The sequence below is a fragment of the Rhipicephalus microplus genome, chromosome 6, assembly GCF_043290135.1.
Source record: "Rhipicephalus microplus isolate Deutch F79 chromosome 6, USDA_Rmic, whole genome shotgun sequence".
NCBI lineage: Eukaryota > Metazoa > Arthropoda > Arachnida > Ixodida > Ixodidae > Rhipicephalus > Rhipicephalus microplus.
In genome coordinates this window covers 24,828,682-24,900,770 of record NC_134705.1, presented here as the reverse complement: position 1 = coordinate 24,900,770, position 72,089 = coordinate 24,828,682, and positions in this window count along the sequence as shown.

Below are 72,089 nucleotides of genomic sequence, written 5' to 3'. Positions count from 1 at the left end.
CTTTTAATCCTCAAACAACTAGCCGACCGGCCGGCTGCCTATGCCTGCCATGTATTGTCCCTGCTAGCCGGAGGTTGAGACGTCGTGTCGCCACGACGCCGTAAGCCGTTCGAGAGATGACAGCAAATACAGCGACTTCATCGTAAGAGTGCCCCGCCGCGATGGTCCAGTGGCTAAGGTACTCGGCTGCTGACCCGTAGGTCGCGGGTTCAAATCCCGGCTGCGGCGGCTGCATTTCCGATGGAGGCGGAAATGTCGTAGGCCCGTGTGCTCAGATTTGGGTGCACGTTAAAGAACCCCGAGTGGTCGAAAATTCCGGAGTCCTCCACTACGGCGTCTATCATAATAATATAATGGTTTTGGGACGTTAAACCCCACAAATCAATTCCTCGTAAGAGACCGCGGCGGCCGCCGCAAATCGCCCCGCTAATTGAGTGAACAGATCGGCGGACCCTTTGATGTATGCTCTCAGGAGCTTGGGACCCCTCGACCAGCGGCAGTCACATGACAAGGAAGAGCCCTGCTGGCACCACCTTGCAGTGCAGTGATGACAACTCAATATTGGACGGTCACGTGGGCCGTGCACGCTCGTACCCCTCGCCTGTTGTGTGCGTGTGTGATTGGCGTTCCGTTTAAGGAGGAGGAGCCCGACAGGGCTTAAAACGACGCCACAGAGTACTACACGTCGCTCTGAACTATGTAATGGTTCAACCACCACGCTCGTGGTTTGTGAAACTTCTAGCCTTATTCTGTAAATAATTGTAAATAGTGCCATAAATCTGTTTGTTTTTCGTATACCCATCTTGTAAGCGTTCGTTTCCTCAACCCGAAGCTACACCACGCTACCACAAAAGACCGGGCAGGGGCCGGTCCTCAACAACTGGTGACCAGTGCTGGGATTCGAAGCAACAACTGGAGTACAGTGCTGGGATCCGCAACAAATGGAGATCAGCGCCTGGATTCGGAGCGACTACTGGTGAACAGCGCCGAGATCTGCAACAACTGGTGGCAGCGGTGGGATACGACTCCGCGACGTAGAATGCCATGAACTGGTGATCAGTGGTTGGATACGAAGCTACAATAGACAACAACAGTCGGCTCAAGGGAAGCAGCTGTCTCGAGAGATGGATCACGTATTGGTGAGTGCTTGACTTTTCCTTTGAGTGAACCAGGTTTTAAAAGAGGGTAAATTTTAGAACTGATAGTTAACTTTGCTGAAAGACTCAGTTTCGCCGTTTCGGGAAGTTTTTTTAGGAAGTAGCGAGCACTCAGTACAATCATGGACTTACGGGAGCTGCAGAAACCGAACTTGTTGCTGTTGTGTGAGGAGTAGAGGATCAATACAAAGGGTTTGGCACTAAAACCCTTAATCATTCAAGTGATTATTGATTTGTGGGCTGATGATGAGAAGCTCTGTGAAGCATGGGACCTCATGAGTCAAAGAAAGAGACATCAGAAGGAGGAGGAAGAGAGGCGTGAGCGCGAAAGAGAAGAGCGTCGCTTAGAATGCGAGCGTGAAGCAAAAAGACGGGAATCTGAGAGAGAGGAACGTCGCTTGGAATGCGATTGATATGTGGAATTTAACGTCCCAAAACCACCATATGATTATGAGAGACGCCGTAGTGGAGGGCTCCGGAATCGCTTGGAATGCGAGCGTGAACCAAAAAGACGGGAATCCGAGAGAGATGAACGTCGCTTAGGACACGAGTGTGAAAGAAAAAGACAGCAGTCTGAGAGAGAGAAACGCCGCTCGGAAAGCGAGCATGATATAGAAAGACTGGCGCACGAGATTGCAAACCGCCAACGAGAACTTGAGTTGAGAAATAGGTCGGGCAGTAGTCCCCAGCAAGTGGTCCTCTATCGCATCTTGGCCGAGTTCTGGATGTCCAGGTACATGCAGCCGTATACACATTTGGAGGATACTGGCTTGTACTTTATGATATTTGAGCGGAAGTGCGAGGAACTGTCATTTGAGCGAGACACATGGTGTCAAAGGCGACTCACGGTTCGGCCCTGCGAGGCAGATGATGCTGTGGCGCGACTCAGTGAGCAGGACACGAACAACTACGAGGTAGTTAAGACGGAGATGTTCCACATATTCGGAACTTCCGTCAGGAGAAAAGAAGAGCAGCTCAGACAAGAGTCTGAAAGATAGGGAGAAGTGGAATGACAGGAGGCAGAAGTTAGGGTGCGTCATGGAGCGCGTGAACCAGAGATCGCGCCAGTAAAGGGCCCGCATATTTCAGAATCCATCAAAGTAGAGTATGCTGAAAACGAGGCCGTGGCCGGTCTCGCAGTAGGGACGATGTCGAGAGGTGCACCTTGCGTGGATGAGGAAGGTGCCAGCCGCCCTAATGGGCCCAGTAAGGAGCTGGAAACCTTCTCCGTGCCTCAAGAGGATGTTTCCACATCGTCAAGTGTACGCATGGTTAGCGCAGTGGCTGATGAGAGCAAGAACGCCACGTTTCAGCAGTGCAGTAATACCATCAAAGGGGTTCGCAAACATCGCAGAAGAGAGAAGAAGAAGTGGAATCGCTCGGCACTGCGTAAGCCTACAGCAGGTCCCATCTTGTCACGAGAAAGGCGTAGGGATAGGCCGTTATTCCATTTCAGGAAACGTCCATGATGGCGTCCATAGAGTCGCCAGCGGCGAGACAGGTGTGGAGGTGCAAAACATGGTGCGTCATCTCACCGATAGGAGCAATTCAGTTCGACAACTTCGGGAAAGCCACCTTGTCCGAAGGGTCATAGTCGAAACATCACAATTACTGAACACCACGTGGGAGGGAACACAAAGAGACAAAGACCCCAACTTCCTCCCAGTTTCTTGCACACCTGTCACATCCCTGAGGAGAGCCGGCCGAAGGGCCGAATGAGGTATGACAGCATGACACCACATGGTGTTTGTGCATTGTGCAGCCTCTGGCGTGCTCGAAAACCACCGGGACCCGAACCCCATCGTGTGCGAATAAAAGCACCATGAGAAGCACCTTCAGTTCACGATCAGTTTGAGCAAGTGTTGCACGTGCGTGCTAACTATGGTTATTTAGTGTAAGATTGTAGATTCATTTTTGAGTCGTTTTAATTGTGTATAGGTCACGAGATTTGATGTAATGTTTTCAAAAGGAAAACCGCCGAACTGCGTGATTGACAGCTAGCATTCAAGTGCTTGAATCATTAGTACAAAAATGCGTTATTTTTCTAGTGATTTATAGGTTTAATGTAATGTCGTATGCCTTAACTACCTTGTGGATGTGGCGTGAATGAGCATTACAGGAAGACGCTCACCCAGACCCAGTGATTACGTGAATTGATTAAGTTTGGCTCGACAGAGTGGAGCTGTAGTTGCGCGCTATGAGAATTGAGAACCATTGTTGCATGGTTTTAGCTTTAACCCATGTATTTGGTGTGAGGTGCTTTTGATGAGTATTGCACATAGAATTATTTTTTTGTTGTACACGGTGTGTTTCAACGTAACGTAAAGATAAATATTTCACCAACTGTGAAGGCTTAAGCGTTTGGTTAGTAGTGCCGTGCATTTTGCAGCGCTGTAGGACTGAAAATAATTGAAAACGCTCAGAAGAACTCAGGCTTTTTAAATCAAAGGCGTTGGCAAAGGCAGATAACTAACCGAAAAAATTTGCTAGAAGGCAGTGTTTGTTACTTTTTTGTTGTTGTCGTCTTTGAAGAATGATTGATCTAGTGATGATGAGCAGATCATCAAGCTTTCCCTAACTGTTTAGGTAGACCGTTAGGTCACAGCCTAGGTTAAGATTTTGCGAAGCTGGTGAGTTTTACGTCTCAGTGGTAGACGGTTAATGGTGGCCGTAAACAAAGACAGACACCAAGACAATTTTAGCGCTCGCCGAATCCCCGTTCCGGAACAATGCTCTCCGCGGGACAGAACCGATTAACGTAGTCAGTGATTAAAAGGAGGAGGCAGCCGTCTTACGTGAAGAGGTAATACTGATCGTCATCCGGTTTTGAGAGCTTCTGTTTAATAATGAGAATTAACGGTTCGCTGTTATGCGAGATATCGAAGTCTAAGTTCCGTTCTATGGCAGGACGACAGTGGTAACAAGCAAAGCTGCGCTTTACTTGAGCCAGAAATTGGGCTCTCGTGGGATAACGTACTGCGCTTCATGAAAGGAGTGCGCGTGCCTTGTGTAGGCCATTCCTCGGTTGCAGAGTTATCTCGGAGGTGCTAAGTTTAAATTAGAGACAGACCATTGTTCCCTTACGTGGCTGCAAACCGTGACATTAAAGAACAGTCGCCTTGTGAGGCGGGGCTTGGTTCTTCGAAAATATCATTTTGGCATTAGGTAACGGGCAAATTGAATAGAAACGCTGACGCCCTCCGTAGCTCTTTATAATCTATCTAGGGGTGCTCTTGATGTATCAAAATTGTTATGTTAGTTTTTTTTCGTGCATCTTATTATGTGAATTGTGTAAGGTAGCAAGTCTGGTTTCTCAGCGCAAATGAGTCCTGAGATTTCTGAGTGTGAGCTTGTTGTTCAAGCTAGTAATAAAAATTGGTTGGCCATCCCTCTTTTAGCTTGGTTTGTTCGAAGGTGGCTGAGTGCTTGCTTGTGCATGTGGTTGAGTTTGAGACGCTGTCAAAGTTTCCGGCAATTACGCGGCCCATGCCAGAAGCGAAGGCGAATTCCTGGCATTACACTACGGACCATTTCGTCGTCCCTTCAAGCAGGAGTGGTGACTGCTGCCCTCCATGATTCATATGGCGAGAGGGAAGCTGTTATGACTGGCGCGAGAGCTGATGGGGGAGTGGCGCTTTTTTAATCCTCAAACAAGTTGCCGACCGGCCGGCTGTCTATGCCCTGCAAGTATTGTCCCTGCTAGCCGGAGGGTGAGACGTCGTGTCACCATGACGCTGTAAGCCGTTTGAGAGAGGACGGCAAATACAGCAACGTCCTCGGAAGAGACCGTTGCGGCCGCCGTAAATCGCCTGCTAATTAAGCGAACAGATCGGCGGGCCCTTTGATGTATGCTGTCAGGAGCTTGGGACCCGTCGACCAGCGGCACACACACGACGAGGAAGAGCCCGCTGGCGCCACCTTACAGTGCAGTGATCACGACTCAATATTCGACGTTCACGTGGGCCGTGCATGCTCGTACCCCTCGCCTGTCGCGTGTGTGTGATTGGTGTTCCACTCAAGGAGGAGGAGCCCGACAGGGTTTGAAACGACGCCGCAGAGTGCTGAACGTCACTCTGAACTATATAACGGTTCAACCACCACGCTCGTGGTTTGTGAAACTTTTAGCCTTATGCTGTAAATAATTGCAAATAGTGCCATAAACCTGTTTGTTTTTCGTATCCTCATCTTGTGAGCGTTCGTTCCCTCAACCCGAAGGTACACCACGCTACCACAAAAGACCGGGCAGTCCCCAGTCCGCAACAACTGGTGACCAGCGCTGGTATTCAAAGCAACAACTGGAGTACAGCGCTGGGATCCGCAAAAAGTGGTGATTAGCGCTGGGATTTGAAGCGACTACTGGTGAACAGCGCCGAGAGCCACAACAATGCCTTTTCTGCCCTTGCACGCACCTTCAGTTGTTAGTAGGCGTTTGTGGTATTTCTTCTTGTGTCCTTGTTATCACGACGCCACGTCTTGTTAGAATGAACTAACCAGCTAAGTTCTCACTTATTTTTAGCAAAGTCAGGTGCCTCTAGAGCCAAAAAAACTGGAGCCCTCCCCCGCCTGTTAGTTCGGGTGCTTAGTGATGCCATTCACGAAACTCCTGCTTATACAGAACACCCTCTGCGGTGCTCCAGCTATTTAGTAGTTAGCAGTTGTTTATAGCTCATGCCCCCATACATACTGTCTTCACATCGTACAATGAGTGAAGGTTCTTTAGATCATTGTCTATTAGTCTTGAGATGTTCACATTAGAATCTCACTCTTGCAAATCATGGCTCTCTAGTAAAACATTGACACCAAAGATAGCACTAGCTGTTGGCCTGCTGCACAGAGTTTAAGTGAAAGAGAAAAAGTCTTGAGCTCGGTATTTGCTGCTTATTGTCCAAGGTGAGGTTCCTACAACGTCCGTAGTGAAGTGATAATAATTTGGAATTATCTCTGGTGGTATTTACATATATTTATCACCACAGTGTGTGCCAGCTCTAGCTTAGATATTGGCATATCACAAGTTAAATAAAACAGGTCACTGACCAATGTCAAACAAAACAATGACGTTTCGGGACCTTTTTGTTGTTCCGATGAAGGAAGCCTGAAGGAGGAGCTCCGGACCATTGAAGATGACTTGATCAGGAATGGATACCCCAAGATTTTTTTTATTAGGAAAACAACTAAATCCGTCATTCATAAACTGCAGTCAACTAGTCAAGCCACGCATAACACATCGTCTACGCAAAAGCGTGCATCGATTCCTTATATTCGAAAAGTAAGCGAAGCCCTAGCCCGTCTATTCAGAAAACGTGGTGTACAGATCGCGCATGTTCCAGCAAGCAAGCTTAAGGCTGAGTTGCTAAATGTGAAAGATCCTCTCCTTCGGCAACACTTTCCTGGTGTGGTATACAAGATACCATGCGCCGATTGCGAATCAGTGTACATTGGCGCGAGTGGAAATTACTGCAGACGTCTGATGCAACACAAGAATGACGTCGCCAAGGGCCACACAGTGACAAATGCACTCGCAGAGCATGTCGAGAAGACAGGCCACAAGATAAGCTGGGACAACGCACGCATCATGGCCACGGAGAAGAATTTTACAACCAGACTGAACCTCGAATCACTAATCATTCAGACGACAAGTAACACAATCAATAGATCTTCTGGCACACTAAACCACGTGTACTCCCGGACTTTGCGTCATGCGCTCAACGTTACATAAGAACCTGTTGCTCAGCCGTCATTCCATTGTGAACAAGGGATCCGTACGGGTCCCGAAACGTCATTGTTTTGTTTGACATTGGTCAGTGACCTGTTTTATTCAACAATGCCTTTACCCGACCAGACGGCATTCCGTCGAACTCTTGACTATGTGGCATATCACAAGAATACAGTGAGGAGCTGAATACGTGCAAAAAATTTGGCTAATCTTTTTGTCATAGAGATCATTGCAACATAAAGGTGAAACATGCCTTTACAGTAGTAACTTATAATTTATTGTGCATCGTTTGGCCGCAAGGGGGAAAGGTTGATATGTTGTAGCAAGAAATTTCTATATTACGCGAAGAACGGCTGGCAGCTCGAAGCGTACAACGCTCTGCTCAGCCAGGAAGCATTCACGGATTCAACATGCACAGGATAAGCGCGAACTGACAACTGTCGCAGTCCGAAATTTAAAACGGGTTTCTCAAACACAGAAGAGGGCACACAAAAGAAACTCACAAGTGCGCACAGCACGAGCGTGACCTTAAAAGGCATTACACCATATCCCACTGAGGAGAACCTGGTGTTCCCTTGTGTTTCTATTTGTTCTTCTGATTCACATTCTTCCATGCATTTCTTAAGTCTGTGTGAAGTTGCGTACATGTTTTGTACCGCTTATGTTACCTCCCTCCCAACTTAGTGGATTGTCGTGTGTGTGCCGCAAAGTGAACACCCAGTGCTGGTAGGAGAGTGCAATGGTGCGAGTGGCGCAGCGTTATATACGAGCGCACAGCTGTGGCGGAGATTGATAGTATTGATTGATATGTGGGATTGAACATACCAAAACCACCATTTGATTATGAGAAACGCCGTAGTGGAGGGTTAAGGAAATTTATGCCACCTGGAATTATTTACCGTGCACTGAAATCGGAGTACACCGGTCTACAGCGATTCCGCCTCCATCGGAAATGCAGCCGCCGTAGCCGTGATTCTATCCCGCGTCCTGCGTGTCAGTAGCCGAGTACCTTAGCCACTAGACCACCATGGCGGTGCAGCTGTGGTAGAGAGATGAACGGGGGAAAAAGAACAAAGTGGTGGCGATATTCTGCCACTTCCTCCACACCACCTCCTCGCACCCACGCAAGTAGGGGGCCATCGGCAAACGACTGCTCCGCCCTGCTGATAGGCCAATTCTCCCTCTTCCCGTGAGCGTAAAGAGACGGTCTTCCTACCTCTTCGAGCTCACGCGAGGTGAGGGGGAGAGTTCGTGCAAGCGCAGTAAGAGCAGTGACGCCGCACACTGAATTGAGCTAGGCCATAGGCTGCCACGCATCTAAAAATAGTGTCATGGTTTTAAATGTTCATGTGCGAGCTACGAGTTTTTTTTTTGTAAAAGCGGCCATTTGCAGTGACCGAGTGACCTTCGCGCACGCTCTCACTTGCGGTGAGAGCACAATACGTACAAACCACTCCGTTCGCGAGACAGGCGCTCACACATAGGAACGCGTGGTGCGGATGTCTTTAAAGCATGCCCGTCGAGACCGTCACGCCAACTTGCTACTAACGTCGAAAACACGCTGAAACCAATGTGCTCCGAATGCCGTCTTAGCAAATAACATAAATAGTTCGCCGTTAGAGTGCTGAAGGACCTGTCTGTTGAGGCCGAAGCGTGGCGCTCCCCACGTACAGGAGAAAGGGGTCGTAGGTTTTTTTATTTATTAATTCACTTATTATTTACTCAAAGGTTCTGTACGGAAGTCCACACAAGGAGTGGTTGACATAAAAAAGGCCGTATCAAAAGTAATGGCTCAACTCTTAACGAGAATTTTTCTGCAAGTTTTTTTTTCGCATCTGTTAGTGTGTATTTTGTAATGTCGTATCTTTACGGATATTCGTCAGTGAAGCCGTAGTGAACCATTAGATAAAACACATTGTGTTTCATGCATTTTGATCTGCAAGTGATTGCTGATCTGATACAATGTTTTTTTTTTCAAATGACGTGCCTCTTTGCTCAGTGTATGAATACGCCAGTCCAATGAATTAAGCGATTGTTTATGTACCCTTCCTCGTCAAAACATACCATTTTTGCCTTGGTAATAACAACCAGCTAGGCCAAAATATGTGATTTTTGTTAAGAATGCGATACGGTCAACGATAGGCAGAAAAGGTAATGCTGAGAACTTGAGCTAATATCGGAGCAACAGCTTGTGGTTGCGTCAAAGCTTCTTGCTTATGCTTGACATGCAGCGACAAATGTTTGAATTAGAATAGTTTCATCATCCTTCAAGGTAAATCTAGTGTGCACAGAAAGAAGAAAAAACGATCGGGACACAGATAGCGTGACCATGCAACTACAGGCGCAGACTTTCAAGTATTTTTATCGCTCTTCAATATATATTGAAGGGTAACTCATGAAAGTGGCACGCCCAAGTGGTAGTGATCACATGACAAGGATCAAACACGTTACACCGTTACTTGCGCTAACCATAAAATGATGACAAATGCGTGTCACTTGCACAAACCTTGGCCGTTACTAATATATAGCAAAGTCCCCATCATTTCGTGAGTTGTATTTTGGCTGCTTCTACCCAATATGTCAATGGTTACGAAAGCAGTTGTATTAATGTAAGCCTGACAATGCGCAGGTAAATGCGCATTCTCATTAGTTTACCATTACAGTTACATTGGTTGCACAATGGTTCGTGCAGAACCCGGTTTGCTTTATGTAACATTTTTTCACAAGACTGTCTTATTCAATAAGTGACGTCAGTCAGGCATTTTCAATATATTGAAGCGTGCGTTCCCACGACAACCCGACTTTTCAACAGAGCAGAATCTAGAACAAAGCCCAGCCAGCTTACGCGGATCGAAAAAGACCTACTCGATACCGTCTTCAGTTTGTGGCCTATGCGATTTATATGTGGCATCACTTCTGGACGCCTCCTACTAGGCGGGTGACGATGCACACTAGAACGGCCTGCTTTAGCAGCACGCAGAGGTGCTTCCGCGATCGTCGTTACTACCGTGCAGCAAATCCGCGCCTAACCTGATCGTTAAAACTCTCTTGCATTTCATATAGGAATGATTTCGTGAGAGCGCCTATCGTTTGGTGCGACTCAGTTTGGCGATGCGTCTCTCGACAAAGTTAGACTACGCATGATCATAAAACAACAGTGGCTTCTTCGTCTGTGTATCATAACACCAATACGAATACGAATAATTAGCTAAAACGAGACGTAATTCTAAAAACAAAAGCTATTGTGGGTTATCAGTAGGATATTTATACGCGAACTCCCAGCCCTTCCTTCAATGTTTAAAAGTGTCAAAATAAGGGTAAACAGACTTGTTTAGGCTTATAAAATGAGGCTTCGAGAGGATTAAAAAAACGTGGCTTAACCTTCTATATAGTAATCGGCACAACAAGAAAGTTAAACGTGGGTACCGAGGTAGTCGAGCGTTTATTGTGAATTGTTGCCGCAACAATAAAAAATTTAGAGTTAGGTTAGGAACAGCAAGCAGCTCAAAGCTTGAAGCGCACACTTCTAGCAGAAAGCACGCACGAAATTAACTTACGTAGTACGAGCACGGACTAACAAATAGACAGCTAGACACTCAAAGCGCACTGTTCAAAAAGAAAGAAAGACGGACGAAACGAAAGCACAAGATACGCTGGACAAACGCAAAGAACTGTCACCATTCTTCCTGCTTCGTCTGTCAGCAGTGCACTGCTTTTGTAAACACGGCCGTTGCAGCGTGCGAAGTGACCTTCGTCCACTACCGACTGACGAATCTGACAAGCACGCGTGCACCAGTCACCAAGCTCCGTGGAGACGGTGCTCCTGGAACACGACGACCTTTAGAGCGCGCTCAACCCGAACCTGTCGTGCCATTTCGCCTCTTAAGCAAAAAATGCGCTGTTTCGAAGCTCTGACGGTTTCCAAATGATTAATGGAGTATATAAACGGCTTGCTGTTACAATAAAAGACAATGTACTTTGTGTGTTGTACTGGTTAGCGCAGCGCGCTGGGAATGTTGATGAATCAACATTTATTGTTGTTGAATGTTGATTCATCAACATTCAACAGCTGAATGTTGATTCATCAACAATATGAATGTTGATTCATCAACAATATGAATGTTGATTCATCAACAATAAATGTGGATGAATCAACATTTATTGGGCCCAACATTGTTAGCAGTGCACGCAGGTGCCAGATGGGGTGGTTCTCTAATTGCGGGACCCGTATATATCCAGTAGTTACTGTCAGTGCATGCTGAGTCGATTGGGCGGGGCTGGATTGCAAGGTTTCCCATCTCTCAAGGGGTTGGGGATTCAGGGCGTCGGGGGAAAGGGACGGTTGGATTTTTTTAGGTACTGTGCAGTCTACCAAGATGTGCGGCAGGGTGCCATTTCCAATTTTGCAAAACGGACACACAGTGTTGTGTTCCGCAGTTTACATGTGAGTCAGCAGTGCGGGATCCGTGAGCGATCCCGCCTGCGCTCGACGTATTATCGTTCGTTGTTTCCTGGTCAGGTCGAGGTGCGGTTCCTGTAGTCGGCACCTTTCCTCTTGGTGCATCTGTGTGATGTCCCGAAAGCTGGTAACCTGGTGTGGTAGCTTTTCCGACTCACACTCGGCCCGTATTGACAATACTCGGGGATGACAGTCGGCAAAAATGACGCCTGCTACCTGCGAGTGAGCGGGAACCCACACGAGCTCTACCGTTCTTCCCGGAGGCTTGCACTTGGATAGAATGGCTCGGGCCGCGGATGAGATTACCACTCTTCGGAAGCTTTCATAGGCTGTCTTTGAGCCGGTGACCACCGTGTCTACGCTAGGCTGTACGAGTTCGAAGGCCATGGTCACTTCCTCGGTAATTGCGAGGTCTGTGGACCCCGGGGACGCGCTGAGCATTAGCTTTTCAACGAACGTAACCACCACCGCCACATGGTCACTGTGTTTTCGGAGCGAGGCGTCCGCTTACACGACTATGGGTTCTCTTTCAGATTCCGGGTCACGGCTTTGGCCCACGCAGTGCGCCTTTCGTCGTCCTTGCCCAGCGTCATGTTGCGGAAAAGGGGTTTGGTTTTGATTGTCGTTGTACAGTCCTCTGGAAGAGCCGCCTTGATGGGTACAAGCTTGATCTTCCATACTATTTTGCATTGGACGGCTCGTCCATGTTATGTGTGACTGAGTTGGATTCTCTCATTAGAAAGGTGAGCTTCGATAAGCTCCTCCAGCGTGTTGTGGGCGCCTATGTAAAGCAATCTTATCGTAGACAAGTATATTGGAACGCCCAGTGCATGCATCGTTGTCTTGCGCATCAACATGTTGAGGGTGTCGCTATTGGCCCTCGTCAGCTGGAGATACGGGGCGGAGTATATAACCCGTGACCCAACGAACGCGCGTACTAAGCGCATGGCAACGTCCTCTTTCAGGCCTAGGTTTCAGTGAGATACCCTCCAAATCATGCCTGGAATCTGTTCAGTTGTTGTCTACATCTTTATGATGGTGGCTTGTGCCTTCCCGTCGCTCTGAAGCCGTAGACTGAGAATCCTAACTTGCTGTGTTGGTTTGATGGATATTCCGTCTACGACGATAGTCACGCTGAGCTGCGGCTCCCGCTTGTGTTTTCCTGGTGAATCATGAGCAGCTCTAATTTTTGGGGAACGCAGCTCAGTCCACAAGACTTCGCAAACTCGTGCATGATCGTCGCTACCAGCTGTGAGGCTTCCTCTGCCCGGGCAATGGACCCGGCTGGGGCCAATCACAACGTGATGTCATCGGCGTAGAGCGCGTGGACCGCACATTCGATTTGCTTGTAGCAGATCGGGCAGGAGAAGGAGGACTACATTGAAAAGCATGGGTGACAGGACCGATCCCTGAGGAGTGCCCAAATCGCCGAGCTCGACAGGGTCCAATGTTTGCTCTCCTATTTGATTGTCGCCATTCGGTTTGACAGGAAGCCAAATCTCTTGCGGCCACACCTGCTTTTGTTGAGATTTTGCAACACGTTCACGTGCGACACGTTGTCAAACGCTCCTTTCAGGTCAAGGGCGAGTATGCCCCGATGCTTGCTTGACGACCAGCTTTTGAAGTTAAATAGTCACGTCTCGGGCGCTGAGATTTTTCCTGCAGCTGTACACTCAAAGGCAAAAGGGTGTTAAAAGGGTGTGTGGTTCGTCCTTTTAGGGACTAATGGGGCTGCCATAACATAACCTATAATCCTTTTAGGGACTAACGGTACCAGGTCTAACAGATAATCCCCACAGATGAGCTCAGGGGTCAAACATTTAGTCCTCACACTTACACCTTGTGAGTAACCGTTAGTCTCACAATTCACCTCAAAAGACCAACGTTTAGTTCTCACGTTACCACCTCAATGAGCAACTCTTAGTCTCCACAATTACACCTTACCGGGCAACCGTTAGTCCTTACAGTTGCACCTTGCCATAGGAACGGTTGATCCACTCAAATACTTCAATCGGATAAACTTTTTGTCCCCAGATCAAACATTGTTTTTTTTGCCAGGCGTAATACTTTTTTTGCCTGTTTTTCGCCGCAGTGAGCAACCAATTGCGCAGAAAAGAACACGCGAAAAGTAGCTAGCCAACTATATATAGCTGCTCTCGCAGTCACGGCAACAACGAAAGACAAAAGTGAGACATTCAAATCTTTTATTTTTCTACATACACATGAAGTTTCCCTATTTTTAGGTGAATTCTTGTGAAGTGCACAAGTCCAGTTTCGTTGTCAAATCTTTTTCACTTCTTGGGAAACTCCGACGACGAAAGCGATAGAAGACAGGCATTGCAGACGCCAGCGCACGCTGACTTCGGCTTATTGTGTTTCCACGGGTGCACGTAGATTTGTAGAGTAAAAATAGTTAGACACACGTGACAGAAAATGAAGATGTTCGCATATGACAAGTACGTGCGCGTTAATAAAAAAGCAAGCGTTCAAATGTGTCACACCAATAACTTTACATTCACATCTCGCTCAGTCCTTCTGAAGCTGCTCTGACGAAAGAGATGGATGACCGGCATCGCAGACGCCCTCGTACACAGTCTTCCGCACGGTAAGTGCCCACGGCTGCACAATGAGTATGTAAAAAAGTGAGTCACACGTGACAGAGGATGAATGCAAATGCATATAAGAAATACGTGCAAAGTGAAATGAAAACATACGTGAGATATGACATGCTAATAATTTCACCGTGATGCCACATTGTCAAAGACTCATTTCGATCCCCGTAGAGCAACAGCTTAGGAGCAGCGGCCGCAGCCACAACTCCGCGAACCACCATGCCGCTGAAGGCCGTTTCACATGACACAAAAAGTAGCAATTTTCAGGCTGCGAATTCGCTCGCAGCGAAAAAAAAGGCAGTTCGCTCCCGTCGCAGCGGTCCGCGGCGAGCTTCCATTATGTTAGAAATTTTCGCTCTGATCGCAGCGGCAGAAGCAATTTTTGGTTGAGACCCGTCGAAATAGGGCTGGTTCGGCCAAGCCGTCGAAATAGAGTCAACGTGTTTGTTTTGGTAATGACCGATGCTGTGCATTTTGAAATGAATTCAGACTGAAATGACGAAGCAAGCAAGCCCTTCGTTACCGTTCACGGAAACTTCATGATATTATAATGCACATATTATTACATTACATTCTTGCCTGTCACAATGAGCGGTGGCAAGAACTCACCACTCCAGTCGCAGAGCGAAAATCGCGGACCGTTCGCGGTCAATGTGAAACGAAACCGCAATTAGCGACGGTTGCAAACAGATCGATTGGAGCGAAGGGAACAATTTTTGTCTCTGCAATGGTAATAACAAGTCGGCGAGTCCTAAGCGACTGACGTCGTTCAGCTCGAGCAAGCGAACGCAAGACCAAACACGGCTCTGCACGTGGAGTGTCTGGCGCCAGCGAACTTCGAACAGGAGAGCGATCGTACGCTTGGCCACCGCCACGAACAGCGGCGAGCTGGTCTAGAGCCACCGCCGAAGAAATCGGCGGTGACGCGGCCGTTTTTTCAAACTAAAGTGAGTACAGCGCGCAAACGACAGTTCGCCAACGTGGCCAAAAGACGGCACCGAGCTGGTTGCGACTGACTGACAAGAAAGCCATCGGCGATGGCGACCAATTTTCAGTGAGTCGCGACGCTAGCGAAAGCCCCGCCAGCCCGTTCTGGTGCACTTGGAGTGCACGACGTACTACAACCAAGCTCTTTACGAGAACACGCAACGTGTTTTCGACGACTCCTAACACAGCGACCAGAACTCAGCCCGATATCGTCAGCCCGGAGCTCATCGCGGCGGTGAAGACAGGCGAGCACTCGATGAGCGAGCATGCGGGAGGCCGACGGCAATGACGGCCAATTTCCAGCCTGTCGCAAAGCACAGGCGAACGGCCAACGCCGAAGCTGACCGCGATGCATTTCGTGCGTGCCATATACAACACGACCGAGCCCGTTGTCGGCAAGCGCGATCCGTATCGCACACGCGTCAAGTAGAGTAGAATAAAGAATGATAAGCTACTTGCCTTTGAATCCAGCGCTGTTTTCTGCCCTGAGTTGGACTAAAGTATATATTTGATCGGCCTGTTGTCTTCTCAGCCGCCATATTGGCCTTCCGAAATGTTGCTGTCGTGTGTTGGTCATGACTATCTTGAAGCCAGAGACATACAGCGTGGCGTGGTGCTGTGTTGAGACTTGATGCAGACTTCACGGGTGCAGCGAAACGCAAAAGCAGCAGCCCACGCTCATCCAAGCGTACATACAAGCACCATGTCTTAATATTTACATCGTCGAATCCAGGCGGCAGTGGTCGAGCACTCCGAGCGCGACGCAGCGCGAACCATCGCCGGCGAAATGCCGGGAAAGACTGAGCCAGCAGAGGAGGAGAAAGAGGGCTGATCATCTTGGCAACGCTTTTCGCGCTGCTTGGAATGCCCGGGTGGTTCATCTCTTAGGAACGTATTCGGAGACCAAGTGGTTTCGCGAGGCACGCTTCCCTCTGTGGTTGCTACTCAACGGTCCATCCGTTGATCGCGCGCGGCTGTTGGGCTCCGTTACTCCTTTTCGGGTAATTTTGCCTTAGAGTGTTTATTGTCTCCGGCATCTCATCTGTTTCTTCGAGGTGCTTCTGCAGCCAGCGAAGGACCATGCGCTTAATCATCTTCTCACGTCCACGCAAGACGTGAGGGAGATGGGCCACATGTTGTCTATTGTGAGGGCGTTCCCGGGCTTTAGAATAAAGCGGAAATTGGTTTCCTTCCATTCCTTCGGCAACCACAAGCTCTCCCATGCTTCCTTGATGTGCTGTAGGAGGCCACGGGCCGCTGCAACGCTCATGTTACCGAGTAGTTTGTAAGTTATTGCGTCCTTGCTGGGTGCACTTCTCTTATTGCTTTCGTCGATCGCTGTCTACATTTCAGTCATGGTAATCGGCCAATCCCGGTTTTCGTTATCGGGTCCCTCGTACCTCTCGGGCACGGGCTACTGGCTGTTTTCTGTCTTAAGGTACTTCCCCTTCAGATCTTCCAGGAGCCTGCGGCCATCTCCCTTGTAAGTGTTCAATACTTTGGCAAGGTTGCGATTATTTGCAGTTTTGCTTTTCAGCGGGTCGATCAAATGCCTCAAGAGGCAAATGCCTCGGTCAAATGCCACCACGTCTTCCGCGCCGAGAGCTTGCCCTGCAGGCTGTCGCTGTTCTTCAGCCAATTTTCCCTGCAGAGCTTGGCCGCGTGCTCGGCGATCTGTTTTTTTTTTCAAGACTGCAATGCGGTTGGCCAGTTTTTTGTTGTGTTTCTGACGCATACACCGCCGCGTTAACGAGCGCCAAGCCACCCACATGTTGCTTAGTATAGCATCTACGTAGGGTGTCTATGACGTCCTTGCGATTTCTTGGGTGAATTTCGCAGGACTTTTCTGGCCCCTAACCCACTTAGTGTACGTGTGTTTTCTTTCAGATGGTTCCGATTCTTCCTGGGATGCCTCTTATAATTCTGGAGAAAACTTCATAATCTTGTCCCGATTCATGATACGCGTCTTCCACAGTACAGCCCAATATCGATAGCCTCTGATCGTAAGGCTGATCACGCTGTGGTCAGACCCCAAGTCCATGTCTTCATTTCACCATGTTACTTCTAGTGTGCCCGATGACAACGTGAGGTCTCGCGTAGTATTCCTCGTGGCATTGTTGCCTCTTCTAGTGGTTACGTCCGGCTAGTTTGGGAGGGCCATCTCGTGATCCTCCATAGGTTTGTCCAACGCTTTCTCTCTCTTGGACTGGCACTTATATCACAGCTTTGTGTGAGGAGTGTTAGAGTCATGGAGGTTCAGCAGTGGCCTAGTTCTCTCCAACCATTTCGCCTGGCTCACGATGCGGTCAAAGTCGTACTGACATTGTGACGGCCGGCAGTACACGTTCATTACGAATAGATTGTCTGACCTACCAATTACTGTTGCATGAATTCCGACCAGCGTGTGCTCGCACTTATCCTGCGCGGTGACATGCTGAGTAAACGCCACGTTACTCCGTACGAGCACCGCCGTTCTTTTCTCCGTGGGGTCAGTTAAAGTGAACGACCTCCGGCTGTCTTGGTTTGCCATTCGTTTCTTCTAGAGCAATTATATCGGGCTTGTTTCCTTGCCCGTCAATGTGTAACAGTAGCTCCGACTCTTTTATTGTTTATTTATTTACGGATACTCTCAGCGCTTACATAGGGCTATTGCAATATCAGAAAAAAGAACATTAATAAAACAGCGATCCTTCCAATAACAGAACATAGTTAACAAATATAACTTGCTAAGGTTAAAGCTTGGGCGAGTTGGTTCAAATACATGATTAAAAACACAGCGCAAACAACGGCAGGAAGAAAGGAAGAGACAGGACAGAGCGCTGACTTACAACTGATCTTTATTAGGAAATGCGAACAAATATATATCATGGCAGGCAAATAACACGTGTCCACCACAATATCAAACAATTCGCACAAGGAGGATGTAGGATGAACACGTGTGCGGTGAGACAGTAGCGATATGGTGATGGTGACGCTTGTGCGAATTGTTTGATATTGTGGTGGACACGTGTTATTTGCCTGCCATGATATATATTTGTTCGCATTTCCTAATAAAGATCAGTTGTAAGTCAGCGCTCTGTCCTGTCTCTTCCTTTCTTCCTGCCGTTGTTTGCGCTGTGTTTTTAATCATGTAACAAATATAATCAGAAGTAACAAAAAAAGGACAAGAATGCAGTCATCAAAAAAACTCAACCAATAATGCAACGAAGAACTTAATCATTGAATGCACTAGAACATGCAGACACAAATAGAGCATTAATAATTACAAGCGAGAATATGTGCTAGGTATTATAAAAACATATCTATGAATGAACTTGAAACGGCTTCATCGCTAAACGAATTCCATTCATTGATAGCTCTTGGGAATAAGCTATACTTAAAACAATCAGTGGAAACAGCAGGTGCAGGAATAAAGATTGAATGGCGCTGTCTAGAAGTCTCAGTACTAAAAATATTAAAATAATCAGCATACCTTATATGAACACGGTTGTTAATAATGAGGTAAAGAAGTCTTTCGTGACTTGTGATAGCTTTAATTGCGGGTAGCTTCCTAGTGCACACAGTTGAGATGGGGAATCTGTTCATCGATATACAATAAATAAAAACCGGACCACTGAACGCAAATTTTTTAAAAATTTGATATGTTTGTATTTTGAATAGATCCCAGACAATTTTCGCGTATTCAGTGATTGTTCTAATAAGTGCTTTGTAGGCTAAAAGTTCACTTTAGTGCGTCGAAAACGGCAAATGGCGCATCAGACTCCATAGGGCCCTAGTGGCTTTTGCGCACACGTAATCTATGTGATAATTCCAGTGAAGATTACTTGTGAATTCAAACCAAGGTACTTATGTTGTTCAACTCTTTTGTAGTTCATGATTATCAATATAGTAGGTATTATTTAAGTAATTTTTTCCTAGCGACTGTCATAACTACTGGTTTTAAGAGGTTTATACCAATACCATTTGCCATTCATCACACCATTTTTTTTAATTTTCTGTAAATTTTCGAGTAAATTTATCTGGTCACTTATTGTGTCGACTTTATTGTATAAGATGCAATCATCTGCAAATAGCCCATTAGAAATGCCTATTTCATTGGGAAAGTCACTTATAAATAAAAAAAAAGATGTTGACCCAGGTTACTGCCTTGGGGTACTCCCAGCTTGACAGCTGAAGCAGGAGACTTAGTGCCATAGATTTCCACAAATTGCTGACGAGATTGAAAATAGAATGAAAACCACTTTGTGATGGGAATAGTTTGGAACGTAACACCAATTTATCTAAGTAATTTAGTGCGAAACACTTTGTCGAAAGCTTTCGCGAAGTCCATGAAAATCATATCCGTCTGAGCATGTGAGTTAATATTTTTTGAATGGTGAAGGACGAAATCGATGAGCTGGGTTGTTATATACAAATGCTGTCGAAACCCATGTTGGCGTTTGGATAAAATATTATGCTCACTCGTAGAGTTTAATAGATGTTTTGAAATGACATGTTTAAGCACGTTTGAGCAAATACTGATAATTGAAACAGGCTGATAATTTGCTATATTGTCAGAACTACCGCTTTCAGAAATTGGGATCACTTTTGCTATTTTCTACTCGTTGTGTAAAAAACCCTGGAGAAGGGAAGACCCAAAATAATGCAAGATGTTTGCAATTCCATTCTGCGTATATGTACAGAAATTCATCAGGGATAGCATGAGGCCCATGGCTTTTCTTAAAGTTGAAAATGAGCAAGACATTTAAGGACAGCCTTTTCGGTAAGTGCTAAGTCAGTTATAGGTGGCCGAAGAAATGGTAAAAAAATGTTCAGCAAAATGTCATTTTCATCAGTAAACACTGAAGCAAAGTGTTCATTAAAACTCACAGCGGTGGGGAACTGCACCACATGAGTCATAGAGCGAGCTTTCGTGGATGGGTTAACATATTGGCGCAGTATTCAAACGCAGTATTCAAACTACGCGCGCTAATTCATGCGCCCCTCCCACCCCCCCCCCCTCCCAATAGACAAGCGGCCCGATGATGAGACAAGAAAAGGCCGTGACGGGGCGCGCGTTCTCAGCACGGGTATTTAAAGAAAATAGGTGGTGCACTGCTCGAGGGCTTCTTGAAGATTGATTCCTTTCGCTGATCACCTGTTAGAAACGCTGCTACATTTTCCTTTACTTTTTGAGCACAAGTTAGCTCCAATAAACAGTTATTCTTACACCGTTTGTATTGTGCATAACAATTCTTGTGGAGGAGCCGGGTAATGATCCCAAACCCAGTTGGATTTCGAGAAAGCAGCCGGGAACCACGACCAGTCAAACCAAATGAGCTCACACCAGTTCATCAGCGCTCCAGCCGTCGTCTACGTGGTGAGCCGCCGGGATTTCCCCTGCCACCAGAGCCTATATAGAGTGTCTCAAGCTGTCTCCGGTGAGAGTACCGAAATGTCGTCTCGAACCACCCCCGCACACGTCGTTTCGTCTCTAGTCGCTGCCACGCACGTCGTTGTCGATCAGCCACGGACACCCGACCCTTTTCATGGCGATCCTTATGAACAAACCGAGGATTGGCTGGAAGGTTTTGAGCACGTCGCCAACTGCAATAGCTAGACCAAAGAACGGAAGCTCCGCCACGTTTATTTCGCGTTGCAGGACAGCGCACGAACGTGGTTCGAAAACCGCTCGGTCGTGGGATGACTTCCGACGGGAGCTACTGGCCCCGTACTCGAGCACAGACCGCAAGAGCTGAAACTGCTTTGCCAGCAAAAAACCATCGTAATAATGAAAGCGTCGCAATGTATGTCGAAGAAATGTGCCGGTGATTTCACTGGTTTGATCAAAATATGAGCGAGGACAAGAAACGTCGGCATCTGATGCGTGGGGTGAAGCAGGGAATTTTCGCTGGTTTGCTCCGATGCCCCCCGCGGAACGTCGCCGAACTTCGCACCGAGGCGACAGCGGTTGAAAAGACTGTGCAACAGCGAGCGAGGTACTACAATCGAGATGTTAACGTCGCATCTGTAGACGCAGTGTCAGCAGTCTTCGGAAAAGGCATCGACGTATTGCGAGAGCTCATTCGATCGGTGGTTCGAGAAGAGTTACAGAAGCTAAACGACAACCTCTCAACGGTCTAGTCAATAGCGGAGGTTGCTCAGGAGGAAATGAGACAGGCAGTCCGTGAGCAGGACCCACAAGCACAGCTGGTCTAAGCATCGGTTCCGATGCAGGCCGCAGTCTCGTACGCCGAGGTGCTGACATGCGCCCCTGTACCTCTTTTCGTCGCCCCTGGACGTTATTTCGCCGAGGCAAGCATGCATTTGCCGAAACCTCAATTCACGCCGTCCCCAGCGTGGACGAGGACCTGGGGAAGTAAGGCCGCTGCCAACGCAAGAAAACAACCTCCAGTTCCGATTTCAAAATTTGATGATGGACACGAGACTACGTGCGGAAACGGTAACGACGTCGCTACTGATTTGTCGGTACTTATAAACGGCTACGAAATGAATGCTTTGATAAACATAGGCGCAGCCTATTTTGTCATGAGCAGGGACATTGCCAGAACGCTGAAAAAAACTGCTGACCCCTTGGATGGGACCGCAAAAGCGAACCGCCGGGAGACACCTTATTGAACCAGCAGGCATGTGTACCTCTACAGTCGAAATACGCGGCTTCACCTACGTCGCCAGCTTCATTGTCCTGTCGGAGTGATCAAGAGATGCAATTATCGAAATGGACTTTTTGCAGGCCAATGGCGCAGTGATAAACATGCAGGAAACTTGCATCTTTTTCTCGATGAAACACGCCATCGCGATATTTGAGAGTGAAAAACGATTCGATGCGCACCAGATTGCAGGTGATGTAACAGTACTTCTAAGATCCATCAACATTGTCACCGTAAAAAGCAATGTATACGATGACTATGAAGGAATGTCAGAAAGCAGTACTGGACTCTCACGCAAAAAAAAGCGATCTTAGCAGTAAGAAGTATTTTACGACTGCGTGATGAGTGTACGAGTGTCTTTCTGACAAATTTCCGAAATTAGGTGCAACATATTGCAAAGGGTCACTTGCACGATTGCGTTCCGATTTTGGATTTGAATTCCTCCGAGACTGCGCCACTAAACCTTGACGGTATAGATTGTATACTCGCATCTATTCACATCAAAGCAGCCCTATCGCCGAACCAGAAACAAGAAATCCAGAGCCGTATACGGTAGTACACATCGTGTTTTTCCATGTTATACAAAGTGCAAAGAACATCCATCACCAAAAACCGCATCATAATCGACCAATCTGTTAGACCTATTTGCCAGCACCCGTGCCATGTGTCACCAAAAGAAAGAGAAGTCATCAGAGGCCAAGTTGAAGAAATGCTTAGAGACGACGTAATTCAACTATCGGCCAGCCGATGGGCCTCTTCTGTAGTGCTAGTAAAGAAAAAGGACCAGACCCCGCGCTTCTGCGTTCAGTACCGAAAATATAACGTCGTCACAATGCGGGATATCTATCCCCTTTCAAGGATCGATGACACAATTGGCAGACTACGAGACGAGAAATTCTTTTCTCTCTAGACCTCAAGAACGGCTACTGGCAGATAGAGGTGGACGAACGAGATAGTGAGAAAACTGCTTTCGTCACCCCAGATGGGTTATACGAGTTCAAGGAACTCCCATTTGGCCTGTGTTCCGCCTTCGCCACAATTCAGTGGATGATGGACACTGTGCCGTCCGGTTTAAAAAGGCAGTCCTGCCTTGTTTATCTCGATGACGTCGTGATCTTTTCGGCCACCTTCGATCAGCATGTGGAGCGACTACGGACTGTGCTCGAAGCGATTAGCTCAGCAGGGCTGACGATAAAACCACAAAAGTGCCAGTTGGGTTTTCATGAACTGCTTTTCCTCGGTCATGTGGTTAGCTCTGAAGGCATTCGACCTGACCCCGAAAAGACAGCAGCTGTAGAAAAGTTTTCTAGATCGACAGATAAAAGGGCTGTGAGACGATTCTTAGGACATTGTGCCTAATAAAGAAGATTCATCAAAGATTTTTCGAAAAGTGCGGAACTACTAACCCGACTGACGAATAAAGACATGCCTTTCACCTGTGCAAGCGAGTACGAAGACGCGTTCAATGAGCTACGACAGCGTCTCCTAAACGACCTCGTCCTTGCACATTTCAACGAAAAAGCCGAAACACAGATTCACACGGACGCAAGTAATTTGGGACTAGGCGCCGTCCTCGTGCAGCTGCAAAGCGGAGAACGAGTGGTCACTTATGCTATTCGCACTCTTCCGAGAGCTGAAATAAATTATTCGGCGACGGAAAAAGAATGACTGGCGGTAATATAGGCCTTACAGAAATTCCGACCGTACTTATATGGTAGACCATTTCGAGCAGTGAGCGACGATCACGCGCTGTGCTGGCTCGCAGGCCTAAAGAATCCTTCTGAGCAACTTGCTGAATAGAGCCTCAGGTTGCAAGAATACGATATACCTGTCGTATACAAGTCGGGGCGCAAGCACAGCGATGCTGATTACCTGCCACGTGCACTAGTGGAATCTGCACCTGTGGAAGATGGAGACGACTTTCCGTTTTTTGGAGCCGTCAGCACCGCAGACATGACTGAATATCAACAATCTGACATGGAGTTGCTTCAACTGATGAAGCATCTGTAAAAGCCACCCAGCCGTGCGTGTTCCTCGAGTTTTAGTCCAGGGATTGTCCTCGTACCTGATGAGAAACAACGTTTTATACAAGAGAAACTTCGAGCACACCAGGGAGAAATTTCTACTCGTCGTTCTTTCGGCCTTGCGACCGAAATTCTGGAAGCCTGCCACGATGACTCAGCAGCAGGACACCTTGGAGTGAGTAGAACATTGGCTCGCACCTGCACCAAGTACTACTGGCCAAAGTTACTAGATGCTGTACAGCATTATGTGAGGTCATGTAGAGATTGCCAGAGACGCAAAACACCTCCATTAAAACCTGCAGGATTTCTCCAACCAACAAAACCCCCTAACTCTCCGTTTGAACAAGTAGGAATGAATCTACTTGGTCAATTTCCTACGTCACCAATGGGCAACTCATGGATAGTAGTGGCGACAGACTACTTAACCCGCTATGCGGAGACAGCCTCTCTCACCAGGGGCACGGCTATAGAAGTCGCTGAATTTTTCGTCCCTAACATTGTACTACGGCATGGTGCCCCAAAGGTGGTTATCACGAATCGAGCAACTGCATTCACAGCCGATCTTACGCAGTCCATTATAAAACTTACCCACACATGTCATAGGAAAACAACGGCTTACTACCCCCAAACGAATGGGCTAACCGAGCAACTAAAAAAAGCTCTAATCGATATGTTGTCTATTTACGTTGACTTGGAGCACCGTACTTGGGACAAGATACTGCCGTACGCCAGTTTCGCTGATAATACTGCTGTGCACGAGACTACAAAAGTGACGCCATTCCAGCTAGTCTATGGTCGAGTAGTTACCACACCATTAGATGCAATGCTGCCTGTAAGCGACAATACAAAGCACAAGCCTGACATCAGCGAGTTCATTCAGCGAGCCAAAGAAGTACGGCAGTTGGCGCGACATCACATAAAACAACAATAACGCGTGGGCGCAAGCCGTTACAACCTTCGGCGGAGAGGAGTCGACTACGCACCAGGCGACCGAGTTTGGATTTAGACTTCCATGCGGACGGCTGGCCTCTCCGAAAAGCTTCTGCGCCGGTATTTCGGCCCTAACCGAGTCCTTCGTCAGCTCCTTGAACTACGAGGTGTCACCGGAAGGACAAGTGAGCTCATCAAGATGCCGAAAGAGCACAGAAATTGTGCATGTAGTCAGAATGAAACCATACTATGACAGGCAATTATCATCGAACTATACACACTTAATCACAAGGAATACCTATTTCTCCAATGGAAACCATGAATTCAGACCATCTCAGCCACACTGCTTTTACGTATCGGGACGATGCGTTCTTGGAGGAGGGATAATGACGCAAGACAAACGCAGAATTCAAACTACACATGCTAGTTCGTGCACCCCCCCCCCCTCTCCTTAGAAACCAGCGGCCCGATGATAAGACAAGACAAGGTCTTGACGGCGCGCGCCTCCTCAGCACGCAATTTGGACAAAAAAAAGGTGGTGCACCGCTCGAGGGCTTCTCGGAGATTGATTCCTTTTGCTGATCACCTGTAGAAAAGCTGCTACATTTTTCTTTACTTTTCGGGCACAAGTTGGCCCCAGTAAACAGGTATTATTACACCATTTGGATTGTGCGTAACAATATCTTCAAAATTTATCAGGTGCCTCCCTTAGGGATTTTGGGATTGTGATGCCCAAAAACCTCTTTTTAGATTTTTTAAAAAGTTATTTAGGATCTTTTTCAAGATTACGAATGGCTGATTGGTTTAGTACACTATGATTAATTTTATTGTTCTTGCGTCTTCGTTTCCATTGCCTTTTTAAGTGAAATATTTCCCTTGTTATCCAAGGACTTATTTCACTAGTCTTGCTAAGTCGCTTTGGTATAAAGCGTTCAATACAAGACATTACCAAACTGGAAAAGTATTTCCAGAGATAATCTCGGCTCTGATTATGCTTATAGTACTCACACAAGCACTCATAGGAATCTTCAAACAATTCCAGTATCCCAACATTATCTGCTCTAAGAAAGTTGGAAACATATTTGAAGGGATGATTGACAGCAGTGGACGAAACTGTCGAAGACAGCACTACCAGTTTGTGATCAGAGATACCATAACGAATTTCGCAATCTCAAAGTGTGGGTAACAATCGATTAGACACCAGAACAAGGTCGAGGATAGATGAGCTACGCGTACTGACTCTTGTATAGTCGTTCACTACTTCACTTAACCAAAGCACAAAGCCAGCTTAAAGAGTGCTTCACTATGCGAAATTTCTGTCGCTTCGGGAGAGTGGTCATTCCAGTTTATACCTGGGAGGTTGAAGTCACCCAAAAGTATAATATTATCACTATGTTGCGTAGTGCTGTGCATAAAGCACCAGAGACTAGCAAGAACTTGGACTGGTGAATTCGGTGGCCTTTATAAACCACCTACGCGGATAAACGATTTTTCAAAAACCGCCTTAATCCACACTGCCTCTATGTCATAAAGAACAGGAAGCACAGTAAACCCAACATTGTCACGAATCAGCAAAGCGGCCCCCATCTCTACTATTTCACTCTTTCCTAACTACATTATGAGATTTCCGAGTTACCTCACTGTCTAATATCTCTTTACGAAGCCATGTCTCCGTAATCGTCTTAATTCCCGGTTGATGTTCAAAAATTAGCGCTTAAGCATCCTCGCCTTTATTTAAATTGTTTCAAGCATTCACATTCCATACTTTGAGGCAATCTTTTTCCAAAATTCAAGCGAATTACTCTGTTGATGAGCACGACACTCGGAGCACTCGTTCGTGTCTTCAATCCATGCGTTAGGAGCATTGTTGATTTTATGTTTACCGCGTATTAGTTGAACTTTTGCTCCCTTTGACTGCTCCTCCTGCGAAGACGCCCAAAGCCTTTTTTGTATTTAAATAATCCTCGCTGACGCTGATGCTCGATCTCTTAAGCATGGAAGAATGACCCCAAATTTTAGTTTTATCTCGGAAGTCAGCTAACCTGATTATTATGGGACGGTCTCAACCTTACGTTCTTTTACACAAGTAATATACTCTTTCAAATGATTTTATTTTGAGTTTTAAAATGCCACTAAACACATCATCATTCACCTTTTTCATCGATATTTGATCACTTTCACGACCCCTTTCTGTATAGCCGCTTCTTTTTAGGTTAATTCGCCTGCATCTACTTTCTAGATTGTCTACCTTCCGGCTGAGCAAATATATATTCGTGTCTATTTCATTTGGATTGCCCTTAACGTTGGTTAGTCTGTTCTTGACAGCTTCAAATTCCTTCAGATTTTCTTTTATGGTTGACAGTCTGATATTCATTTGAACCAGTCTTGCTTCAGAAGAAGCCTGTTTCTCCTGAATCTCAGAAAGTTTGCTCAAGATTACCTTCTGGGTCTGAGGAAGTTCCTTAATCATTTCCGCATTAGTAGTCCTGGGATTTTTTTAGTGACTCCCGATAATATTAACAGCATTACTACTAAAAAAAAGAATTGCTGATACATTTCATAATGGTATGTCGACACGGCAGAACGACAACACAGAGGTAATCGGTACGAATACCATACTTTTTTTCTAGTCTACAAATATAAAGTGGTGTAAGCCATCGTTGTCACGCTGTGCCACCGTGTCCACTGAAGACCGTCGCTGTCGCTGCTGTTTTTAAATCCAATAACCAGGCATGCCGGTTTTTCCTGGTGACGTCAGGGTGGCCGAAGATGATGCGCGGTAGGCACTGTCCACGTGTACAATAAGCCACGGCTGGCGAGAAACGGCGCTTGCGTTGCGAGAACAACTTGGTCCATCGATGAACATAGGCATGATCACCGACGCTTTCGGAGAGTTTTGCCCACCATCCACTTGTCCTTCCGATCCAACGCTGATAAAAAGGCACCGGAGCAGAAGCTGCAAATATAAAGGGGTGTAAAGCCGTCGTTGTTACAACCGTGCAATCGTGTCCACTATCGCGAATGCCACGGCAGTTCTATCGGTAAATTAGGATGGTGTCTGCCCATGTACTATGCGTTTTACTCAGCTTCTGCATCATCCCTTCCGGACGTCTCGAGGTGACCGCGCCTTTTCTGATAGCATTTTTTATTCTTTCGGCCTGCTTCTTTTTCTTTTTCAGAGACGCTAAGCGGTTCCGCACCGACGTTGAGGCTATTTTTGTCACTAGGCGGTCGCGCTTCACCGGGAGCGTGTGACGCCGACTCTCTACAGCTTCACGTCGGGCCTCCATATTGCCAAGCCTTCCATTAATTTGGGTGATTGCAGCCAAAATGGCCGCCAGCTCTCCTCGGGGTATCTGCGTCATTGCTGTGGTCACGGTCTCTGCAGTCGCATGGTTCTCTTCGGCGTCCATCGCGTCTTGGTTATTCCATGCCTGTTACGAAGCTTCAGGCTCCGTTGACCAACGCTAAGGGGGGCTGAGGGGTGTCTTTCAGTGGCACCTTGTTCAAGCCTCCAGCGCTGTTTGCTGCCGTGGTATTGTTTTGGGGTTTTGTGATGGCCGAGCTGGCGTTACTCACTAGCATTTCGATCTTGCTCATAAGCGCTCGTATTTCGGCCTGCTGCTTCATGATTTGAGCATTTTGGAGAGAGAGAGAAGTATACTTTATTAATTTCCGGCAGATTGCTGGGATGGGCTCCCACCTAGGAGTCCACATAGAGACCGTGTCTCCTGGCAGCTTATTTGGCCTGCTCAATTGCCCAAAGTTGCTTGTCGAGGCACGAACTGATGATGATATATGGTGTTTTTCGGTGCAAGGGCCATTTGATAGCCAAAGAGCACCAGTTCATGGAACAAGAAATGTGGATACTGATTGTGATTAGCGGCTGTACAAGGGTCATAAAATTCTTCGCAGTAAGGCGGGTAAAAACATACAAGTAATAAAATCATGACCATGCCGTGAAAGGTGTGTGTGGTGTGAATAAGTGACAAAACTTGGTGGTAATATAAAACGATGGTGGACATGTATAGCATTAGCACAAGTACTTCACTCGTTCATACCCTTGCGTCCAAGGGCCGTGAGGCAAGTACTTTCTTGTGCAGCCACCGCAGCAAAAACCTCCCTAGAGAGGTCGTGCTACGGGATGCCCGGGTATATGATATGAAAATTATTAATATCTTTTAAAAAGACTAACAATGATTTATGACTAAAAACCGGTTCCCTACCAACGAACATTGCAGGGTGTAAAGGTATATGTTGTCGGTAGGGTAATAGAAAATGCTGTTTTCCTAGAGTTTCTAAGTGTTTGGACTGAATTAACATGTGAAAAACTGTTAATGCTTCACCACATCTATCACACAATGGTGGATCGCCACCGGACAAAAGATATGTGTGTGTCATGTATGTGTGTCCTATCCTGAGCCTCGCTGGTATTACCTCTGTATCACACGATTTTGATACTGGCATCCAATGACCGAGGTGTGGCTTAATAATGTGTTGTTTATTTTGTGTGTGTGTATTCCACTTGCTCTGCCAGTAGTCCCTGAGGTTTCGTTTCAGAGACGGCTTAAGATCAAGGGCCGAAATTAATATGGGTGTAGGGGCAGTGCTTTTGTGTACGGATGCAGCGAGCTGATCCGCCCTCACGTTGCCCCGGATCTCACGGTGCCCTGGAACCCAGCACACTACAACATGTTGTTTGAGTGTGTAGAGTGTGCACAAAATGGAGTAAAGTGAGACAAGGACCGGGTTTTTTGTTTTTTAAAACTGTGCAGAGCCGTTACCACACTGAGGGAGTCTGTGTAAATTACTGCTTTTTGTATTTGTAATTGTTTGATGTGTTTAGCTGCCACAAGTATCGCGTAAGCTTCCGCTGTGAAGATACTTGTGCCTGGATGTAGAGGGCCAGCATCCCAAAAGGATGGGCCAACAGCAGCGTAGGACACAGAGGAGTTAGACTTGGAGGCATCTGTAAAGAACTGAGGACGTGTGTATTTGTGTTGAAGTTCCAGGAAGTATGTTCGAATATGGGCAATAGGTGCATGTTTTGTAACTTCTAGGAAAGACACATCACAGTCTATAGTCTGCCACTGCCACGGTGGCCGGTATGCTACAGGAGCCATTAAACTGTGCTCAAGTGACACTCCAGTTTCCTCAGCTAGACCCTTCAGGCGAACCGAGAAGGGCTGCCTCATCGAAGGCCTGTTTTGAAACAGAATGTAGCTCGACAGATCATTAATAGTCGAATATGAGGGGTGCTTCTTGTCTGCTTTCACCGTAAGAAAATATACAAAGGACATGCAAGTTCTCTGTAGTTGAAGCGACGATTCATTTGACTCAACGTAAAGGCTTTCACAGGGCTGGTGCGAAAAGCATCCGTAGAAAGGCGGATGCCCAATTGGTGCACGGGGTCCAGCATCTTCAAAGCAATTTGAGTTGCAGACTGATAAACAACAGCACCATAATTTAAGCGGGTGCGAATGAGGCTTCGATACAGATTCATAAGGCATTGCCTATCACTACCTCAAGTAGTACGTGACAACACTTTCATAACATTCATGGCTTTTAAACATTTTGTTTTCAAATACTTGATGTGTGGTACGAAGGTCAACTTGTTGTCCAAGATTAAGCCTAAGAATTTATGCTCGGCTTTGACAGACAGACGTTGCCCATTAAGTCGAATGTCAGGTTCGGAGTGCATGACTCTCTTTCGAGACAACAAAACACACGTGCTTTTTTGAGGGTTAAGTAGAAATTTATTTTCATCTGCCCATTTGGAGACCTTGTTTAAACCCAGCTGAACCTGCCGCTCACACATCGCCAAGTTGCATGACTTGAAGCCGAGCTGAACGTCGTCGACTTTTGTACAATAGAACATATTGCGGGGGATGGACAAGTGCAAGGAATTCATTTTGATAATAAAAAGTGTGCAACTAAGTACACCACTTTGTGGCACGCCTGTTTCCTGGACAAATGTTTGGGAAAGAACCGTGCCCACTCGGACACGGAATGTCCGGTTTGACAGGTAACTTTCGATTATGTGAAACATTCTTCCGCGCACGCCAAGGTGGGACAGGTCTCTTAGAATTCCAAAACGCCATGTTGTATCATAAGCTTTTTGATATTAAGGATATATTTGATATATCTGTGCCTCACTACGAACAAGGTGGTCTGTGGTGGATCTACTTTCTCGAAACCCGCACTGAAATGGGTCGAGCAAATTGTTTGTTTCAAGGATATGTACAAGTCGGCAGTTTTTCATTTTTTTCGAAGACTTTGCACAAGCAGCTTGTAAGTGCAAGAGGCCTATACCTTGAAGCTAAAGAAGGGTTCTTGCCCTCTTTCAAAATGGAAATAGTAATAGCCTCTTTCCAGGAGGTAGGGATAGTGCCAGAAAACCAGATAGCATTGTACAAACAAAGTAAGGTTTTTCGTGTTTCTGCTGGTAGGTTTTTTAACATTTCATACACCACACGGTCAGAACCTGGGGCAGAAGTACTGCAGGAGTTTAGAGATGTTCGGAGCTCAGCTAGACTGAAAGCTTGGTTATATGCCTCGTATCTAGTGGATTTGTGTTCGAGTTTCTGCTTTTCTATTCTTGTTCTGTATTTTTGGAAAGTGTCAGTATAGTGGGACGAGCTGGATACCCGTTCAAAGTGTGCACCGAGGAAGTTTGCCTGATCTTCCAAGGTATCACCCTGAGTGTTTACGAGTGAGAGTGAGTGTACTTCTCTTCCTGCTACCCTACAAGCCATGCTCCAGACTTTGGCCTCTTGTGTATATGAATTTATCCCTGATAAAAACTTGTGCCAACTTTCTTTTCTGGCCTGCCGACGCGTTCTCTTGCCTCGAGATTTTATTTTCTCAAAGCTCTCAAGGTTTTCCGCTGTCGGCGAGTTCCGCAGCCACCTCCATGCCTTATTCTGCTCCTTTCGCGCATTAAGACACTCAGTGTTCCACCATGGGACGTGTCGCTTGCCGGGCTGTCCAGATGTTTGTGGGATGCATTTGGCTGCTGCGTTAATAAGGAGAGCTGTGAAGTTCTGCACAGCTTCATCTATGCTTAGCCCACATATGTCAGTGCAACATAACTGAGCATTGTTATGAAACTGTTCCCAGCCGGCTTTTTGTATAAGCCATTCGGTAACTCGTAGAGGACATTCGTATGATGTTTGTGTACTCAAAACGACAGGAAAATGGTCACTTCCGTAGGGATTATTTAGAACTTTCGATTGGCATAATGGTACAAGTGAAGGAGATGCGATGCTGAGATCTATAGGAGAGAAGGTTTTGTTGGCAGGGTTATGATTCGTTGCCTCTTTCCTATTCAACAGACAGTTACCGGTAGAAAAAAGGAACTGTTTAATGAGACGACCTCGTGCGTCGCAGCGAGAATCACCCCATAGACTGCTATGAGCATTCAGGTCACCAAGGACCAGATAAGGTTCGGGTAGTTGATCTATTAAGGACTCCAATTCTCGTTTTCCAAGACGGTGGTGTGGGGGTATGTACAGAGAGCAGATGGTGACCAGCTTGTTGAAAAGAACTGCTCGAGCAGCCACTGCCTCTAGTGTTGTTTTTAGTGGTAAATGTGTGCATGCTACTTTTTGATTAACAAAAATGGCTACACCGCTGGATGACGCTGCAGCATCATCTCTGTCCTTTCAGAAGAGAACATACCGACGCAAAAAATTCATGTTTTAGATTTTAAATGAGTTTCCTGTACACACAGCTCTTTCGGCGAATGTTTGCAAAAGAGCTCTTGAACATCATTGAGGTTTCTAAGCAGTCCTCTGACGTTCCAATGTATTATTTGTGTTGCCACATTGGAGGTTACGTAGTGCTGTGTGTAAAGAAAAATGGGTGTGTCTGCTTCTTAAGCTAAACGTTAAGACTCAAAGAACAGGGCCGTCGCCGGGCCCCGTTATTGGCGTTTTATTTCTTTTGCGCGCTCCAGGGAGCTACGCCGATCTTTCGGCACCAGGGGTACCGCGGTGTCCATTGCCTTCTCAGAGGCACTGCGTGCCCGCATTCGCGAGCTGATGTTTTGGGCTTGGGGCCTCGCCTGGTGAGACGAGGCCTTCATATCGGCCGACCCTGGGGTCTCCTTCACCTCGGGGGGCGAAACCTTCGGTTCTCTCGGGCTAGAGGTCGAGGGGACCTCCTATGCTGCTGGGATACCCTGGCTGCTGCAAGAGCTTGCAAGGGTGTGGCCGTGGGGACGAATGGTAGGGCAGCCTTGGCTGTTCCCACCGTGGGTGGGGGCATTGGCAACCGCCTGGACACACTGTGCCTGGCATGGGCAGTTGCCGCACGCCGTTGTTGTGCTGCCCCCTGTTGCACTACATCGGCGAACGATGGTTTGTTTGTGAAAAGACCAGATACTTGTTGACGGGCTTCTCGGAAAGTAATGTTTTGTGTGATTTTAATTGTAACATTTTCTTTTTCCTTTTTCCATGTTGGACAGGTTCTGGAGTATGCGGGATGGGCACCATCGCAGTTTGCGCAGTGGGCCCCATTCTACACCTTACACTCGTCTGTGGCGTGTCCATGTGGCACACTTTCTGCAGGTGAGTTAGCCGCGGCAACTCTGAGAGCCGTGACCAAACGCTGGCATTTGAAGCAACGTTGTGAGTTAGGAATTTAGGGTCTCACATTCAACTTCAAGTATCCTGTTTCGAGATGTTCAGGCAGGGTACTGGTGCTAAACGTCCCAATTATGTGTTTTGTTGGGACTTCCTTCTTATCACGCCCAATTTTGATTCTTTGTACTTGTGTCACCTGCAGGTCCTTCCAGCCCTCGAGGAGCTCACCTTCAGTCAGGCCAAGCAAGTCTTGATCAGATACAACGCCTCGGGAAGTGTTGAGTGAGCGGTGTGGTGTAATTGAGATAGGAATGTTTCCAAACGATTCTAGTTTCGAGAGGTTTTCATACTGGCTCTGACCTTTTACCTCTATGAGGAGATCCCCACTGGCCATTCTTGTAGCCTGGTAACCTGGGCCAAGTGTAGTGGTGAGGCATTTGGAAACAACGAAAGGCGAAATTGTTCTGGCGTTCTTTTCAGCAGTTTTACAGTGGAATACATGGTGGCGGGGAAAGGTTTCTTTCGGTTTGCTGAAATAGTTATCGTCCTCTCTCTTTGAGAAAGGACGATCGTGCAATTAAGGGAGAGATGAAAAACCCATAAACTAAATATGAGTTCGGCAGCCATGCCAGCCGGCCCACCATGAAGCCCAACACGGAGACGTGACAAGTCCTAAATTTATATGAGGCATGTCAACGTCAGCTGTACACAGCCGCTATAACCAAATATACTGTGCCCAAGACAGAGCACATGCACAAGGTTAACCCTTGCCGCCAGGAACAATCGGAAGTAAATGGAAGAGAGAAGAAGACAGGATAGATTTAAAGACGAGAAAAGACTAAGATGCAGAGAGAGAGAGAAATAGGAAAAGGGGACTGCCGATTTCCCCTGGGTGGGTCAGCCCATGGGTGCCGTCTACGTGAAGGCGGCGCCAAAGGGGTGTGTTGCCGCCGCTGGGGGGCCTTAAAGGTCGAATAACCCAGCATTAGCTCAACCCCCAGGATCCCCTTTTCCCCGGACACGGCAAAGCCACGCACGGCGAGACGTGGGAGGGAGTCGAAACCCCCCCGTTAGCTCGGGTCCGTGGTGTCGCTATACACCAAACGTCTAATTGCGCAGGCGCCCCTGCGGGGTCCAGGCACGAACTGAGCAGCGCCGTCCATCCATGCGCCCGAAGGTCTTCATTGGGGGCCACGATTCCAGAATGTCTTACCAATGCTGGACATTCCCATAGGATATGGTCAAGAGTGGTTCTTGTGGTACAGTGCTGGCATAGATTAGAACTATAGACGTCGGGATATATGTGGTGCATTATGACAGGGTTCGTGTCATGCCGATTTAGGTGGGGGTAAGGTGGAGGGTACTCGCGCCTTAGTAGTCGATAGTGTTAAAATATATCAATAAAGTTCGTGAGCCGATCATCCTACTCCCACACCGGCGCAGAAAGGTTCATTTGGGTAGCCGCTTCGTCTGACGTGACTCGGAACGTAAGAACTGAAGCCACGTTGTGCGCCACTTTATTCGGGCTATCTTCCGCGTTCCCTAGTGGCGCTCAATTATTTTCTTAAGCTCTGTCACTTCGCCAGTTTTCCTTTGCGTATTCGCCTGTGAGTTAAGAGGTAGGGAGGGAATGAGCAGTGGGGATTCGCTTTCACTGATTTGCGTGACGGGAGACCTGTTGGTCCAGCCCACCTTTTTTTCTGCGATCCCTCGATGGTCGCCTGCCTCGTTCCAGGGCTTCGAACCAGCCCTGGAGTACGAACTGGCCCGGCAGTGCGAGCCAGTATGGGGTTTCGATCCAGCCCAGCACACCAAGGCGATCCAATTCGTCGTCTCCCAGCGGAGGTTGTCAACGCGTTTACGACTCCGGATCGTGGCTTCGATCTGCAGCGGCTCTGGCGGCCGTTTCCACTGCCACTGTTGTTGCTGCTGCAGTCTGGCGTTTGAGACCGGTCTTGTTGTTTGGAGGCGCTAGGGCAGGTGGTGGTGGTGCTAGTGGTTAGAATGAAGGGGGTAAAGGCACCTGATTTCTGCCTGCCTTCAAGCGACACGGCGCAGTGCCTTATAGGGGTGGGGGGAAAAAGGGATAAAAAGCATAGAAGGAAAATAGACGGAGAAAAAGGCAGCCAAGCGAGAAAAAAAGAAGAAGATAGGAAAGTGGGGATCCGGTCAAAGCAGTCCAAGGGCGGGGCGCCGCAATGCGAGAGCTGCACGGCGTCAGGAGACCGTGGAGGGCGAACCAGTCGGCGGGAGCTACGCTGATGTCGGAGATCGCGAGGGCACAACCGTCCAGCTGGAAATCCTGCGAGCGAATCTCCCGCTACGGCAGGGTCCACCTGCATGACCTTTCTTGTCTCGGTTCCCCCTCCCCGCGTCATACCGTTCTTACACTCAGCGCCATTCCCAGCGTCACTGGCGGACAAAGCAAGGCATAATGAAGCGGCGAGGAGGGCCTTGCAGTCCTGTCTGCGGTCAGGTAATTGTCTCCGCTCAGGCCACACTTCACGACGCATTTGTGGTGTTCAGTGGGCTTGGAGATTCTACATCCTGGCAGAGCTTGTTCAAAGAATTCGGGCACACGTTCATTCTGTGGCTCAATCTTCCACACGCATAGCATACGTCTATGTGTTTTCTGTGCAACGTGCACTCTGTGACCAGGTTGCCGTATCTCACATAGTTGGGTACTTTGAACCCTACGAAAGCGATGACGGCCGATCGGTCTTACCGATTCGAATTGCGTGTAAGGCCGTTGGGTTATGCTTGGGCACAACTTTGTCCTGAATCTCTTGGACCGTGTCCTCGAGCGGATTGCCCCTTATGACACTGTACACCGTGCTGTGGGGGCCGCTTCGCAACTGCCAATGTCGTGCGCCGTGCTGCGTATAACAATTGTTCCTACAGCAGCGTAGCAGTCAGCGTGCTCTCTCTTGGAGGTGCTCACCACGACAATATCCTGCTCGAGGTTTAGGCACACGACGTCTTCATTTGCTTCATTTTCGAGGATCTGTGACGCCGCCGCAATCGCACGACTAAGTTCAACGCAGGTCACATCGCCACGTGGAGCCCGCCTCTCGGTCGCACATAATCTTTATGTCGCCGCGCGGCGAATTAGGCATGCGCACGCCCTTCAATAGTTTGCCTTTTTCATACGTTCCGCTTTAGAGGTACATGTGTCGCTGCTTGTGGTGCGATTGCCAAGGTGGTTGTTTCGGCTGTTGACATTACCAGGGGCTTCCGCGCCTCTTGGCTCGGTCGACGTAGGGAGTTTAGGCTTGGCTTTTCCGCGCCTTTGAGCCTGACTCTCTCGCCGGCAGTTTTCGAGCCTTGCGATCTTGTGCACTCATCCGGCGCGCTTTCACAGCTGTGCACTTCTACACGCATAAGGGTAGTCATTTTAACGCAATGTTTGCTTCCGTAATCCCTGAAAGTTCGATCATGTCGATCTTGACTAATGGCTTCGCCGAGGCTTCGGCTAGACCTACGGCTTCTTGGCCGAAGCCGAAGTCGACGTTAGGCCCAGCGACTGGCGTTCCTCGCAGGCACAAACAAAAGGGTTTTAAATTCCGTCAAAGTGGATCCTTACCTCGGAATTTGGGTTTCTGGTGGTCCACGCGACTTCATACATCAAGTCGATGCTTGTCCATAAAGATCCGACTCAATAAATCGGCGAAATTAGTGAAAAAAGAACGGAGCGAAAGAAGCGTGCGTCTACGCTGGACGCCAAGTGGCGCCTCTCCCTGAGAAGCGAGAAGTTACTGGTTACATGCCGTGTGACCAATGCTTGCCTTCTGGCTTTTCTTCTGAGCAGTATCTTAGTATGACTATTTCATCGTCACTTTCGTGACAGGTAGTTAGGTAAGCAATTTTATTCTTCCACGGTAGAACCATGTGACGGGAGGTGTGGCAGGGGAAGTGGAAGCAGGATCATGATGGGCCCTCTGGCCATTCAAGGTGGCCAGACATTGTGCTTCGGCGACCGTTCTGACCCAGCTCACTGTCCGGAGCTCTATCCGTGGCTGCGAGTTGTGCAAACCAGCCTCCCATCGCTCCTGGTGTTCTGACTCTTGCCACGGGGGCTTGGGTTTGTTCAGACAATTTAAAAATACGAGATGGAAGTCGGCTCTGGTGCTAGGGCATAAGTTGCAATGAGGAGAGGTTTCACCATGCGTTAAAAGAGAGAGAAGAAAAGGGCTCGTCACTGTGGTCACTTGAAGTCTGCGCCACAAAACCTGGTCACTTCTGGAAACAAATTTATGCGGTAGGGGGTACGTTAGGTGGGGATTTCGGTAAGATAGCGTCACATCATGATAGCCGAGGAGTCAATCCCTGGCACCATGAAACGAAAGCAGGTCGCTGTGAGCCCGGTTGGCGAGTGCTCGGGCTTGGGTGTGAGCGGCCGTGTTTCCTGGGTGTCCACAGTGCGCAGGGACACAAAGAAGGGTGATGAGGCGATCAGGTGGAGGAGATAATTCAAGAATTTCAGCAGCCAGAGAATGAAGTTTGAGAGTGGCGAAATTACAAGTTGCAGTTTTGGAATCCGAAAAAATATACTCAGCGGTGGAGTGAACAATAGCTATAGTAATTGCCATTTCCTCCGCTGCTAGAGATTCTCTGAAATTGGGAAGGGACGCACTAGCGACCAGTTTTGGAAATGTGTCTACAAGAGCTATAGCGAAAGCCAGGTGATCTGCATATTCGGCCGCGTCTACATAGACTCCGGAAGAATTTGGGGGGAAGTGCTTGCGAAGGGCTTTTTCTCTAGCTTTCCATCACACTCGATTATGTTCTGGGCAAAAGTTAGTATGAAGCACCAATTACCAGCGTCTTGGGTGCAGCGCAATTAATGCGGCTGATGTAGAGCGCGTAGCCAGTTCCGGACCCGTAAACTAGCGAAACTGATCGGTTCCGTGAAGGCGAACGCAGAAGACCCCGAGCACGGGAAAGGAGACTTCTTCGTTCGCACAGTCCATGAGCGCAGCCGCCAAGGCCGCCCCTGTTCGGGATTAGAAGGGGGAAGCTTGCTCGGAAAAGTGTCTGGTAAGAGGTAGGTCAGGCGCCACCGTCTGAGTTTAAACCATTGTTGGCATGCACACGTGCCATTGAGAATGACGCGGGGACGAGACCACTTGGCTGACCCAGACATAGTGGCGGCAGGGAGACGAGCATAATCTCCCCCGCTGTTGTTGGATGTCGAGGCGCCTCACTGTCGCATGAACACCTGGTAAGCGCACGGAGCCCAACTGTGTACCCACGGCTCTTAAGGAGGCTTCTACGAAGCAACAATTATTGAGAGAACTGGCGGGGCTCAAGCGTAAGAACGGCTGCCGACAGAAGTCGGCCGACAGAGGCAGCCCGGCCTGGCATGGAAGAGAGTGTCACACGCGCATAACCAATCCATTTGCGTGTTTTATTTGGTAACGTGGTTTTAACCAATGTAGTACCTGTTATGAAGGTGTTTCTGCGATTGGTTGTGATGATGCGAGTGCCAATATGTGATTGGTGTTTGTAAAGACTCTTTGTTACACCGAGGGTTGAAAAGAGGATGTTTGATTTTTGAAAAAAGAGAGCGGATGTTTGGGCTTGGACTTGGGCAGTAGCCTGGGGCTGCAATAAAGCGTCTCTTCACCGGACTACGGCTCTTCATCGGAGTGCCACCGCGCACTCGAGTCATCGAGGGAACCCATTCCGAACCTGAAACTTTTTCTCTCTTTAGCTAGTGTAGAAGCTCGTCGAGGAGGAGAAAATTAACTGGCGCAGTCGACAGGATGTGGGGAGCCCGCAGCGAGGCGGGCGCTGAAGTCCGGGAAGCTGAGAAGACGCTCATCACTTCGGGACCTGCTGTTGCGCTGCGAGAAGCAGCATTGACATTCGGTACGAGCCTGCCGGTCAACATTGGAGCCTGGAGTTCGGCAGCGCAAGAGCACTGCACGTCACTGAACTAGAGCAGAGCCAAAGGTTGTCGTCGAGCGACGGACTTACCGGAGAGGCGCTGCGGGGTTCTGCTCCAGGAGCAGAGCACTAGGGCAGTCGATGTGACAGACTGAGTCAGCGACAGGAGTGACCGGGTGGAGACCTGCTGCATTGGAAGTGGTCGTCGCATAGAGCGTTGGTGACGAGACGGACGCAGTTCTATATACTGTCAAGTGCATCGGGCGAGGTGAGGCCTGCTTTGTGCGGTCTCGGGGCCCCCAATTTTTTTTAACTGAATGCACTTGCGTTCAGGAACACTGTGCGAGATGGCGGTCTCAGGTAAAAATGCGATAGAAGATGGCAGTGTTATTAAATCGGATTGCACCCGTGAGTTGCAGCTCTAAATGGAAGTGTTAAAGCTCAAGCTTCAGATAGAGAAAGTGAAGTCATCGCGTGCCTTGTCAGATGAGCCGGAAAACTGGAACCGGCATTCTAGTATCACATGGTACGCGATAGAGCTGAAACCAGTCCTAGCACCCATGCCCACTAATGAGCCGATGATTCCTGCTTGGTTTAAAAATGTGGACGCTCATTTTGCGGCATTGAGCATTCCTGAGGAAATTCAGGGCACGATTCTGTTGCCCTTCTTAACCGATAGGATGCGTACGTTCGTTGCCAATCAGGCAGAAGCTGGAGTGATGCCATATTTAGATATAAAGTCGAGGGTGCTGATGGAGCTGAGGATGACTCCGAGCAAGTACCGGCGAATGTTTCTAGAACTCAAACGAGGGGCAAATGAATCGTGGAGCCAAGTGATGGCGCGCCTGGAGATCATGTTCACTTACTGCATTAGATGTAGAGAAGTGGAGACATTTGGAGGTCTTCAGGAGCTGCTGATAGCTGACAGGCTAAAAAAGGTTAATGCCAGATAATCTCCACTCGCTAGTAACTCAGCAGGAAGTAAAGGGCTGGTTGAAGGCCAAAGATATTGCGGAGTTGGCCGCCAATATCGAAGAAAGCCTCGACTGCAGCAGGCAGGCTAGTTACCGCGGTGCAGAACCACAAAATTTGAATTATGGGCCGCAAGCCAAACTATTTACTAGAGCAAATTTCAGCCGTAATTCAGGAGCGTGTTTTGGCTGCAGACAACGGGGCCACTTTCAGAGAAATTGCGAGCTCTCTCGTGAGACTGCTGCTATTACAGCGGAAGTTTAATGCGTAACTTCCCAGAATAAGTGGTCATTTGATAGCCGAGCCACACCACCGCGACACTCTGCGGTTATGAAAAACTCCCTAATGAGGGATCCGCAGATTGAGATCCTCGTGGGAAACAAGCCAACTTTTGCACGCGTTGACTCAGGTGTGGATGTGACAGTGGTACGTGAGAACGAGGTGTCCGCTAATATTTTGGGTCAGAGTAGCGGCACAATAGAGCTAACAGACGCTTTTGGGCATGGCATTACCGCACGTCTGCTGTATGTACCTCTAGGTCTTCCAACCGCGTCGGGAAGTGCTGCTCAGCCTGTGCAATTGCGATGTGCAGTGACTGATCAGCTAACTTCTAGTGTGCCGGTATTGCATACTTCCGCAGACTACGAATGTCTCCGTCACCACCGGCTAAAACGGCTGAATTGTCTAAAGGAGCGCGATGCAAGGGTGATCTGCAGGAGTATGGGGCGATGAGCAATACAGCACTGTAAACTGTTACGGAGTACTGTTTGTCACTTAGAAAGACAGAGCAGGCGTCTCCGTGTTCCAACCATTGCTCTAGTGCCGTGCAGCGCACAGCGGAAAAACTAGCTATCTGCGGACAGGAGGCTAACTCTGTGGTTGAGGGGAACTCTTCGTTAGAAGAGAAAGCAGATGAGGAGGGGGACGCGAGAGAATTAGAGCTGCAGGCCATTTATTGCACTTAAAAGGTAAAGCAAGGGCAATGGGAAAATAAGAATTCTGTGGTGCAAGATAACACGGCGGAAAGCGAGCGGCTTGGCCCGATCACTGAGAATTATTTCGCTCAAGAGCAAAAATGCGATGAATTGCTGGCCGGTGCTTGGTGGCAAGCGAGAATTGGCTCACACGGTATGGTAATCAATGGCCAGTTGCTTTATTACAATGAGCAGTTGGGTGGGAGACCATGTCTTCAATTAGTGGTACCAAAGTCGCGCCGAATGGAGGTATTACAGTTAGCGCACGACAGTCCTTGCGGTGCTCACTTTTCGGAAAAGAAAACAAAGAAGCGCATTAGGATGTCGTTTTACTGGCCATCAATGGGATCAGATGTGAAGCACCACTGTCAGAGTTGCCATGGGTGCCAGGTGCATGCGCGGAAACTAAAAATCGACCGAGTGCCAAAAACACCATTGAACAGACCGCAAACACCTTTTGAGGTAATCTATATCGACTGCATAGGTCCGCTGGAGCCACCTTCTTCACGAGGTCATAAATATGCATTACGCATTGTTGATCTCTGTTCACGACGGACAGATGTGATTCTCCTGCGAGCATTGACAGCTAAGGCAACGTGTCAGGCGCTAATCAAGGTACTTAGTTGCTGCGGAACGCCTGAGATCATATGCAGCGACCAGAGGACAAATTTTACTGCCAGACTAACCACAGAGATGATGGAGAGGTTGGGAGTGAAAATGAGGTTCGCGACACCCGACTACCCGCAAAGTAACGGTATCGTAGAGCGTTGGAACGGTATTTTCAAAGGGATCCTGCGGCATGTGATTGCCACTCACAGTAGAGATTGGGACCGATTCGTGCCTTCCTTTCTGTGGGCATACCGCGAGGTGACGCACGAGATTACTGGGAAGTCACCATTCGAACTTATGTATGGGCGTGCGCCACATGGACCCCGGAGCATTCTCCGCAAATCGTGGACGGGCGAGTGGACTCCTCTGATCGGACTTAGCAACCCGGCCGCTGTATATCTGAAATAGCTCAGACAACAGATGAGTGAGGCCGCAAAAGTAGTGGATGAGCGCAGTGGTAAAATCCAGAAACTCCATGCACAGAGGTATAACCTTCGCTCCTCACGGAAGGACTTTTCTGTAGGGAATCAGGTCCTCGTCATGCAGAGTGAGGGCGGCAGCAAGCTACAGCCGAAGTGGCTAGGACTCATGGTTGTAAAAGAGAGAACTTGGGCAGACAGTTACGTTATAGTGGATGCAGCAGGGGTCGAGAGGTTAGTCCATGCTAATAAGCTCCGTCAATATCACGCGTGCGCCAATAACGTTGCAGTGGTATTCGAGGCCGACGCTGAGTTCGGAAACATCGAGATGGCGCCACAGGCTATCAGCTCTTGCGAACAAATTTGCGTGACCTCACTGGCAAATGACCAGAGTTTGGGACAAAGCGAAGAACTCAATGCAATGCTCAAGGAATACAGAGAGGTTATGTCGGAACGGCCTGGCCGAAATAGACTGGGCGACCACAAAATCATATTATCACCCAGCACTAAGCAAACACGACCACATATGTACAAAGTACCAATAGCTTTAAGGGCGGAAGTTGAGCGGCAGATGCACGACTTGCTACCGTGGGACTTTATCTACCTGGTGCAGAGTGAAGTTGCCCACCCAGTGGTATGTTCGGCTAAACCGGAAGGATCCATCAAAATATGTGTAGATTACAGGTGCTTTAACGCGATCACAGAACCTGACCAGTTTCCTATGAGAAATGTGACCAAGCTCCTCTACTCCATAGCTAGGGCGAAATACATATCTGTTTTGGACATGACCCGCGGGTATTGGCAAATACCATTAGATAAAGAATCGCAAAGGTTGACAGCCTTCACAACGCCCAGTGACTTGTACGCATGGAAGGTAATGCCTTACGGGTTGCGCAATTCAGCGGCTACTTTCCAGCGAGTGGTAAATGAGTTGCTAAGCAACCATCGTTCGTATGCATGTGCATACATTGACAATATAGTCATATTTTTGGAGACCTGGCGAGATCACATGCGCCATCTGCAGGCAGTATTGCGAACCATTCAGAAAGCAGGTCTGACGGTAAACCCACTGAAATGCAGGTTTGCCCAGCCGCAAGTAAAACTTCTTGGGCATGTGGTGAGGTCAGGTGTACATGCTCCGTACTATGACAGAGTATGCGCTATACGACTCAAGCCCCCTACCGCAAAGCGTGAACTTAGGAAAGTGCTGGGGCTTCTAAAATTCTACCGGGACTACGTGCCGCGCTATTCAAGACTCGTGTTGCCACTGACGGCACTCACAAACAAAAAAGTTCCGAACACTTGGCCATGGAACTCGGAGGCTCAGGTTGCGTTTCATTCAGTTAAAGAGGCCTTTGCGTCGATTCCTGGGTTGGCCGCACCAGACCCCAGAGAGTCATTTTGTTTGGCCACGGATGCATCGGAAAAGGCAATTGGGGCTTGCCTTTCCCAAAGGATAGGTGAGCAAGAACAACCAGTTGCGTTCCTCAGTAATAAATGGAGCTCGTCGCAACAAAAGTCGTCCATGTTTGAACGGGAAGCGTATGCAAATGTCTGGGCGCTAGAGTCATTGGGAACATGGTTATTCGGCACAAAGGTAAAAATAATGACTGATCATGACCCGTTGACTTTTCTGACTCGTTCGGTTCCCTCAAGTGCTAGGCTAACGCGGTGGGCATTGGCGATCCAAAACTATGACATAGAAATTGTTCATATCAAAGGCGCACTGAACAAGGCTGCTGATGCTCTTTTGCGTCTCGGCTGTTTGTTGGATTCACTGATTGTAACTCTTTAGAGGCAAGGTGACATTTTATCTGTCTCATATGGTTGAGTTTTTTTTTTGTTCTTGTGTAGCCACTGAAGTAGTTTCTGTGAATTGGATGACTTTACAAGAGTTTGCATCGCACGTTCAAGTGTTACGCGGGATATTAAGTGTGTCGAAGAGACTAATAGTTCCGGCATGATGTGAAAATATTTTGTTTGTTGTTCTAGGCATTTTTGTTGTGTTTTTGCTGAGATGCGAGCTTGCCTCTAAGTGGTAGAACTGCTTTTAGGTGTAGTTTATGTGTTGTGAAGAAATAATTTGTAGAATAAATAAAGTAGCGTTTGTAAAGTGAGTTTGTTATAATTTTTTCTTAGTGCGATCCCTTGAGACTAAAATTACCTACAGTGCTGGGTCCGTCACTTTCTTTGAGTGTGTCATGTGGGGCCTGGAAGGCGCATGGAGTGGGTCTCACGTTTTGGGACAATGACCATGTGGTGTGGTGAATTTTGAGACAAGAACGGCAGGGCTGCACGGTGCGCGTGCCCTGTTCCAAGCCAATGCGAACTGACTGGCACGGTGAACTTCACTCAGAGTGTGTTCTTTATTGCTGTGCATTACGAGAGTGTTTTCTTTCAGAGGACTATTGGAGAGCATTATGTATATGTGTTGCTGTGTCTATTTCGCTGAAGGACGCGAAAATTCTCCTGTTCAGTTAGAAGTGACAATCGGTTCACTCATGTGCGTGCACCGAGAGTGAGTTTATTTTGAGCGATTATTTGTTTGTTTTGTATAGCGTTGCGGGACATCGAGTATCCAGTAACACTGTTGAGAGGGGAGGAGTTAGTATGAGGCACCAATTACCAGCGTGTTGGGTGCAGCGCAATTACTGCGGCTGATGTAGAGCGTGTAGCCAGTTCCCGACCTGTCCACTAGCGAAGCCGATCGGTTCCGCGAAGGCTAACGCGGAAGACCCCGAGCACGGGAAAGAAATGAAACTTCTTCGTTCGCACAGTCCACGAGCGCAGCCGTCAAAGTCGCCCCCGTTCGGGATTAGAAGGGGGAAGCTTGCTCGGAAAAGCGTCTGGCAAGAGGTAGTTCAGGCGCCAACGTCTGAGTTTAAGCCATTGTTAGCATGCACGCGTGCTATTGAGAATGACGCGGGGATGCGATCTCTTGGCTGACTTAGACATAGTGGCGGCAGAGAGACGAGCATAATCTCCCCCGCTGTTAGGATGTCGGGGCGCCTCGCTGTCGCATGCACACCTGGTAAGTGCACGGAGCCCAACAGCGTACCAACCGCTCTTAAGGAGGCTTCTACGAAGCAACAATTAATGAGAAAACTGACGGGGCTCGAGCGTGAGAACGGCTGCCGACGGAAGTCAGCCGTCGGAGGCAGCACGCCCTGGAATAGGAGAGAGTGTCACAGGTGCAGAACCTACTCTTTGCGTGTTTTATTTGGTAACGTGGTTTTAACCAATGTAGTACCTGTTATGAAGGTGTTTCTGCGATTGGTTGTGATAATGCGAGTGCCAACATGGGATTGGTGTTTGTAAAGACCCTTTGTTGAACCGAGGGTTGAAAAGAGGATGTTTGAATTTGAAAAAAAGAGAGCGGATGTTCGGGCTTGGACACAGGCAGTAGCCTGAGGCTGCAATAAAGCGTCTCTTCACTGGACTACGGCTCTTCCTTCGTGCGGCCACCATGCACTCGAGTCATCGAGGGGACCCATTCAGAACCTGAAACATCTTCCCTCCTTAGCTAGTGTAAAAGCTAGTCGAGGAAGAGGAAATTAACTGCAAGTGTTTTAGAGAAGGGGCGGGACTAAAAGGTTGCTGCTAACAGCGACTGGAACTGCGTGTGTGGCACAGACCATCGCCTATGGTTCTGACATTCAAAATAGAACACTCAATACAGATTCGTATCGCAATTTGTTTTTACATCACATAAAATCTAAGTACAGGTACATGAGTACAACACTCCAATAAACATTGCAGACAATACCAAAGTACAAAGGTCTCTCTTCACAACACTTGTACAGTTATACCGATCACAACAGACACTTTGACTCATTCTCTATACTCACGACACAGGCTAACAAAAACACAACACATTGAGGTTGAGCACTGCCAAACACACTATAATTGAACCTCAGCACCTATCCTGTATACTTCGAGCTGCACTAACGCACTTTCTTGTGGTGCTCGATAGACATTTGCTGAATTCTCTTGGTTTTGTCATGATGAGCCCTAGCACACGATGGTATCTGAGGTGACGTCCCTACCATCATAAGCAATTTGGACACAGGTGAGTGATCATCACCTTCAACCAATCTTGTATGATTGTTCGCACGCTTGTTTACGTCACGACATTGGGGCTTGCTGGCTGACTCCAATTTTTCACTGTTGGTCTGTTGAGGTCGTTTCAGCGCAGCTGCAGCTACACGGCACGTTTTCTCGTCCTACACGTTGACGTATCAATTCACTGTCTCTTGCACACGGGCTTTACCTTCACCTCGGGCGAAATCTGTTCTGAAATTTTCCTCCACTGTATCTCACGGTCCCTGCGTCGGCGAAAGGCTCCATCTTCGGGTCTTCCTTCAAGCGTTCTGAATCATTCCGCCATCGCGCCACGTCAATGTTTCCAATGTGAGGTCGTACAGGAGGTCGTCATACACAGGGCGGTAACTTCACCGCTGAACTAGGGTGTTTCAATCTCTATCTCAGCTTCAGGAAGCATCTGAACCTAACCATCAATTACGCAAATCAGCTTAGTTCTGCCTGTTGACTCTCTTTCACGTACCAAGTTTATCCTCACGAAAACAGTGGAACTTCCGGTGTCACCTAATACTGTTATATTCTTACCCACAATTTTTCCAGGCAGCGTCGGCAATCCCTTCGTAACACCTGTTGGCGGTACTGTCACAGCGGGCAGTTTTTTTTCGTTTTTCAATTCCACAAGTCCGTTGGTGAGGTCGTCATCATCAGCTTTTGGTGCCGCATGCACACAGGCTACATCATCAGTTTTTTCACTTCGTGACGACATGCGTCGGTCTTAGGCCCAATCTTACCACTGTGAGGAAGAAGCTAGACACATGCGAAAGCGCATTGCATCGCCTGGCTTGCTTTGCTGTGCGCTCCCTGGCAATGCTTTGCCTGCTGCTGCTGCAATCATCCTGGTCACTGTGTACCTCAATAAAGCCCTGTAACAAGGGGTGGAGCTGCTGGGTAGCGACAACCTGGAACTTTGCAGCCGGACACTTAAGCCAGCCTCTACAATGAAGGATGAATTATCAAAACAACCGCAGGAACAACCTGCTGTCCTGGTGCCCACATTGGTCTGCTCTGGGCCATCGCGTCAACCCGACCCACCAATCTTGAGCGGTACAAAATTGGAGGATGTTGAAGACTGCCTTGCGAATACAAACGGTTAAGCGTCATGAACCGCTGGGATAAGGCCACGAAGCTCAATTACGTGTCATTTTATTTAAGCGGCGTCGCCAGCGTGTGGCATTGAAACCGTCTACGTGACTTCCCGACGTGGGCTGCCTTCAAAACGCACGTTACGGAAGTAGTCGGGCGCCCCGCTGTTCGCAAGCCTCGAGCCGAGCAACGGTTGCGTGGTCGCGCGCAGTATAATGGTGAAACATTCACCAGCTACAGTGAAGACGTTATCGACCTGTGTAACCACGTTGATATCACCATTGCCGATGTCGATAAGATCAGGCATATTTTGAAAGGGATTGAAGACGACGCCTTTCAGATGCTACTGGCAAAGAACCCGTCCACAGTGTCTGAACTTGTCAGTCTTTGCCAAAGGTTTGATGAGCTGCGCAAACAACGCACAGTCACGCACCACTCTCATCCACAGGCGACTTCAATGTCGGGATTGGCTGTTGCTCCTGACAACACATTTGTTCTGCTACCTATTAAAGATTTCGTTCGTGAAGAGGTCGCTCGCCTTTTTCGCTGATGCCGCTTTTTTACGACCAGCCTAATCGGTGCCCCCTCTGCAAAACATCAGGGACCAGGTCACTGAAGAAGTCTCGCCTTTGCTCCATCAGGCTCCGACTGCTGCTTCCTTGACGTACGGTGCAGTCGTTTCCAGGCATGTGATGCAAGGTTACAACCCACGTAGCCCGCCTATTCACCCGCTAGTATCGCCGGCCGCTCGCCCAGTCATACAGCACGCATGAGCCGACGATCCTTGGCGAACGCAAGACAACCGTTCTATTTGTTTATATTGTGGTCTTGATGGGCACGTGGCCCGTTACTGTCGCTTTCGTGCACCACCTATCTCACACAGAGTGCCTCCGTCATGGGTCACATATGCGCCACTTCAACCCCGTTGCAATTAATCAGACCACTACGAATCCGATCTTACCTCCCAGACCCCACCCTCCTCTCGCCGCTCGCCTTCTCGTCGCCGCCGCTCCCTTTCTCCTATGCACCGACGACGGAGCCCTGTGTGCCAGAAAAACTAAGTAGCGCAGTTCAGGAGGCGAGAACAGCGGTTCCGGCGAAAAGCATGACATCAAATTTCTCCCCGAAACGTTATTGAAGTCCTTATATAATAAACTTGGAAGCTAGTCCTTGTCGACACTGGCGCTGCCCTTTCAGTGATTGATGCCCACATTTGCCACCATATCGGAAAAGTCACGACGCCTGTTAGCCAACGCACAGCACGTCGAGCCATCAGGTGCCTGCACAGCCCATGTCGTCATACAGGATGTTATTTATGCGATCGAATTCATTGCGCTGCCATCTTGTTCTCACATCTTATTAGGGTGGGATTTTCTCTCTACACTTCGTGACATCATCAATTGCGCCCGCACTGAACTCGAGTTCCCATTTTCGACAGATGTCATCAATGACAAGGACACATGTCGCAAAATCACAGTTTGTGACTACACCATTGTGCCGGCCCAGTCTACTGTTCTTGTCTCCATCTCCTGTGACCCTGAAGACGATGGCTCAGTGCTTTTCACACCGTTTGCACTTCTAGTTTGCCGCCGATCACTGCCATTGCCATTTGCCATTCTTGAGTTCCTTTCAGGCGCGTCTGTGATGTACGTCACCAATCCATCGCCCGAGGCAATTACTTTGCGCGGCCTCTAACCCTCGGCAAAGCCGAGCTGCTGGCGTCATCATCGATATTCGACATTATGGACGACCCCACTGATAAGGCCATCCTCGAGACATCAACTCTTCGGCCACTACCACGATCTTTCCCAACAGCTATAGCCAGCGACCTTACGACGACACAACGACGCCAATTTCTTCGCTTGATCGACGATTTTTCTTCCTTTTTTGATGGCCAATCAAGGGCAGTCAGCCGCACAACGACTGTTGCGCATACTATCGACACCACAAGCCATGCGCCCATTCGACAGCGTCCATACTGAGTATCGGCGAGTGAAATGCGCCTTATCATTGACCAAGTGAATGACATGTTTAAGCGCGGTGCAATTCAACCTTCCAACAGTCCTTGGGCATCACCTGTCGTTCTTGTTCGGAAGAAAGATGGCACAATAAGATTTTGCGTTGATTGTCACTGGCTTGACAAGATTACCGAAAAGGATGTGTACATTGCCAAAATTTTTACACCTTGAAAGGGTATGCACCGGGTGTACGCATTAAAATCACCCATATGAACATCCTTTTTACAGTTTATTCTTGAAATTTGAGGTGTTCGCGAATAAAACGCCCTCAAAATACCCCATTTACATTCTTATAGTTGGGGTGGTATGAACGAGGCTACAACTGCTTGATTGATTGATATGTGGCGTTTAACGCCCCAAAACCATCATGTGATTATGAGAGACGCCGTAGTGGAGGCCTCTGGAAATATCGACCACCTGGCGTTCTTTAACGTGCACTCATATCTGAGCAAACAGGCCTACGCGGCTACAAATGTACGACATTTTGAGACAGTTTTGCTTATAATGGTAGTAAACATTAACCATCTTGGTACCAGCAAGGCTCCTACTACAGGCTGCTTGCAGGTCTAGTAATGAATCGAAGCAGGTAGTAATGTGACCAAAATGCAGTTTTTCTCGATAAAGCATGCAAACTACAATAGATCGGAAGATGCAACAGGAGCGCCACCTGTCCAATAGAGTAAGGGCCAATTCACTTGTATCCCTTCCTTTCATCTGCGTCCTTTGCGTGAATAATCTACACTCACAAAGTGCACTAACTGCCCTGAACAAAGTAATGTTGCGCACATTGGCGTAGCATGCATTGAAAACTCCCCCTTCCCCCGTCCCTCATAAGATTGAGGCTTTTAAAGCCGGAGGCAAAACATCCGCCATCTACAAAAAAAACATGTGCACAGTTGTTTAGCCATAACCAGTACGTCCACATGCAATCAGGTCCTTTAAAAACGAACATTGACGTGATGTATTTTAGCAGGCATGTTTTATTTAATTGCTCTAGCGAATGTCCCTCTCCACGGGTCCTTAAAAGTGCGTCATGGAAATTAGGAAGAGGAGACCGACCATAAAAAAATGCAGAATACAGATATTTCGGTGACCTTGACGCAGCCTAGCCTTGTTGACTAAATTGCGAAGAAAGCTCTCCTCAGGGGAGCCGAAACGCATTCTACAGTTCTCTCTCTCTCTTTTTCGTGAATCCGCTTCCTTTAATTTATGTTCTTTTCTCAGCAGGCGTGCATCGGTCAAAGCCTTTACTTTGTAGGTAGTGAGAAATCAACATTGATGAAATATTTCAGCCGCGGTCTTGTTCCAAGGACTGGAAGCAAAGTAAAAATATATTGTCGCAACGTGAAGACAGAAGTAGTATTTAACAGGCTGAGAATGTAGCAGCAGGTCAGTATTCCTATTTACCGCGCGCCAGAGCGTTCCTCTTCTTTATCGTTGTTGCTTTCTGCATAAAAGCGTGCAGATGAGCGTTGCGCTGTCGTCTTCGCCTTCCTCGCTGCGCGCACGTTGGAACATGTTCTCATTAAGTAGAGTGAGGGCTGATGCACGCAATGTTGCGAGGAGCAATGTTTTTACCAAAATGAAAGTGCCGATGAAATATCGCCTGCGTGACCGTGAATGCGTAGTGCCTAAGTACCCATAGGGCCAAGCAAAAGCCATCAGCTTAGCTTTTTTACCGGTATTCAAAACATTAGGTATGTGAAGGTGCGCTAAATAACGCTCCTGAATATTACAAATGCGCGTTCTGACTAGCAGCTCATGCTGGCTGCACTGAACCACCACAATGTTCACTGCGATTCAGATGCACTGTTAAAGAACGAGTATAACGCAACAGATCACCGCCACACAAAAAAGAAGAAAAAACAGCGCCAGCGCAAGCAGTACAGGGCCGGAGCTAGTGGTTAAGCGCATCTAGCCGGTGTGAGAGCGCCACAAGGCGCCATCAAGTCTCGTCACCTAGACAACCACGGCTTCCCGGGATTGCTGGGCGTGCGCAGTGGGCGCAGAGCGCTGGAAAGAGGCCGGCGTGGTCTTACATGTCACTACAAGCGAAACACCCTCCCGTGTGTGTGCGGGGGTTGCGCGTGGCTTCTCGATCGGTAGAGTTTATTAATTAGTGTTTAGTTTGAAATGTGTCAGCGCTCTCTGCTCGACCTTTCTGTTCTGTCAGTGCTGATTATTGCGAAGATGCACGATCCCGAGGGCTGCACCTGCGGATTTATATTGTGGAGCACTCGAAGTGCAATAGTGAGCACCACTTTCACGTTTGTCCGTTCAGCGTTTTGTTAACTGCGTGAGCACGAGTATAACACCTTCACATAAATTTGTTTTCAACTAGTTGATGACAAATCAGCATTTGTTTAGTTAGCGAGAATATTCGTCCAAACTGTTTCACGGGGATGATGTTGAAGTGTGATTGTGGGCAAGTTTGTTTGTTTGTACGGATTGTTTCGAGTACACAGCAGAGTGAGAATGTGCGGCTTTGGTTCAGGGACAAATTTGAACGGATTTTTGTGGTGCCCTTTTTTGGCAGCTGTGTTTAAGAAGGCCCGCTCGTGATGAACATCAATTTTAGTTTACTAATAATACATGTGTGAAGACGGCGCCAGGTAGCTCTAAGCATCAACCGTATCTAAGACGCATATGCTTGGGCATGTTGGTAGTTCAGTTGCTCTTTTTTATTGCACAAGAAGAACGAGAGCGGAAAATCAAAGCGTGGTGTCCATGTCGCTCTTTTCGGTCCTTTTTCGTTTTGTGCGCCAATACTACCGTGATAACTCGGGTTTATGCATCGGGTGACAACACAGCATATTGCTTCGTGTTGGTGCGCTTCGCGAAGTTTGCCTACTTGCTAATACATTCAATTTCGTTAAATTCGTCTTCACCGGTGTTTTCGTTCACCCGAACGTAGTGTGACACTGCTGGCAGCCGTGCCTGTGTAGCGGATTGAGTGAGCCGTGCCTGTGTAGCGTGCCTGTGTAGCGGATTTCACAGAATTGTCATCTTTGTCCATAATGAGACGCAATTCGCACCATGTGGTGGTCCAATTAAAAATCACCTTTTACCTAACTTAAAATCAAATAAACAGTTCTTTGTATGTGACAAGATTCATCATTATAATTTCATTTTTAAGAAATAAAAAACATTGAATTTTCCCGTCAAGCCAACTGGGAACTTTCGAAGCCTCGGCTGTTATATGACCAAATGGTGAACGGGGAACTTCAAAAATAACTTGGGGGCAAAGCTCTTGTGGCCGTGGGTCGTTCCATCCTCTGTAGTCGTACTACTAGTATGTAGCCACTTTATGAGTTGCACAATAGATGATGTTAGTGGTTTTCACAGCAGATACATAGGAAAAATGATGAAAAGTGGGGCGAATCATTCGTCCGTACGTTTGTGCTTTCGTCCGTCCGGGCTTCCGTGTGTCGGTCTGTGCGTGAGTCCATCCGTTTCTCTGTCCGTCTATTCTTGCTTCAGACTGTCTGTCCATTCGCCCCACTCCTCATCCTTCACTGAGTGAATATGCTGCGACCTTTTTCTATAACATAAGTTTCTATGACAAATTCGGCACTTGAACTGTTTATTTGCTTTCGATTTAGATTCAAAGGTTGTTTTAATTCAACCACCACGTTGCGTCTCATTATGGAGACGAGAACAATTTTATGAAATTCGTGATTATTACTCGCAAAGTTTGACAGCTTGAGAGGTCCTAAATATTTTTTATTCAAGTATACATCACGTGGATTAGGTATTCCCTCCTTAGATCTTCATTCAAAGTGCTAATTGATATAGAAAAATGCAGATATTACACATTTTGGCTAAATTATCTGAGGTGTACGTGGTTGAAAATTGGTAATAATATTACTGAGCTTCAAACACTTCACACATGCCCTCTACACAACTTGTAGACCAATTTTGGCATCATTTTTTTCACAAACTTCCAGGCGACATTGCGGGGGGTTCAGGAGGCAGCCACGTGTCCAAAAAATTATTTGTGCGCGAGAATTCGAGCTGTTAACTATTTAATGAAGTTAATGAGCGTGACTTTTTTGAATACATTTGAGATGGTCACCAAAATGGCTGGGACGTCTGACGTGGAATGACCCAATAGCCAATTATGCCATTACTTAATCGTGTCAATGTGAGTCACTTCAAGAACACTAGTATCATTCGCATTTTAACACGTAACTACACACTACCTAATTTTACAAGTTATCTGCACTGAATGCGCATACCGTCATGTATGCTCAGTGGCATTGTGCTTTTGAGTAATATATATAAAATACTTATATGTTGTTGCGTGCTGTACTGCAATTCTGTAAATGAACTTATCGAATGAGTACCATGGTAGATCTGCAGTAATACACATGTAGCTGTGTCCATGCATACTCAAGCATACAAATTGACATTCACTTACAATGGTCGACGCATGCTGCTAAGGGAACATGATCAACTTAGAGCAGCGCCTATTTGCCTGCGCGAGCAAGATAAAAAGGCAAAGTAAGGTTTATATCTACAGCACGAAAGGTATTGATTCTGCCACATCGCGCTTTTTATGGCGTTTATCGCTCAGCATACCTTTTCTTGCATTTTTCACCGCAGTGGAGCCCGTTGCCACTGAATATGCTTGCTATGCACTCAATTTATACTTACCCATAAAAAAGCCGTTCGTATGCAGGGTGCATACTGTATGCTGCACACTTTGTGAAATTTCGGTCATTGTTCCTTGTGTATTTATTAGGTTTCCGGAATCGAATTTCCTGTACAGAACTTCCTGTACAGGCACCAGTCATCTTAGCAGCTGAAAATGATTGCGCAAGCAGCAGTGACGAGCTGTGCTTTTGCAATTAAAAGTATACCAACACTGAAATTACATTACTACAACCCCAATTGCACTACCTTGTCGAATGTTCTCATTTTCCATGTAGAAATTAATACTACGACACACAATAGGTTGTAAACGTGACTCCAAAAACTCGCTTACTCTTCCTGCGTGTTTTTTCTATTGTATAGTCGTCATTTAACGCCATACCACTCAGTCGTTTGCCCGACTAACGCAGATGTTTTTCAGAATTTGTGGGGCTTTATTGTAATGAAAACCATGAATTTCTAGTGTAGAGAGAAAAAGAAAACTTGGTCACGTGAGATATTTCAAAAGTTTGCAGAATGCCGTCAGAGCCCTGTTTGTGAGACTTGCTGTTTTTCTGTAAATAAAGGCAGATGTGAACATTTGCGCTACATTGCGCTTTGCTTCGGCGTTATGTTCGGTCGAACCTTACGCTTATGCTTACTGCTTGCACTACTGTGGTGTGGTGCGTTTGTGTGTGTGCATGTGTATGTATGTGCAATAACCTGCCGCTTACTATTTTGTCGTTTGTGGCCTAGTCTACCTACACATATATACACTTGTGTTCGGCAGCTCATTCGAGACGGCATCTTATTTTATCAGCTGCATGTATGCAGGTATAATAAGTGCAGCGGGTGACACCAGTATCTTCCTTCTTTCCTGTCAGCCACAGAGAAGGTTCATATATGCTTCTCCCTCAGAACAGTCGAAGCTTGGGTCAGTTGGTGATGCATATTTGATGGAATCAAGTGCTATGCACGGCTCTCAATACACAAGACGAAGCGTCACCTCCTGTGTCTCTCCTTTTGTTGTCCCGTTAATTGAGATTCATTTGATCAAGTATGCTTATCTATGTAACTACCATCATTTCAAGGGGGTTTTCAGTGTTACACTCCACTATAATGGGTGTAGCTTCATCCAATTCCCATATTTTAGGGGTGTTCATAAACACCTCAAAAAGTAGAGCGTAACGTTTTTTTACACCCTACGTTTTCAGGGTGTTTTGAAAGGCCTTATTGTTTAGGGTATTCCTAAACCCCTAAAAGGGTGTGGCCAATTTTGTGCTATAGTTGCCGTCGCATTTTGTGCTAGTTGCCGTCGCGCCGCGTCGACAGACGCTGCTCGCGCCTGGCGTCGGACTATAGAGTGCACGTGTTTTGCTAACGTAGCATCACTGTTTCCAGCATGCGCGCGCGTCAACGGTACATTGAAATATATTGGGCCTTTCGTGATGCGCTCGAAGCCGTCTTGTTAGCTCCACATATAACAAATTTGGTATTACGTGACGTCAATGAATGGCGCAAATAAGTAACTGGTGCAAACATGATATTCCTGACAGTGTCACGTAAAAGCATGACAACATAGCACGCTTGTAGCGTCCTCGCGGCCGTTCCGCTAGCTCCACTTATACTAAATTTGCTATCACGCGACGTAAATAGAGGACGAAAGTGAACGACATTTCCAAAAATGATAATCATGACTTGGAAGTCATGTGCGGCATCTTTTACCTTCACCTCGTAACGTTTTGCTGATTTTAAAGTGACATATCAACATTTCTCGCTCGTGCTTCGAATATCATCGATTTCCACAGTACGTAGGATCTGCCAATTTTTTTCTTTCAGAAATACTTTGAGCGAGGCAGAACAACCTTTAGTTCGGAAGATGCGCATGATTGCGGATGATCAGTTTCCTCAACCTTGAACAAGTTTTATTATTCCGAAGCATTTTTGAGCGAGCTTCGGCGACCTTGGACGCATCTATCACTCTATGTTTCGATCTAGCCGCTTACGTTTGCACACTCTAGTGGTCACCCCTTTAACTCGACTTGTACAAAATTATTATGGGAGGGTAAGATGGTTCGACAAATATGCGCTGGTTAAGACATAAATAATGTCACAATGACGTCGCGTACGTCGTCAAACACTTCCCGTCAGACAGTGGCACATACCCTCAGCTGATTGACACTTAGTATTTACCCAGTTAAGATCAGAACACACGTGAGCAATTTTAACGCGCGAGCGTTAGTAAATACCCGACAGGGGTGCTGTCGACCCGGTGAATGCAAAGAATAAATATGAAGGTCCAAGTGCCACGAACGAGTGCTCAGAAAGGGAGCGTGCTGCCGAATTCTAGCAAAAGTAACGATACAAAACGCAGAGAGACGCCTCAAGGTCAACACTATAGAAGAAAAACAAACATCCAAAGACTACCCGAACACGCCGTCTCTTTCCCTCGTTGCCGACCAACCTCCTCACATCACATCGCCCTGGAAAGATCTGGAAGGAAAGGGGCATGGTGATGTAGAGTTGCATTATGTGTCGCAGACGTCCTTCAAAATATCTCACTCTTTCCCAACTTTGGCTGTGCATTGCGCTGACGAAACGATAAGAACTTTCTGGAATCTAGCGCAAAAGGTATTTAAGCGAGAAGAAGAGAAGGGAAAGCAGCAGAAGAAGAAAGTTTGCGCCAGGGTGTGTAGGGTGTTTCGCCTTGTCGGCGAAGGTTTTGTCCTCAGTGACAAAGCAGGAAAGGAAGAAAATTTGCTACCGTGCGCGTAGGCGGGAGATAAAAGTTTTGCTCAAGGGTGCATAGGGTCATTCAGCCGTGTTGGCAAAGGCTTCTGTCCTCAATGAGAAAGCAGGTAATGAACAGAATTTCCATCTGAAGGGTGAAGACCCGTGCTACAAGCAGAACAGTGTGTCTACCGCCAGCGAGTGAAGACGCGCTGCAACAGCTGCGCCTGGGAAGCCTAAGTGTTATCGGTGAGGAAGTTCGGTGCTTGGAGAGCTACCAACTGAAGACGCAAGGTTTTTTGGAAGAGAAACTTCGGGGGCAGCGAATCGACAACGGCGCTGGACGTTGAGTGAGTCTTTTCTAGGAAGGAAACATTCACACTTTGTTCCAAGGACTTCGGGCTGAATTAAATTTCTAACTCTTTAGTCTTTAAGCGTCTTTGTTGTTCGATGCATGTGTTTGCATTATAGCGCGTATAGTTAATTGTGTCAGTTGTTTCGAGTGTACCTGATTGTATTGGGTAGTCAATTGTTTGATTGGTGAAGTATTTTACTGAACTATTTCTAGTGTGCATGTTTGTGTATCGTTTGATCTACCATGCTTGAGAAAATAATTTGATTTGTTTATCAACTCACGGCTCTGACTCGTTCCGTGGGCCACAGCCAGCGTACGCCGACCCGCCAAATAGGACCACTTCTAAATTGTCTACGCTTTCGTGGGGCAGTTCGGAAGGCCGATACTTCGGCCCTTTGAATTAGCCCTGCGATCACCTCCCTAATGAACGGATCCAGTGACAATTATTCTGGTGTCCGCAACATGACCTTTTCGGTGCACAGTTTGGTTAAAGTAGTGACAAAGAGCCTTGAGTCATTGATGGTCCTATCGGAACAATTTTTGTGTGCTGCTCGGTGTTCTTGTTCGCGAGTGTGCAGTGAGTGTTTCGATAGACTGAGTTGGCAGAAATCTCGTGCACGCGGCTAAAATTTTACTTGAGTCTCACCGTGGATCTGGAGAATTCAGTTGCTTTTGGTGAGAAGATGGATCTTTCTGGCGCCTGAACTACGGAAGTGGGTGAGCCACAAGGAGAAAGAGGCGGTGGAGAGAGAGAAGTTGGCAGCCTAGAGGGCCAAGGAAGAAAAACTAGCTGAGTTGGAGAGAGAGAGAGAGAGAGAGAGATTGGCAGCTGAGAGGGCCAAGGAAGAAAAAGCAGCTGAGTCGGAGAGTGAAAGGCTGGCAGCTAAAAAAGGGAAAAAGAAAAAGAGGTAAAGGAGCGGCAGCTGAAAGAAGAAAGAGTACAACAATTGAAGTAGGAGCTGGAGAGATAAAAGCTGGCAGCTGAGAGGGCGAAGGAAGAAAGAGAGGCCGAGATGGCTGAAAGGAAACAGCAGCGGCAGCGTGCAATGGAACTACAGTGACTCTGTTTGCAACAGCGGAGCGAAACTCCCGTTCAAGATAGAGTTGAAAGCAGTGAGCGGGAAGATCATGGCTTCCGCTTGAACCCAAGCAAGCTGCTCGTACCGTTTGATAAAAAAAGAACGACCTTGACGCGTACCTTCACAGATTTGAGACAATCGCAAGGAGCCAGAATGGGCCGGAACATCAAAGGGCAACTGCTTTGAGTACCTGCTTCAGTGGCGAAGTGCTCAGCGTGTAGGGTAGGCTGACGCCTACCGATGCAGCCAACTATACATAGTTGAAAGCTGCTTTACTGAAGCGAATTAGATTTACTGTGGAAGGTTTCAGGAACAGATTTCAGACCGGAAAACCAGCTGATGGCGAGATGGCTGCGCAGCACCCCGTCCGACTTGGGCCATTATTTTGACAGATGGATCGAACTTTCAGGGACAGCACAGGAGTACGACGAGCTTAGAGAGCTCCTTATTAGAGAGCAATTTCTGATCAGTTGCCATCCAAGCCCGTCGTTGTACTTGAAAGAGAGGAGAGCTAAGTGATTTAAAGACATGCTTGAGTTGGCTGATTAATTCTTGGAAGCGCAAGGTGGCATTTGGCCAAGGTCAAGAAGGAGTGTCTCGAAGATTTGAAGAAATCAGCACCCGAAGAAAAGAAGCGTGCACCGGAAAGTGTTCCACGATATTTTCTGTGTAACCGAGTGAGTCATCGCGCTAACACCGGTCGAACTAACTTTACGAGCTCTACTGTTGTAAAATGTTTCAAATGTGGTCAGACTGGGCCCAAGGCAAACGCATGTCGTAGCGAATCAAGTAAACCACACCAAGTAGCCTGTGTGCAGGTGGCACCAAAAGCCAATGATGACGGCGTCAGCGACGGATTCGTAGAGTTGAAGAATGGGAAAAAACTTCTTGTTGTGGGTGCTGTTGTGACAAAACGGCCAACCGGTGTTACGAAGGGAATGCCAACGCTGCCTGAAAAAGTTATGGGCAAGAAGGTTACTGTGTTAAGAGACACCAGTAGCTCCACTCTTATCGTGCGGAGAAACTTGGTTCGGGAAAGTGAGTTAACAGGCAAAACGAAACCAGTTCACCTGATTGACAGTACGATTCAGGTGCTTCCTGATACAGAGATAAAGGTTGAAACCCCTATTTCAGCGGGAAGGTTACTGCCCTATGTATGACGACCCCCCTGTACAACCTCAACGAAACCATCGACGGCGCGCGAGGGCCCAGCGATCCCAAAGATTTTACGAGAAGACCCGGAGATAAAGTCCTCGCCGACACAGGGACCGCAAGATACAGGGGAGGAGCATCCCTTGAAGAATTTGCTTTCTGTGCTTCTGCAAATCAGGTTTTTCCAGCCCTGAAAAGATATTTACAGCGCTGAGGACATCCGCTGTGACTCCTGACAGCAGGAAGTGGTGTGACGGTACTAAACGCCGATGATACACCATCATCGTGGCGGAAGAAAGCAGCCAGGATGTGCAAGCGTGGCAAGCGCCACCTTTACTACAGCGTGGCTTCGGAACCGACAAGCATGTGAGTCAACGTGGTTCTACCAGGCTTTCCTACATCAGGGCACCAACACTTGTTTTGGAGGCGATGACGAAAGCTGAGGACATGTTGAACGAAGTAAGCTTTGCGAAAAGGTGAGAGTGGAAGAGCATTCGGACAACATGCAGGAGGGGACAGCGACCTACTCCTTCATTGATGATGATATTGAATGTGATGAGGAAGCAGATTCTTTCACTTAAGTGACATATAATAAGAGTAGATTTGAAGGATTCCGGTAGTATTCCGACCAATAGAGGAAACGTAAACCTTCTGGAAAGTAACCCCAAAAGTTGTAGCCTCGCAAATTGTTGCACTTGCTAAAGGGAAAGTGAATTCTGTCCGAGTGAACAAAGATGGAAGTTTCTCAGTCACCGTCAGCTCTCTTGCTTCAGCCAAAAGCTTGTTGTCTTGTGCGCAGGTAGCTGGCTTGCTGGGGAAGCAATTCATTCCGGAGTCTTACATGCGAAATGTAGGCAAAATCAGACATGTGCCTCTAGAGTACACAGAAGAACAACTTACAGAATATTTATGAGAGGCAGGTGTGATATCAGCTAGACGCAAGACTCGTTACATACGACAAGAAGATGGCCCTGTAGCATCGTATTCACTGAGAAGTGTGATTTAACAATTCAGATATGACAGACATCTTCCAGAGAAAGTATTCCATGGATTTACAAGCCATCCTGTTGAGGAATATCTGGGCCCAGCAAGACGCTGCTATATTTCCCAGAGGTTCGGACATTTGGCGAAAATATGCCGAGGAATAAGGCGCTGCAAAATATGCGCCGAAGACCACCATCACAAGGACTGCCAATCGATAACACAACCTAAGTGTGCCGATTGCAAGGGGCCCCACGCTGCATCGTTCTCTGTATGCCCGCAGAACAAGGCGGCTTCTGTTCAATACCACAAGGATATCATCTATGGTCGCACGCAACCGCATGATGCGCCTGAGCCCAACATGAACACCATGAACCGTGCACAGCCTCCTCAACCGCAGGCACCTAAACTCCAGGACCCAGTATTGACGTACGCTCACGCTGCAAGAGGACAACGAAAGCAAGCGAAAAGTGCAGGAACATCAACAAGTCAGCAGCAAGCTCGACAAGAGTCTCAGGAGGGACCTCAAGAAAAAAGTAACCACGTGGTTAAAATCCGAGAAAGCATGAGCACATCGCGTCCAGTAAGTGTAACGCAACCAGAAGACTCCTCTTTGTCGATAGCTCATATTGTCATACCAATGTTATTCTCGGCTTTAAAAGCCCTACTAGCCGCGATCCCTCAGGCTAACAACCTTCCTGAGGTCAAAACGATCTTGTCGATAGAACAGGTAGTGTTAAAATTAGCCACAACAGTTACTGCGCAGGCAAGACATCAACAATTGTTATCAAAGTGCCGCGATCTTCCAAAGGAATGCAAATAGTATTCGCCCTAAGTGTGCAGACGTCCGAAAATTTGTGGCTGAGAGCTCTTATCGAGTGTTATGTATTACATAGGCAGCTGTAGACACTACTTTTTGGTTATCAAACTGCGTAGTGTAGATGTCCTCTAGATCTACAAGACCGACCAGAGTGATGATATGTGTGAGAAAAGAAAAGATCTTCCATTAGTACAGTTGAATGCTATATCATCGGATTATCCAGAATATGTAGCATGTGAGGTTAAATTTGGTCGAATAAATTTAACAGTAGTTAGCGTTTATCTCCAACCTTCCACAAATATCTCGCTTTCTGCATTGACAGCGCTTTTCAAGACGTACACAAAAGCTGTGATATATTGCGGAGATTTTAATGCTCACAATGTCATGCAGGGATGGGCGTATTGCGATTGTCGCGGAAAGGACCTACAAAACGAAACTCAGGATAGTTCATTATGCTTGTTAAATGACGGTTCAAGGACGTTCCTACGGGATTTCAATTACTCGAGTTGCCTAGACCTCACGCTCTGCTCACATGGTATTGCATCTGGGGCTTCATGGCGAACAGACATTGAAACAAGGGGTAGTGATCATTTACTTATCCTAATACGGCATTCAAAACTGCGCTTTTCTAAATATAGGCCCTCAGCGAAGATTGACAAGCATTCCGTTGTCATATATCACGTCAAGCTGATACTGTTAGTGACACTGACAGTTTGTGTCACTCATAGAAAACAAATTGAATCAGTGTTACCAGTTCGTCGAATGTCGTGAAGGTTACGCTGGAGTAGACGCTGAATACGAAAGACTAGGGGCCATTCGCCGCAGAGCTGAAAGAAAACACAGACGCATGGATCTACTTCAATATTACCGCGACTGTCAAAAAACGCACGACCGCATGAGACGACAACTGGATAGACTAGGCACAAAGCGCTGGCGGGAATTCTGCAATTCGCTAACGCCACTTACACCCGAGTCAAAATTGTGGAATGTTCTACGCTCTTTAGGTGGCACAGTAACACAACAACAACTATTTAGAGCCTTAGCTTCAGTGAAGAATGTACCGGAAACGACCGTTACGGGCGAATTTTGTCAGCATATTACACGACCATATGCAGCCGGGCACACGCCTGTATACATTAAGTCTCCTGGGGATAATAAAGCATTGATTACTATTTCTCTCAAAAGACATCTTGATGACCTAGATAATTCGTTTTCACTGCCAGAATTAAATAATGCTCTTGCAGCGAGCCGACAAAGGACAGCAGCTGGTCCTGATGAGATACCATATGCAACTATAAAAAACCTAGGTCCTGTGGCTACGTATACATTGTTGAAGATATTTTTTGATGCATGGGCAACAGAGTGCCTTACACCCTCCTGGAAAGTTGCAAGAGTGGTCCCAATTCTCAAACCCGGAAAAACGCCTTTATCCATAGATTCTTTCCGTCCTGTCAGCCTGACTAGCTGTCTTTGTAAACTTATAAAAAAGATGATAGACGCTAGACTTCAGTGGTGAGTGGAATGTACGAACGTGCTTGCAGAAAATATGGCAGGTTTTCGTAAACGCCGCTGCACCATGGATGTCATTCTAGACATTGTAACTTATGTAGATCCTAAGAGGAGCTGTGGAAGAATCGTCATTGCAGTATTTCTAGATATAAGGCGAGCATTTGACACAACGAGCTACGCTCATGTACTACATGGTTTAATTCAGCTGGGAATAGTAGGCAGAACACTGAGATGGATTGCAGAAATCTTAAGAGACAGGAAAATCTTCATTGGCACGGCTGACGGTAAAAGTAAGGCGCATGAAGGTAGTCAAGGAGTCCCACCGGGTGGCGTAGTAAGCCCATTTTTATTTAATTACGTTATGGCTGAAATATCACATACCTTACCTACTAGTTTGAAATATTCCATATATGCAGACGATCTGTGCATTTGGGCATCAGTTACGAGCATTCAGGCAGTTGAGCAAAAACTTCAAGATGGGCTGACAAAAATCAATGACTTTTTTAAGAGTAGAGGCATGATTCTGTCTCATGAGAAAACATCTGTACTTCCATTCACAAGGAAATGCCTTAAGAAATTCAAACATCAGATAGACTCTCGCACAAATTTTTAGGGGTTATTTTAGACAGACGTCTGTCTTGGGCACCACAGATAAAATTATTAGAGGACAAAGTCAACTCCTAATCAACATATTACGTCGACTGACCGGAGTGAGATGAGGTTGTTTGTGTTCTTCTTTATTGCGAGTACATTCAGCAATAATTTGACAAAGAATTGCTTACTTTGCCCTGGTTTTACATGGATATCACGTGACTTAGAGGAGAGGATTCAAAGATCGTTGGCCAGAAGCCTTCGTATATGTCTTGGTGTACCGCAAGCATCTGCCAGTGCTTTAGTAATTGCGGAGTCTCGTCAACCGACTTTCCATGCAATGAGATTTACGGAAACTTTCCGGCATTATCTTCGGTTGGCAACTCAACACGCTAATCATCCCCTATGCCGAGCTATTCAGGAGAGATCAGCTGCAAGAATACATAAAACTATAGTATAATTCAAGGGTTTACTGCCTACGCACAAATATTGGCCTCCATGTGCATCCAACCCACCATGGCGACTCTCTATCCCAGATATTATAACTTCGATTCCGGGAATAAACTGTAAGAATGATATACCCATAATTTTAATAAATAAATTATTTTGACACACCTTTATACCAATTATAACGACTATATTCACGTGTACACCGACGGATTATGTCTGAATCAAAGCTCTACGTCGGCATTCTTTGTACCTGCATACCAAGAAGAAAAGCTTTTATACTCAGCCATTTCACAACACCCAACACAGCAGAGCTCTAAGCAATACTCTGTGCTTTACGCTTCATATGTTTACAGCCAGGTTCACTTCAATGGGTAGTTATCAGTGACTCACAGTCCTCATTAGTTTCTTCAAAAGGAATCGGCTTGGGCAACAAAGCTAGTGAGATCGCGTATGAAATACAGAGGACGTACACTATAGTAAATAATTTAAACCACACCTTAATGTTACAGTGGGTGCCAAGCCACTGTGGAATCACAGGAAACGACATAGCTGATCACATTGCGCATGCAGCACATCAAGCAAATATTATATCACTACTACTTCTATCGATGAGCGATGCACAATGTCTAATAAATAAGCTGAGCTGTCAACTGTCTAAGGAAACCTGGTTCAAAAATGGTGCGCAAAACTCCCTGTTGTATAACATTGATCCTGGTATAGAATTTATTATTCCGTTAAAGGTTAGCCGATCGGTAGAAACAGTCATCCAAGGCTTCGGCTAGGTACAGCCTACACGAAGGCTTTCCTGTATAGAATTAGGAAAGCTGGCAGTCCTACCTGCTCATGTGGAGAAGCTCAAGAAGACGTGGAGCACATTCTTCTGCATTATAAAAATCATGACATACCTCGAAAGAAGCTTTTTCAAAAACTCAATTCTTAGGATAAGCAACCTCCATCAATTGCGAAAATCTTGGCTCCATGGCCAAAAGGAAAGCTAAAAGCCACTGCAGCGCGCGCAGTCGGTAACTTCTTGGAGGAACCAGAAATAGCTCAAAAGTACTAAACAAAAAACAAATGCACTTCACTGTTAACCGCGGTATGTTTCAAAAGAGTATTTTCGTGTTTCACTGCAATATTTTTGGGAAATCCTTTCTGAAAACAGTTCAGTATTCAAGCGACAAGGTCACCTTAGAAATTTCAATGAATTTTCATGGTTTGTGTGAACACTTAAATTGGCGTGATTACTTGTGTTTTTAAAAACTCAGTGTGGTGCGGACACATTTTTACGTAGTGTGGAAATTTCTGTGTGGTGTGGACACTCAGTGTTGAAAAACGTGATCTCATTGCGTAAGTGTTGTGCTATGTACATCTGTATAGCCTTGTGTTTGCTACAAAATGTGCGATGTTGAATTTTGTGCAAGAGAAAAGGAGTAGCCGGCGCCACGCATTGGCACCAACCTCTCTTCACATACATTTAATTAAAATAAAGAATTTCCCCCAAGCTCAAGGTGAAGCCCTGGTGAAAAAGACACTGAATCGGGAGATGATCGTGTTGAGCGAGAGAACGTGCCGTACAGCTGGAGTTACGGCGGCACGACCTCAACCGACCAACAGTGAAAACGTGAGGGAGTCGGCCAGACAGGCCTAATGTCATGACGTGAACCAGGTGGTGAATAACCACACAAGATCTGTTGAACCTTATGACCCGTTAACTGTGTCAAAAGTGTCAACGATGGCTGAGACGCCACCTCAGATACCATCGATTGGAAGGGCTCGCAGGAAGAGAACGAGAAAAAATAAGAAGAGATCGAGCGAGCACCGCAAGAAAGGGCACAAGCGCAGCTCGAAGTACACAGCATAGATGCTGAGGTCGAATAGGGATGTGTTTAGCAGTGTTGAGCCTCAAAGTGTTGTTTTGTTGCTCTCCTGTGTCACAAGTGTATGTAGAGTGAGTCAAAGTATTTATTACGGTGACGTGATGAATAGGATTGTACAATTGTTGTAAAGACAGACCTTTGTACATTTTTATTGTTTGAAATGTGTGATAGAGAGTCCCACTTAAGCACCTGTGAAATATTTCATGTGTTGTGAGATTTAATTGCAATGTGCAATTGTATTGAGTGTTCTATTGTGAATGTGACGCGCCAAGAGCAATGGATTATTTTACGGACTGTTTTTGTGTGGAGTCTGTTCTCAATAATTTGTGTCGTTTTAAATATTATGTGATAATGTTCTCGAAGTGGGGTGCAGTGTCACAAACGAGCACTCAGGAACGAAGTGCGCCGCCGAATTCTAGTGACAGTAGCAATACCAAGCGCTGAAATACGCCTCAAGGTCAACGCTAAAGAAGAAAACAAGCATCCAAGGACTCCCCGGACGCGCCGGATCTTTCCCTCGTCGCCGATGAAACTCCTCACATCGGCCGCCGAGCAAGCCATTGAGAGATCTCGAAGAAAGGAGGCGTGGTGATGTAGAGTAGCGCCACGTGTCGCGGACGTCCCTCAAAACGTCACGCTCTTTCCCCGGCCTTGGCTGTGCATCGCACCGACGAAACGATTAGAATTTACTGGAATCTAGCGCGAAAGGTATTTAAGCGAAGAGCAGAGAAGGGAAAGCAGGAGCATAAGAAAATTAGCAACAAGGTGCGTAGAGTGTTCCGTCTTATCGGCGAAGGTTTTGTCCTCTGTGAGAAAGCAGGAGAAGAAAATTTGCGCCCGTAAGCATAGGCAGGAGATGAAAGTTTTGCTCAAGGGTACGTAGGGTCATTCCGCCGTGTTGGCGAAGGCATCTGTCCTCAGTGACAAAGCAGGTATTGAAGAGGATTTCCGCCTGAGGGTGAAGGCTCGTGCTACAAGCAGAAGATTGTGTCTACCGCCAGTGAGCGAAGATGCGTTGCAATAGCTGCGCGTGGGAAGCCAACGTGTTATCGGCGAAGATGTTCGGCGCTTGGAGAGCAACCAATTGGAGACGCGAGGTTTCCTGGAAGAGAAGCATCGGGGGCAGCGGATTGACAACAGCGCTGGACTTTGAGTGAGCGATTCTTGGAAGAGTATCATTCAGACTTTGTTCCCAAGGCCTTTCGACTGAATAGGCTTTTGAACTCTTTAGTTTTTAAGTGTCTTGGTTGTTCGATGCATGTGATTGCATTTTAGCGCGTATTGTTGTTTGGGTTCGTTGTTTCGAATGTAGCTAATTGTATCGTGTAGTACGTCGTTTGATTGGTTAAATGTCGTATTCAACTATTGTCGAATGTGCATATTTGTGTATCGTATGATCTGCCACATTTGAGAATATTATTTTGTTTTGTTTATAACTCTCATCTCTGACTCGTTCTTTGGGCCACAGCCGGCATCCGCTGGTGCGCCAAATAGGACCCTCCTAGATTGTCCGCGATTTTGTGGTGCAGTTTGGGGGCTGGTACTTAGGCCCTTGGAATCAGCCCGGCAATGGCCTCCCTAATTAAAGGGACCTGTGACACCCAGGTTGAATACAACGCAAGAAGTCTGCGGGGCAATGAAGCATTGTACCACAGAGCCACTCCAGGTCTCGCAACAAATTTTCAAACAGACGCAAGTCTTCGTGAAACATCAATGATGGTTGCATTGCTGCCTACCCAATTTTATAAACATTACATATGCATTCTTTTATTACAGTCTTTACGTCGGGTTAACGTCAATTGTGGTTAGTTGCCATGCGCTGAGGTTGATTTATGTAGCAATGTCCAGGACAGGTATCCTCGTGAGCATAAGCGCTTCATATCAGTTTCTTGTGTTGTTTATACGTATGTTTTAGTTGGCATCGTTGCGCACATGCAAACAACTTGTTATATAAACATCTGCAAGTCTTCAACATGTGTATCTGCGTGCAACATTTGTACATATTGCCACATGGTTTGCTTGGCTGAGATCGAAGAGTGAAAAAGGACAAAGACGATCTCTCTGAGCCGCTGCTTGGCTAGTCATTTCAACGAGCCCAATATATCAAGTTTGTCGTGAGTAACGTGACAAGACTGGTGGAGGTGCTGGGTACAACGTCTCACGATCCACCCGATGCCCAAAACCCCGTCCAGCAGCCGGAACAGAAGCCCTGCACCCATGGACACTCCTGTTCATTGAGTAAGCCGCCGCCAACGAGGCCTACCGCCTGAGACACCAACCACTGACGCAGCGACTATGACTTAGACACAAGATCCCGTGCAAGCTCCGACAACTTCCACGCCGATCTACTGCACCGTCCAGAACCCGCTCATGCCTAGCCCCTTTCACGGAGAGCAGCATGAAGATGTTGACGACTGGCTGAGTGAGTTCGAACGTGTCGCTGCAATCAATTACTGGGATGATGCCGCGAAGCTTCGGAACGTGTACACTTGCCTAAAAGATGGTGCCAAGACGTGATTTTTGAACAGGGATGATGTTCTGACATCTTGGCGCGAGTTCCAGCGTCGCCTTCTGGAGACCTACAGGAGTCCCGACCACCGCGAACGGGCGGAGCGTGCACTACAATCACGCATCCAGATGCCCAACGAGACCGTCTCGATGTACGTCGAGGACATGACACGGCTTTTCAAGCGAGCGGATCCTGCTATGGCAGAAGAAAAAAAGTTGCGCCATCTCATGCGTGGTGTAAAGGAACAATTTTTTGCTGGTTTGGTGCGTAGTCCAACCAAAAGTGTTGCTGAGTTCCTTACTGAAGCGGCAACAATGGAGCGAGTACTGCACCAACGGTCTGCCCTGTTTGACCGTCAAGTGAATGCTGCCTCAACTCCCGAAATTTTCGCCACCCCTGGGAGCAAGAGCCCCGAATGGATTCGCGAGATGATTCGATCTGTCATCCGGGAAGAAATTGAAAAGATGTACGGAACAAGGCAAATCGATGTTGGTTCTATCACCAGTGTCATCCGTGACGAGGTGCAGCAGGTGCTGGACGCCCATCGTTTTCCGCCCACGTCGATTGATCCGGAAACGGCTCCTGTGTCTACTGACAGTCGCCATCGTACGTATGCAGAAGCCTTGTGATCTGCCACTCCTCTTTCTGGTCAAGTAGTCCCGACCCAGCCAGTGCCGCACGTCCCGATCCAGACAGTGCCGCACGTTAAGATCCAGACATTGCCGTACGTCCCGATCGAGACAATGATGCCATCAGTCGCGATTCAGTCAGCGCACGCTGATTTGGACATCGATAGTCGCCGTGCACCGACGCGCAAGTCTGATTTCTGGCGTACGCCAGACAGACGACCCCTCTGCTATCATTGCGGTGAGGCTGGTCACATTTACCGTGAATGTCCATACCGGCAACTTGGACTGCGCGGATTTTTCGTCAATTACCCTCGTCCCCGAATTGGTCAAAGGCCAAGGGATATCTAAGAGTATCTCGCGCAACAGCGTGCACCCTTTACACGACGGCAGTCGCGGTCACCATCTCCGAGGACACCCGCAGCCACTGGGCCATGTTTCGGGGTGACGGCACGGGAACCCTCCCCGAGCCCTCGTTGGGAAAACTGAAGGCAGCGGCCTTCGGGGGCAAGGTCGCTGGGACTCAAAGTGCGGAAGACCTCCCATCGACGCTTGCACGCAACGCCGAAGGCATTTCGTCAGAGAATCGCAGTACCGAAGAAACGCCGAAATCCACATCTGAACCTAGTGACCGCATGTCACTCGACATACCTGTGCTGATTGATGGTCTTCAGGTCAGTGCATCGGTAGACACTGGTGCAGACTATTCGATCATCAGCGGGAGGCTAGCGAAAGATCTCAGGAAAGTGATCACGCCATGGAATGGAACGCGAGTAGGAACAGCTGGAGGACACGTTGTAACACTGCTGGGTCGCTGTACCGCAAGAGTGAAAATTCGTGCGTCAACGTTTGTGCTCAGTTGCCTCGTTCTTCGTGACTGTTCGTGTCAGCTGATTATTGGCATGGACTTCCTTCGGGAATACGGTGCCATCATAAATCTCCGTGAGCGCATCGTGACATTCTCGACTCAAGGCGCAACAGATCGAGACGCTAACTGCCGTAGACCTGCGGTGCGTGTTGCTGACGACAGTGTGACGCTGCCACCTCGAGCAACTGTTCCCATCGAAGTCACTTGTGAAGACTTCCAAGACGGCGACGTGGTGGCTCAAAGCAACCTATCACTTCTGCTGCTCCAAGGTGTATGCGCCGCCCGAAGTGTTGTGCGCGTCCGTGACGGACAGTCAACGTACTAGTTACGAACCATAATTACGAGCACCGGCATCTTTTCCGCGGAACCACCCTAGCTTATGGAGACCCTGTTGCCGACGTTACGGAGTGCTTCGCGCTCGAGGAAACGCATGACGATGAGGAATTTCTAGACCAAATCGACATTAATTTGACGCTGTCAGATGAGAGAAAGGCTGCACTTCATGACCTTTTAAGGGAGTTTCGATGTTGCTTCGTCTCTTCTTCTAAAGTCCGTCAAACACACTTCACGAAGCATCGAATTATTACCGACGATGACGTCCGCCCCATCCGGCAGCAGCCGTATCGCGTTTCTGCCAAAGAACGCGAGGCTATTCAGACACAAGTAAAAGAGATGCTCGATGACAGGATTATTCAACCATCCAGCAGCGCTTGGTCCTCGCCAGTCGTTCTAGTAAAGAAAAAAGACGGAACGCTGCGATTCTGTATTGACTACAGAAAGCTTAATAGCGTCACAAAAAAGGACGTCTACCCGCTTCCATGGGTCGACAACTCCCTCGACAGGTTACGACGCGCGAAGCATTTTTGTCCATCGATCTAAAGAGTGGCTATGGCAATTGAAGTGGATGAACAAGACCGAGAAAAAACCGCGTTTGTGAGCCCAGACGGACTTTAGGAATTCCGAGTTCTTCCCTTCGGCCTCTGTTCTGCACCAGCCGCTTTTCAGAGGATGAGGGACACAGTTCTCGCTGGCTTGAAGTGGCAAAGCTGCCTTGTCTACCTTCGATGATGTAGTCATCTTTTCCGAGAGCTCCGAAGAACAACTGAAGCATCTGAGAAAGGTTCTGGAAGCCATTCGCACAGCTGAACTCACACTGAAACCTCAAAAATGCCATTTCGGCTATGAAGAGCTGAAATTTCTGGGACATGTCATTAGTGCGGATGGAGTGCGACCTGATCCAGACAAAGTTACTGCTGTCGCCGCCTTCCCTGTTCTTCAGATAAAAGAGCGGTACGCCGTTTCCTCGGCTTGTGCGCGTATTATCGCCGACTTATCACCAACTTCTCGAAGATAGCTGAACCATTTACGCGGCTCACCCGAGATGACGTGCCCTTTACTTGGGGCGTAGAACAAGATACAGCGTTCACAGAATTACGACAGAGAATGCAAACAGCTCCTGTTCTTGCCCGTTTTGATGAGGACGCTGCTACAGAAATTCATACAGATGCCAGCAACGTCCGACTTTGCGCTGTCCTTGTACAACAGCACGGCGGCGTTGAGCATGTGATAGCTTACGCCAGTCGTACTCTTTCTCGAGCCAAGACCAACTATTCTACGTCAGAAAAAGAATGCCTCACAGTCGTGTGGGTGACGACCAAATTTCGGCCTTACCTCTACGGTCGTCCCTTCAAAGTGGTGACTGATCACCACTCGCTCTGCTGGCTGGCAAATCTCAGAGATCCATCCAGCCGTCTCGCACGTTGGAGTTTGCGTTTGCAGGAGTTCGAAATTACGATTGTGTACAGGTCAGGGCGCAAACACGAAGACGCCGACGCGCTTTCTCGAGCACCTGTGGGGAACGCTGTCAGGGGCTCCGAAGATGAAAATTTCTTTCTCGGAGCAGTTAGCCACTCCGAATTTATGTCAAAGCTGCGGGCAGACGACGATTTACGCCCAGTCTTTGATTCCCTGGAAGGCCGCAACTCTCAGGTCACTCAACACATTGCTCGCGAACTGTCCTCTTTTTGTCTAAGAAGAGGCATTCTTTACAAGAAAAACGCCCGTGGTAGCGAACAAGCCTTCCTATTCGTTGTTCCTACCGACATGCGTGATGAGATCCTCCTTGCGTGCCACGACGAGCCCACGTCAGGACATTTGGGCTATTCATGAACTCTCGCCAGAGTACGCCAGCAGTACTACTTACAGTGACTATCAACTAGTGTACATCGATATGTGAAAGGCTGCCGTGAGTGCCAGCGCCGTGAGACTCCGCCTGTGAGACCCGCGGGCCTGCTCCAGCCGATCGCACCACCACGGACACCGTTTGACCTCGTGGGAATGGACCTTTTTGGGCCCTTCCCTTTGTCGTCCTCTGGGAACAAATGGATTATAGTTGCGACGGATTATCTTACTCGTTATGCTGAAACAAAAGCGTTAACCCGTGGCACGGCCTCTGAAGTCACGCAGTTCATCGTGCACCAAATCGTCTTACGGCATGGTGCCCCGTCATGCGTGATTACGGACAGAGGGACGTCGTTTACAGCACGAATGATGGACGACATTTCTAAACTGAGCTGCACAAGTCATCGAAAAACAACGGCTTATCAGCCGCAATCCAATGAACTGACAGAGAGGCTTAACAAGACCATAGCGGACATGCTGTCAATGTACGTGGACGTACAACACAAAACCTGGGACGAGATTCTTCCATACATCACGTTTGCTTACA